Below are 54,833 nucleotides of genomic sequence, written 5' to 3' on the forward strand. Positions count from 1 at the left end.
ATTTCTTTTTTTTTTTCTTTTTTTTCTCTCCCATCACCTTGGATTTCACACCAGCCCTTTCATAAATTAAATGTGTCATGTCAGTTTATATTTATATTAATTTTGGCTCTCATTATTTTATTGTTATTTGTTTTGTTTTTAATGCTTTTTCAAGTTGATTTTTTTTTCAATTTCATTCCTCAACATTTAATTTTTGTATCAAATTTGGTCTTTATATTTTTTATTGCTATTATTATTTTTAATGATTTTCTTGATTTTTTTTTTATTTTATCCCTCAACATTTTATTTCATTTAAGATTTTATCCAATTTGATCCTCATTCTTTTGATTGCTGTTTTTTTTTTTTTTATCCTTTTCTTGATTGATTTTATTTTTTAATTTAGTCCCCTACATTTTTTTTTTATATATAGTTTTCATACCATATTATATCCTTGAACTTCAATTTCTTGTAATTTTAACCCGAATCAGCTCTAACCCTTGATATTTCTTCAATTAAAGTTCTGATTTTATTTTAAGTTCAATTAAGTCTTTAAACTTATTAATTCTTCAATTATTGACCAATTGACTCTCAAATTTAATAATTCCATCCTCAAACTTCAAATTTTGTGTTGTCTTAACCCCATTCTCAAATATATTTTTATCCATTTATTATTTATTAAAAAATTGGGTTATGACATAGTAAAATGACTACATTGTCCTTAAAAGAAAAAAAAATCAAAATTGAAGTTCGTGGACTTTTTTTGTATTTTCATCATGGCTTTTTAATTATAATCAATTTGAATACGGGACACTTCAGTCTTTTAACTAATATAAATATAATTAAAAAATACAAGTGGTTGGCGCATGTAGTGAGTTGGAGCCGCCCATGCTCTTTGGACGACATGTGTTACATCTTCTTACAGTTAGACACCACCTTCCATGATGGCATTGGAAACACCGTGTCGTCCTCTTCCTGGTGGTCAGGTACATGTGCACGGCGGAGCAACAATTGTCTCCAGTAGATTTCTTTTTTTTTCCTCTCTCATCACCTTGGATTTCACACCAACCATTTCAGAAATTAAATGTGTCCTATCAATTTATATTTGTATTAATTTTGGTCATCATTATTTTATTGTTATTTGTTTAGTTTTTAATGCCTTTTCAAGTTGATTTTTTTTTCAATTTCATTTCTCAACATTTAATTTTTGTATAAAATTTGGTTCTTATATTTTTATTGCTATTATTTTTTTTAATTATTTTCTTGATTTTTTTATTTTATCCCTCAATATTTTATTTCATTTAAGATTTTATTCAATTTGATTCTCATTCTTTTGATTGTTGTTTTTTTGTATCCTTTTCTTGATTGATTTTATTTTTCAATTTAGTCCCCTATTGTTATTTTTTTTATTTAGGTTTCATACCATATTTTATCCTTAATATTTTGAGTGTTATTTATTTTGTGGTTTTAATTTTGAATGATTAGAAATTTTGCTTCATGATTTTTTTGTGTTTGCCTTCTATGGGGTAATCCCTATCATATGACTTGGGTAATAAATTTTAAAAATTAGCTTGATTTAACTTCAGTTGTTTTAAGTCCTTTTTTAAATTATTTTTTTCCTTTCAATTTTATCATTTGACATTAGGTTATTGAGCCTTGAACTCTGTGATTTTTTACACTTTTCTTCTTATGAGATTATCTCAATCTCTTACACCAAGTCACAAGTCAGTTAAGTTAAGTTAGGTTGACTCGAGTTCTTTTTTAAATTGATTTTTTACTTTCATCATTTAGTTTGTTTGAGAGTTAACCTCCATTGTTTTATTCAATTTCTTTGTGTGAGGTTATCTTAGTTTTATAACTGAGCTGCAAATTTGATGTGCTGACACGAGTCAAATTTTTTTATCATTTTTTAAAATTGATTTTTTTTTAGTTCATCCTTCAATGTTTGCTATACTAGTAATTAAGCTTCATATTTATTTCATTTTTCTTTTTATGAAGTTATCTTCTTCTCATTTAATTTTTGTTTTATTATTAAATAAGATTGTTGAGATATTTTAAGAATATTTAGAGGTTATATTTTTATAATACTGACAAGTGTTCATAGTTTTCAATTAATCATTGCACTTTTTTGTTTTATTGTCATTATTTTTTAAATTATATTATTAAATTAACCAGGATTTTTGAACTCATTCAAGTCAATGACTAGAATTATAGATTTTTCGTGCTTTTAAAATGATATCATTGCCCAAACATCTTTTTACATTAAAATTTTTTTTGAACCGATTCATGGTGTAGCGTAAGACTATAGATTTAATGGGCTACATGTATATATAAAAAAATATGAACTTCTCAAATTATAAAATATATTTAGAAATAAAATTTACATATCCAAAGCAAAATGAACATCCCCGGTTCTTCTTTTTTTCTTTTAGGAAAAAAAAAAAGCATAATAAGAGTCCAATAAAATTACATGAATTAGTAATAAACTTATACGTGACCTACCTGATGAGTGGAATCGAAAACTATATCAAAATTATTTATATAGTTGAATGATAGTGTTTTCAAAGTTTATCCACATAAAAATAATGAAAAGAAAGAAAGAAAAAGTTAGTGCGAGATAAGCTGCTAAACCCACAACGGCGCATTATAGTGGATTGGGACATCAGTGAAATCCTAGGTTGGGCCAGGTAGTGGTAAGGGGAACCTAGAGAGCTAGGGTTCTAATATTGGATTGGACCATGTAGCCGGCAACCATGTTCTTAATACCTTCTTGTTGTTGTTGAACTATGGTTGAAAATGATAGAACAGAAGCAGGGGAGAGAATCGCTTGCTTATATTATTAATAGAAGACATATATATATATATATATATATATATATATATATATATATATATATATATATATATATATATATATATATATACAGAAGCTAACTGATTTCTCTACTTTGCAGGAAGACTAATTCTTTAAGATTACAAACTGTTGCAGCAAGTGAGTCCTAATGAATAACAACCTCTCACAGCTATACATTGGATTATTATTAGTTAACAAATGGATTATTATCAGTTAACATGCCCCCTCAAGATAGGCCATGATCTGAGAGGCCAATCTTGTCAAGAAACAATTGAAATGTAGAGGTTGACAATGGCTTGGTCAGAAAGTCTGCAAGTTGATCAGCAGAGGAGACATGAGCTACACGAAGCTGACCAGTTTGAATGCGATCACGAATGAAATGATAATCCACGGCAACATGTTTCATGCGAGAATGAAAAATGGGATTGGAACTTAATTGAGTTGCTCCAATGTTGTCGCAGTATATCACAGGGGAAGATGAAAGAGTAACACCAAGTTCAAGAAGCAGGGATTGTATCCAACATAGTTCAGTAGCAGTGGCAGCAACGGAGCGTTACTCAGCCTCTGTTGAAGACCTGGCAATGGTCTTTTGTTTCTTTGAACTCCATGAAATTAAATTACTGCCAAGATAAACTAGATAAGCCCCGGTGGATGAATAGTCATCTTTATTGCCAGCCCAATCAGCATCCAAAAATGCATGAAGCTGATCAGTAAAGGCATGAAGACGTGGTGATGAGTCACAATGTAACAGAAGGCCCTTGTTCAGCGTCCCAACAAGATATCGCAGAATTCGCTTAACAAGACACCAGTGCTCATCAGTTGGACTGTGCATGAATTGAGACAATTTGTTCACAGCAAATGATACATCTTGCCTGGTTAAGGAAAGGTACTGAAGACTCCCCAGAACTTCACGATATTTAGTCGGGTTCTGCAGAGGCGAGCTAGACAGTAATGAAATTGCAGAGGCAGAACTTGGAATATGAGTGAGCACTGGTTTGGCATCCAACATGTTGAGACGAGTTAGCAGGTCTGTAATATACCTGTGTTGAGATAGTAAAAGACCATGTTTGTGGGAAAGAACTTCAACTCCCAAGAAGTAGGATAGATTGCCAAGATCCTTAAAAGAAAACTGTTTAGCAAGGCTGGAGACAAATTCTGATAGAGTGTTATCACTGCTGCCTGTGACAATTATGTCATCCACGTAAACTAGTAAAAACATAACATGCTGAGGACTGTTAAACATGAACAAGGAGGGATCAGAGTGAGAATTACAGAAACCAGAATCCAATAAAAATGAACGCAATTCATGATACCAAGCCCGGGGTGCCTGTTTAAGTCCATAAATGGCTTTTCAGAGTTTGCAGACAAAAGACGGATTGTCACGATCAACAAATCCAAGAGGTTGAACCATGTAAACGGTTTTAGAGAGATGACCTTGAAGGAAAACATTGTTGATGTCCAGCTGTTGAAGAGACCATTTGTGGCTGACGGCTAGGCTAAACACTAAGCGAACAGTTGTTGGCTTTACAACAGGGCTAAAGGTCTCATGATAGTCGATCCGGGACACTGGTGGAACCCTTTTGCAACAAGCCATGCTTTAAATTTATGAATGGAGCCATCAGAATTTCTTTTAATACGGTAAACCCACCTGCAACCAACAATGTTAGTGATACCATCAGGAGGAACAAGTTCCCACGTGCCATTGCAAACTAGAGCATCATATTCCTCAGACATAGCAGCACACCAGTTTGGATCTTTAAGTGCTTGAGATGGAGTGGAAGGTTCTGTTGGAGAGGTTACTGGTTTAATAGTGTGAAGACTGAGTTTCTGGATTGGTTTTCGAATATTATTTCTGGACCTAGTAAGCATGGGGTGCTGGGAATGTTGGGATTGTGTTTGAGGAGGTAGAGGTAGAGCTAGAAGTGGAGGATTAAGTGGAGAGATGGAAGTAGATACCTGAGATGTGGAAATGATGGAAGGAAGTTCTCTGACAGTGTCGGAAGGACATGATGAAGAGACCATAAGGGGTACAACGTCTGCATGGCGTTGTGAAGATGGAGCAGAATGAGCCCGTTGCTGTGAAGGTTGAGGTGAGACAGGAATGAGGGAAGGCACCCAATCGGACACGGGTGAAGAAATATTGGAAGGCACAAGAGAACAGGAGTCATAAGGAAAAACGGATTCAACAAATTGTACATGCCGTGAGACATGCATTTTGTTGGTGGACTTGTTAAAGCATAGATATACATTTTGAGAAAGAGAGTAACCAATAAAAACGCAAGGTTGAGAATTTAAATCTAGTTTATGAGATGCATATGGACCTAACTAAGGATAACATAAACATCCAAACACTTTAAGTTTAGAAAAATTAGGACTCTTGCGAAAGATTGACTCATACGGAGAGGACATGTTCAATGTCGAAGTAGGCATTCTATTGATTAGGTAAACAGCGGTGGTGAAGGCATAAGTCTAGATGGTAGTGGGGATGGAGGCTTGAGAAAGAAGCGTAAGACCGGTTTCGACAATGTAACGATGTCGCCGTTTAGAATAACCATTCTTATTGCACCAAGTAAGGCTATATTATATCCTTAGCCAAATTCTTTCAAACTGAAGGGAAGGACGACTTCTTTTTGGCGCCTGCACTGAATAAAAGTATCCCATTATTGTAAAAGAGCTTTATCTTACTGAATCAGAAAGAAAGAACGATAGTTTACTTATTTAAGTATAAGTAAGGGAAGGATGTGGATTTGTAGAAAGTGTAGGAAAACTAACTTATGTTCCTTTGATATTATTCATCTTTAAATAGAGATTACAGAAGCATGAGTAACGATTACATAGCTAATATCATGGCTGTCTATTGTGCTATACATGGAATATTATGGCTGTCTATTGTGCTATACATGGAAACGTAATCACTGCTTATTATGCTGTGCATGGAAGGAAATCACGTATGCTAAACAGAGTAAGAAATAAATTAGAGACAGTCATGGGAATAGAATAATGAATGACAGACTGTATCTCTTCATCCCCCCTCAAGCTCAAGGCGGTATTGGACCGATGAAGAGCTTGGTTCGATTGGGTAGAAATTTGGCAGCACATAATGGTTTTGTAAAGATGTCAGCAACCTGAGCGGGACCAGGGATATGTTGCAGAGAAAGACTACCACGAGCAACTTGTTCCCGAACAAAATGCACATCAATCTCAATATGTTTCGTGCGATGATGGAAGACAGGATTCTTAGCCATGTGGATAGCACTGATGTTGTCACAATATAATGTGGGAGCAGGAAGTAAATAGCCGATGCTTTTTAGAAGATGTATAAACCACATAAGTTCAGCAGTGGTGGATGCTAAAGCACGATACTCAGCCTCGGCTGTGGAACGAGACACTGTAGCTTGCTTTTTAGCTCCCCAAGACAACAGGTTATCGCCCATATAGATAGCAAAGCCAGTCGTAGAACGACGATCATCCCTGGAGCCGGCCCAATCCGCATCACAAAAACCACGAAGTGCAATGTGAGGAGTTTTGACAAAGTGAAGACCAATATTAAGAGTACCTTTGAGATACCGAAATACACGCTTAACAGCAATGAGATGAAGGTCACGAGGATGATGCATGAATTGGCAGACGGTATGGACTGCATAGGAGATATCGGGGCGTGTCAATGTGAGATATTGAAGTGATCCAACAAGGCGACGATAATAAGTTGCATCAGATAGGAGAGTGCCCTCATCAGCAGTCAACGATGTACCCGAAGCCATAAGGGTGGAGACTGGTTTTGCACCATCCAGGCCAAACTTCTGAAGCAGAGAAAGAAGATAGCGAGTCTGAGTGACTGTGATGGTGGACTCTTCGCGTATGATTTGGAGTCCTAAAAAGAAATGAGCATCACCAACATCCTTCATGTGAAAGGCAGCAGATAGATGAGAAATAAACCGCCGAATGTTGGAAGGGGAGTTCCCAGTTATAAGAATATCATCAACATAAATTAAAAGCATAATGATATCTGAACCTTGACGAAGAGTGAACAATGATTGATCATAAGGACACCGATGAAAACCCATTTGCTGAATATAAGAACTAAACTTCATGTACCATGCTCTTGGAGCCTGTTTTAAGCCGTAAAGGGCTTTATGCAAGTGACAAACATGATGCGGGTGAGACGAGTCTTCAAAGCCAGGTGGTTGAGATAAATATACCCGCTCTTGTAGATCACCATGGAGGAAAGCATTACTGACATCAAGTTGTTTAATGGACCAGCCGTGAGACAAACCAAGGGTGAGAATTAATCTAATGGTACCATGCTTAACCACTGGACTAAAGGTTTCATCATAATCCAAGCCAGGGAGTTGTGTGAAGCCACGAGCAACCAGTCGGGCTTTATAGCGTTCAATTGAGCCATCAGATCGTGTTTTAATTTTAAACACCCATTTGCTGCTGACTAGGTTTATGTCTGAACGGTGAGGCACCAAAGTCCATGTGTTGTTGCTGGCAAGGGCAGTAATTTCAGCTTGCATTGCTTGCTGCCACTTTGGATCAGTGAGAGCTTGCTTATACGTTTGAGGCTCTCGTGGGTGAGTTGCAAAATCAGCTAGAAAGCATGCAGGTATTGGATGTCTGGAAGAAAAGAAAGTCTTAGGCTTTAATGAACCTATTTGGGCTCGTGTGACCATAGAATGATGGCGACGGGGAGCAGAATGTGAGCTGATCTCAGTTGGCAGGGAAGATAATGCTGGTGCATCCTGAATGACAGTGTCAGGAGGAGGCTCCTGGCATGGAGTAGATTGAGGTATTAATGCAGAATCTTGAGCAGCAGGAGATGGAGATGGCTCACAGTCACTAGGATTGACAACTGTAGGTAAAGAATCTGTGGGTATAGATTGCACAGCAGCAATTTGAAGAGTCCTTGGAAGAGCACGAACTTTGAACGCATGAAAGTCAGATTTGGTGCATCTTTGTGTAGACCTGAAGGGAAAGGATAATTCATCAAACTTGACATGCCGAGAAATATATATGCGACCTGTTTGCATATTTAAACATTGATATCCTTTGTGATGTGGAGAATAGCCCAAGAACACGCAGCGGACAGATTTGTAGTCCAATTTTGATCGCCCAAAAGGGGTAAGTAATGGATAACATGCACACCCGAAAACTCGTAGAAGAGTATAAGATGGTGGTGATCCAAAAATAAGCTCACAAGGTGACTTATTTCCAAGAATAGAAGTTGGAAGCCGGTTGATAAGGAATACTGCAGTTGTGAATGCAGCTGTCCAGAATCGTGGTGGGATGGATGCATGAGCCATTAATGTTAAACCAGTGTCCACAATATGCCGATGTCGACGTTCGGCCAATCCATTTTGCTCTGGTGTGCCAGGACATGATAATCTGTGAATAATACCATTGGATACAAAATAATTGTGTAAACTTTGGTTTACAAATTCTCCTCCACCATCACTTTGAATTATTTTTACGGTAGTATTGAACTGGTTAGCCATTTGCTGCAGAAATGCTGGAAATATAGTAATAACATCAGGCTTACGAGCCATAGGAAAGTGCCATATGTATCGAGAATATTCATCGACGATGACTAAATAAAATCGAAATCCATCATAGGATGGGATTGAGGCAGGTCCCCACACATCGGTATGAAGAGTGTGTAAGAAAGTAGTAGCATATGTCTTTCAAGAGCAAAATGGTAACTTTGTTGATTTACCCAGAACACAACTTTCACAAAAATCAACAGTGTTATTCAAAGACGATAAACATAAAAGTTGAAGAATTCGAGATTGAGGATGTCCCAGCCGAGCATGCCACAAGCTGCTAGATACTTTTGTGGATAACAGGCTAACCGGAGATTTTGTATGTTGTCGTACCTTGATTGGATACAAGCCATCAACCATGTAGCCCTTAAGGAGCACCTGCTTCGTCCTCATGTCCTTAAGAAGAAAACCCCAAGAATAAAATATGAAATAACAGTTATGCTCCTTTGTAAGTTGAGAGACAGATAGCAATTTCTTTTTAATGTCAGGGACAACAAGGACATTATTGAGTTTAATATCAGTATCGGGTAAAGAGACTTGTCCAATACCAGATATTTGTAATCCATTTCCATTTCCCACCATATCAGAATCAGTACCAGGATAAGAATGAATACCTTGCACCTCACTTGTATCAGCTGTCATATGGTTATTTGCTCCTGTGTCGGGGTACCAAGTTTCTTCTGTGGGTTCTGTAACCTGAAGTGCAGCGAAAGCTTTGAATTGTTCTGCTTCTTCATCAGGTGCAAAGCATCCATCAGCTTTATGATTTGGACCTCCACATCTGAAGCAGGTGATGCCTCCACGTCCACGACCAGTGCTGCGTCCACCACGATTTGTAAATGTTTGAGTACGAGTTCCAGGATTACCTTTAGTGAAGCGTGAGAAGTGAGCATCTCTCTGGTGAGATTGAGAAGTAGTCTGGCTGTGTGAAATATTACGACCACGAGAACCATTATTTCCACGAAACTTTGTATTGGTTCTGCCACGGTTTGTGAAAAATGCAACATTTGGAGAAGTCACCCGTGTTGCTTGAAGACGTATTTCAAAGTCACGAAGTTTACCGATGACTCCTTCAAGAGGCGGAAAAACATCTCTAGCATTTAAGGCTGCCACTATAGGATCAAATTCAGATCCTAAGCCCCGAAGAATACATATGATGAACTCATCGTCATCCATTGGCTTGCCTGCACCTCGCAGGGACAAGGCTAGAGATTTGGCCTTATGTAGATAATCTTCTAAAGAAGAAGATCCTTTGTTGAGTGACTGCAACTCACCCTTCATTTGTTGAAGACGATCCCGAGTATGACTACCATAAAGAGTCTGCAAAACATGCCAAGCATCATGAGAGGTTTCACTACTGATGACTTGAGACAGAGGACCATCGGACAAGGAGCTATTGATCCACCCAAGGATCAATTGATCAGTGCGCAGCCACATAGCTGCTGCTGGATTGATTCGAGACACACCATCTTCATCAGTGATGGTTTGTGATGGGCAGGAAATCTGATTTTGCACATAACTGAGAAGACCATTGCCACGCAGAATGGGAATGACTTGTGCTTTCCACAAAAGATAATTAGTAGAAGCTAGCTTAATGGAAATGTCAGGCAGGTGAGGAACAACAGATGAGAATTCAGAAGAATGAGAATTTGACACAGGTTGGATCAAAGAGGTAGAAGACTCCATTATTGGTAATACCTCTGGAAGCTCTGATACCATGTAGGAAAACTAACTTATGTTCCTTTGATATTATTCATCTTTAAATAGAGATTACAGAAGTATGAGTAACGATTACATAACTAATATCATGGCTGTCTATTGTGCTATACATGGAATATTATGGCTGTCTATTGTGCTATACATGGAAACGTAATCACTGCTTATTATGCTGTGCATGGAAGGAAATCACGTATGCTAAACAGAGTAAGAAATAAATTAGAGACAGTCATGGGAATAGAATAATGAATGACAGACTGTATCTCTTCAGAAAGGAGTCCATGAAAAGGAAGGGGGGAGCACCCAATTAGAGGTTTAGAGACAGAAAGGAGCGGTTCAAGCGTATGTGGTAGAGATGTGAGATGACTAATCCCATGTTCTGACAGAAACGGTTTGAGAGCAATATATTCACCACCATTATCAGAATAGAGAGAGACAATGGTTTGTTGAAAATATTTTTCAACAATTGCTTTGTAGTGTCGAAACACTATTTGGACGTCAGACTTTCATTTTAAGGGGTAGATACAAATGTATTTCGTAAAATGATCAACAAAGATAACATAATATTTATAACATCTTGTGAAATAATAAAAGAAGTCCAAACATCAGAAAATACAACTTGGAGAGGACGAGTCGTGTGTAAAGTAGACACAGAAAATGGTAGTTTATGACTTTTATTACTTAAGCAAGCATTGCAGCAGAAATTCATTTGAGATGAAAAATTTAAATGATGGACAAACATAATATTTTTAAGAATGGGAGAGGCTAGATGACCAAGACGTTGGTGCCAGATGGACATTGTCGTTTTGACAGCAGAGAAAGCTAAAATTGGAGGAATAGAAGAGGTGGCAACTGGCCACTCATAAACACCATCTTTAGTGCCGCCCTGCAGAAGAATGTCCCCTGTTTGTAGGTCCTTCACATGAAAACAATGAGGAAAAAGTTCAATTGACACATTATTGGTGACACATAATAATGCAATGAATATTAAATTTTTTTGCATTTTAGGAACACAAAGAACATCCTTCAAATGGAAGGAAGAGGTAGATGTAGGAAGAGATACTGAACCAGTGTGACTTATGGGAAGATTGGTACCATCACCGAGCATAACATCATCTTGGCCATTATATGTTGTATGAAGAGAAAGATTGTTGAGGTCTGCAGTTACATGATGGAAAGCGCCACTATCCAGTAACCATGATGTTGTAGAGGAAGGGGATAGAGAAGAAAAATTTACCTGAGGATTCCAAGAGGATGGCATGCCAGTAGAGGAATTGGTAGTAGTAGGACCATTAATAGGAACTAAATGAAAGGAGGGACAACGTTTAGCAGTGTGTCCTTGAGTGCCACATATTTGGCAATGTCCCAAATAAGGATGGTTAGGCAGACGATTTCTGACCTGGTTAGGAAACATGGTTGGTCGAAAGTTGGCAACCGAGGGGGAACGAGAATTGTTTCCAGCAGAAAAAGAGGATGAGCGCTAGTTGGTTCTTGAGGGTCACTAATTATTGTTGTGTGGGTGTTTAGTAAAAGAATTAGTAGTAACAGGACCAAGCTGGGAGGAGTGTGATCGTGTTTGAAGGGATGCTTCAAACAAGAGAAGCTTCTCATGAAGTTCATCAAAGGAGATAACAGCTTCACGTGTTTGGACAGCCCGAACAATTTTTGTGTAATCTTCATCTAAGCCATCGAGAATGTGTTCAGTGAGATCATCAGCATCCAAGGGAGCACCAAGAACAACAAGTTCGTCAGATCTTGCTTTGATGAAGTAGACAAAATCGGTGATACTCATAGAGCCTTTTGTGAGATTTTTTTAACTGGTTTTTCACTTGGCGTATACGTCCACGGGATGGTTTGGCATATGTTGCGGCAAGAACATGTCATGCATCATGTGAAGAAGTGGTACGTGCTACAAAGGAGATAAGTGGAGGGGAAAGACTGCCAACAATGGCATTCAAAAGTAGTTGATCTTGCCTCACCCAGAGGCTATATGCAGGATTGGGAACAATAATAATATCATCTGTAATGAGAGTTGGTGAAGGACACGGTTTTGAACCATTTATGTAGCCAAAGAGATCGTATCCAATAAAGAGTGTTTCAAACTGAATTTTCCAGGAAGCATAGTTGGAAGATGTAAGTTTGAGAGGAGCTTGAGCAGCTATGTTGATAATGATGAGGTGGTTTTCTGTGTTTGATGGTATGGAATTTGACATGGTGATTGAGAAGAGTAAGAGGAGAACCGAAGTAAATGAGGCAGAGAAAGAAAAAAATTGAATAAAAGGATCAGAGACTCTCTGATACCATGATAGAACAGAAGCAGGGGAGAGAATTGCTTGCTTATATTATTAATAGAAGACATATATATATAAACATACAAAAGCTAACTGATTTCTCTACTTTGCAGGAAGACTAATTCTTTAAGATTACAAACTGTTGCAGTAAGTGATTCCTAATGAATAACAACCTCTCACAGCTATACATTGGATTATTATTAGTTAACAAATGGATTATTATCAGTTAACAGAAAATGTAAGATGTCCATCTTTAAGACTTGAATTTTGTTTTTGCCTTTTCCCAATTTCAAATTTGCTTGCCTAAGACGCGTCCTCTTCCATTTTCAGGTTACTATGGATTGAAGGAAGAGTACTGATAATGATGAAGCAAGTGCTTTAATGTATTTTGTTCCTTGAGAGTGTAGGCCTGGTGTTTCTTCCTCATTGGTGTTTGTCTTAGTGCTCTTTCACTATTGTGAAGTTCGAGGTAAATCTTTGTCTGCTAGCTAGTACTGGGGTTTTTAGACAAGAACCAGCTGTCTGGATAGCAGATAGTGTATATCTCAACTGAGTTTTCTTTTCTTCTTCTTCGAGAGAAAAATGTTGGAAGGGAAAGCACGTATAGAGGACACAGACATGCCTATGAAGATGCAAATCCAAGCCATGGCTTCTGCTTCTCAGGCTCTGGATTTCTATGATGTCCTAGACTGCAAATCCATTGCTGCCCGCATAAAAAGGTACCATCCCTCTCCCTCTCCATCACATACATACTCACACATGGAAAAAGTAGTTCCTTTTATTATTATTATTAATAGATCTTTCATGAGCAAATTGTATCATGGTTTGTATGCCTCTTGAAAAAGAGATGCATAATATTTTTTTCTTCCTTTCTGAATATGGGAAATTAATATCCCCTCAATGGCTTAATCTATTCGATTGTGTGTTGGAAAATGCTCTTTCAGCTAATTCTTTTGTGGTGTGATTAGCAGGAGTTTGACCTGAGGTATGGGAGGGGATGGCCATGTGTGGCGGGTTCAAATTTTACTTTTTTTTCACTCATTCTAAAGGGACTTTTATCTACTTAACATTGGAGACCCTCAATTTCCTAATCTTCAAAGGAGCTTCTTCTCTCTGATTGATTAAGTCTCTGCATTTGATTGCCAAGAAAGTTCCATGGAGGCAAGTGGAAGGGAGGAAAATAGGTACTTCAGAATGGTAGAAGCGAGAAAGAACAAAAAAGAGGTCACATGGCAGTTGCACTGATCTTTTCATGTAAATATGACAGCTAGTTATCATGATGTTCACCATTATCATTGCGCTTTCACATTTTTCCCTGTCTTTTATGGTTTCCCCCCATGACTTTGGTGAGCTAGTTCTAGTTAGCAAATAACCAATGGTTGCGACTTACCAATCTCCTTGGAGGTACTGGGTGATTCCTGGAGACTGCCAATTGGGCTACTAACTTCATTAAATTTCGTAGCTAACAACCAATATGAGCTCAAATGGACTTTTCAATATGCTAGAAAATCATGGACAGAGCTTCTAGCAATGTAGACATGACAAAAATCTGAAGAATCGAAGGAAATCTACATGAGCACCTGACTCAAGCCTTGTCTTTGGCATAACCATCATATAACTGGAGTCAACAGGGACTTTTTGCTAAAGTGTGCCTTCAAGTTTGCAATGACAAGGTCTGCCATTGCGTCGCTGGTTTCTACAGTGTCAGATCCCACATGAGGCTGGAGGACAACATTGCCAAGACCGAGCAATTCTTCAGGTACCTCAGGCTCATTTTCATACACATCAAGCCCTGCGCCACCTAGCCGACCTTCAAGCAATGCAGACACAAGCTCAGTTTCATCCACGTGAGCACCTCGTCCAATGTTTATTAGAATGCCCTTTGGACCCAATGCATCAATGACTTCGCGATTGATAATATGGCGGGTTTCCTCTGTCAAAGCACATGCCACGATGAGGATTTGGCAACTGGTGGCCAAGTCAATAATGTTCGAGTAGAATTTGTAGTTTGCAAATGGTTTTTGTGACCTGGAGAAGTAACTTATGGAGCAACCAAAAGCTTCAGCTCTCTTTGCAATAGCTGAACCAATCCTGCCCAACCCAACAATGCCAACTGATTTACCACTAAACTGAAAGGGAAAAGGAAATATATCAACGAACAAAATTCAAACTCCATAAAAAACTACAAGGGGGGAACAGTCAATTCAGCTTTCCATTTGTACACTCAAGCATTTTGAATTTCTGCAGTGTTCATGGCATGGAGTTTGTCCAACTCCTTCCATAATGTCAGCTCTCTACTAGCAGGGCACAAAGGGTTCGTAATGTATATAGTTTCTCCCAGTCAATTGTAACCAAAAAATGATTCTCGTAACGAATCGTGGTCCTTTCTGGACATAACCTCCTAGTTATCATTCTATACCAGGATTCAAATCAAGAGAGACAGCAAGTGACTTCAAACAACACATGAGATCTGTAATGCTAGACGTACAAACATAAAGGAAGCTAATCTTGTAAGTTACGAATGATACAATCTACAGAATTCCTCAAGTATATACGACGTTTTCATATCTAACAAGCCTGCACCTTCCATTCACCAATTATCAATCCAAGAATCCAAAGACAGCAATCCACATCACACAAAATCAATATTAAAATGCTGATAAATAACAAAAAAAAAAAAAAAACAAGAAGAAGAGTGAGAGAAGAGAGAGCTTAATAGACCTTTGTTGCCAATCCAAAATCAGCATCCTTCCACTTGCCAATCCTGACGTAAGCATCAGAAGCACAAATCCCCCTCAAAACCCCCAATATCAACCCAATTGCTAAGTCAGCAACATCATCAGTCAAAACATCAGGGGTATTAGCAACTCTAATCCCTTTCTCTTCACACTTTCTCAAATCAATTTTATCCAATCCTACACTGTAACTGGCAACAATTTCCAGACTTGGCAATGACGCAATTAGTTCCGCATCTGCACCAATCTCAGTGTTACCCACTACTGCTCTGATTGTGTTTCCTTGATGGGTTTTCAAGAATTCAGTTATTGAGGAGTTGCAGTGCCATAGTTTGAAGAGATTGAAGTGGTTTTCTAGCTGTTGTTCTAGGTATTTGTGCATCGGACAAGTCATTAGGACTCCAATGGACTTCATTTTTATTGCCCGAGATTTTTTCAAGGTTAGGGTTCTTCTCCTTTTCTTTTCTTTATTTTATTAACGTGGCATTAGGACTCCGATGGATTTCATTTTTATGCCTGAGATTTTATGAAGGTTAGGTTTCCTTTTTTTTTTTTTTTATTTATAATGTGGATGTTCATGCCAGTTTGAACATATCTTAACTAATCTCACATGCTTTAAATTTAACGATCATGTAAGCCTCTAGTGGCCATTATATTAAGAACTATATGAATCGAACCTGAGACTAGGGGTGAGCAAAAACACCGAAAAATCGATTAAACCAAGAAAATCAGAAAAAAATAACTGAAAAAACTGAATCATGAGAAAAAAACTGATTAAAATTTTGAAAAAACCAATAGATTCAGTTTTATAAGCCTGAAACCGAAAAAACCAAACCGAGTTTAAACCGAAAAAAACCGAGTCAAACAGGAAAAAAATGAGTCAAAACTGAGCCAAACCAGTTTGAACTGGTTTTTATTCTAAAACACTGAACCGAGCCGAAACTGGTTGGTTTGAATCGGTTTTAATTTTTTTTTAAAAAAAATTGATTTGGTTATTTTTTTTAATAAAAATTAAACCAAATTAAAAATGATCATTCTTATAGAAGAGTATAAGAAAAATAAATTTTTAAATTTTAAATTTTTATTACTGAGATAATTATATTTGTTGGATAACGTGGTGGTTCGTTTCAATTTTGAAAGTCAGCTAACATGGCTGGGGACCTCCTAAAACGACATGTCAAAACTGTGCAAAACCAGAACGATAAGTTAACACTGTATGCTACGTTTTGGAGAGACTAGGGCAATAGAGAAATACTTTAGTTTTTCAATCACAATATCATGTTCTTTTGTTCTCGTATTTCTATAATCCATGAATTTGGTTCCAAATTCATAATTTCAAAATTACATTTCTTTGCTCAGAATCAATTTTCTAAATAATTCTTTATTCTAGTAAAAATAATATTTTTTTAAAATTTGTTTTTCTTTAACATCATAAATATGTATAAAAAAAAGTTAATTTTGTAGCTAGAAATTATTCTATCTTGACTTATTCAATAAATAGAAAGCTTTAAGGACCATAGAGAGAGGTTGTTGATATTCATTAAGTGATTTTAAGGAAAAAAGAAAAAGAAAAAGAGTAAGATACATGATTTAGAGATTAAATAATAGTTTACTTTACATTTTATTTTTGCAGTCAAAAGATAATATCTTAATGGCATGAGCTTGAAACTTCTATTTAGAAAATCCTGAAATTTGACAATTACAAGAAATAATAATATGTATTGTTATGTTACTTTTTATTATACCGTGGATGGTGACCCATTAGCATTGTGGGTTCTCGCCTATTATATTCCTTTTTTTTTTCTTTTCCCTATTCTTTTATGCGTAGACGATGTGGCTCAATGGCTACCACACTATTTCTCCTTCTTCTCCTTTCTTTCCCAATAATAATAATAATAATAATAATAAAGCAATATTATCTTCTTTCTCTTCCCTCTCTCCATTCCACGAGTCACATTAATATTTATAATATTTTTTATTTTAATGATAACAATTAAATATAGAGTGGATTAATAATATACTTGAATAAAATTAAATTTAAACTTGTTTTATATGAAGATTACATTAACAAGCATATGAAATTGAATGAAAAAAAATTCATCAACAAATTTAAGATGTAAAGCAAGTGAAGACTTTGCTATTAAAGATTTTTTTAGCTTATTATTAAATCTTTAAATCTTATTCAATAGCAAACTAAAATGAACTCATACACTTCACATTGCATGTATAAATATTATTAATATACATTTAATCAATTTAAGTTTCACCGGGTTTGAAACTCAAAAACTAGTTTTTAAGTTTTTAAATTGAACCGGGACTTACATCCATACCTAACATCCCTAAGCGTGGCAGAATGTCAGGCCTAGATGACATGGATCTAGCTTGCTTTCAGGCCTAACATTCTTGGGTTTAGTTACATGCTGGACCAAGTATACATGCTCGACATCCTTATGTTCAGCTATACGCTAGGCTCAAATAGATATGGGTTTAACGAGCTGCTAATCCTAATATTTTTGGGTTTAACTACATGCCATACCTAAGTACATATGAGTTTGGTGAGCTATCAAATCTAACATTTTTGAGTTCAACTATGTATTGAGCCTAAATAAATGTGTGTCTGGGAAGCGATTAGACTCCGCATCATTAGATCTAGCTACATGTCAAGCCCAAGTACACACGTGTCTGGCGAGCTTCTAGACCCAAAGTTCTTGGGTTCAGCTATGCGCCGAGCCCAAACAGATATAGGTTTGACAAACTACCAAACCCAACATCATTGAGTTCAACCATACGCTGAGCACAAACAAACATAGGTTTGACAAGTTGTCAAACCCACCATCCATGAGCTTGGCATCATGTCAAGCCTAATTGGGCATGGGCCAGACAATCATTATAAGCCTCATGTTGGGCCACAAGGCTTCGTTTGTTTATTCTTATGACTTTTAACATAAAATATTAATGTCAAAGATATCTATATCCCTACACCTCTAGGTATATAAAAGTCTTCGAAGGGCTTACCATATTTTCATTATAATTAATATTGTATAAGAGATATTTATCTTTCATTTAATGTTATATAAGATATACTTATCTTACATTAATACTATCATGATGAATAACTCTTTAACCCTTTCATTTCAGCAACATGACAAGGTTAAGGAACTATAAATACCATTTAAATCAACTAGATAAATTGTTTACAATTTATATTTTAAAGTGTTCATATTTTAATTCTCATAACATTTATCGTACAAGAACAAGAACAAAAACTCTTGTTCTTGGAATCTCTCATTTATTGCAATTTTTTATTAAAATGTACTAACATAATCATTTAATCTAAAACCCATAAAAAAATTGTTTAGCAGGTTTTGAACTTTTTACTACCAATAAGATCATATATTATCCACTATCCAATATAAAAAATACTCAGTCCGGATATTAATTTTTAGAACATCATCAATTAAATGGCAATACATGATTTGCCAAGAAAATCAGGAAGGCACCAACATTAAAGAAGAAGAAGATGAAAGGAGGGAAAATGAGGGAAATAATAAAGACATAGCAATAAACGAGGACACAATGAAGAGAATCCGAGGCAGTGCGATAAGAATAGAGGAGCATGGAAACAACAACGCTAAGAATGTCATTACATCTTAGGATTTTTGCAGTGTCTCCACAGTAAATCCATGTGAGGAGCTACAAATGGGACAGCAGTGAATGTCCGAGCTGTTTTTGTTTTCTTTATAATATATTTATAATTAACTATAAATATAATTAAGCTTCCTAAAATGTGAATTTGATTATTAAAAAGTGGATACGCGAGAAGGGAGAGGGAAATTAAGTTGATTGAGAGTATATATGTGCCTGTTTTCCCCGGATTCTTTGCAATATTCGACCTTCCATAATCAATAGACAACCATTCAATTTGTGTATCCCTAAACAAACTCAATCTTTAGATCCAAAAAAATCATCACTTTATTTTAGTTTATTCCTCTTATTACACCTCATTCATCCAAACATGCACCCCACGATCCACCAACACATGCTACATGGCGCAAGACGGAAACTAGATGCTAAAAGAAAAAACAATACCATCTCCTCCACAATTTTATCAAGAGATAGTAAATTCTGAAAGAACACCAATCTGTTGAATCATTTGGTTGTTGGGCTTCTCTCCCTTTTTATCTCCATCCTTGTCTCTTACCAAGGACGACAAGGTGTAAGCACCTCCTAACCCTTTACGTTTTGTTTTGGTCACGAGTAAATTTCTTGTTCATTGCATAGAACCTTTTCTTTTCTTGATTTTTGTTTTATTTTGAACATTAAAGATGGTTCGTGCTCTCCAAGAAGAACAAGAAGAAGACTATAGGTCTAGGTTGTATCGTTTCAAAGGGATGAATGAGAACGCCGGGGGTCAGCATGTTAAGAGCTTGAGCGCGGATGGTAGTTCTGGTTTTGAAGAATACTCTTCAATGGATGACAGAATGACATGCAGAAACCGTCAGGCTCCAAGACGCTTAAATGACCAAGCATCAGATCATAAACAGAAAGCGGGGACTTCACCTTATAGGAATGATAAGGGCCCTAGATCAAGGATAGGAAGGGATGAAGCCGGGACTGCTCCTTCAGGAAAAGATAATCAAAATCTAGGCAAGTCTGATTTTTTAAGTTCGTGTACAAATATTTTATTTCATCGATCAATAATGTATCATCACATTCAATGTATTATCTTTTCTTGTTTAGTGAAAGGAAAATCATTAAAAGGTATAAGTTATTGCTTACATTTATTTGATTTTGGAAATTAATAGGATTAATTTTTGTTTTCTCCTGGGGTTTGATTCAGAAATGGAACAGATGAAGGAAAGGTTTGCTAAACTGCTTCTTGGGGAGGATATGTCTGGCGGAGGAAAGGGCGTCTCCTCAGCTTTGGCATTGTCAAATGCAATTACAAATCTTGCTGGTAGGTTGACTTTTTCCCTTCTCTGCAATTTTCTAATCATTCATGATCTCCAACATCAACTGGAAAACAACACCATCGAATTTTCTAATGCATGTGTTGATCCCTCGTTTTATTCTCTCCTATATGCAGCTTCTGTGTTTGGCGAACAACGGCGTCTAGAGCCTATGTCGCCAGAAAGAAAAGCAAGGTGGATAAGAGAAATTGACTGGCTCTTATCTGTAACCGATCACATTGTTGAACTTGTTCCTTCCCAACAAAAATCCAAGGATGGATCAAATATGGAGGTAACAGCAGTGTCTCTCTAATGCATTCCTTGAATTGAATGTCTTCCTCCATTGAATCATCATGCAAGCTAAGAATTTTGTGCTTGTTGATTGAATAGATAATGGTGACGAGACAGCGAAATGATATTCATATGAACATCCCAGCCTTACGCAAGCTTGATGCAATGCTTCTTGTAAGAAAATAAGATCTCTTTGTAGTTTCGCTTAGTTAATTTGAGCTTTAGATATGAACGTTGTTAAATGTGGATTGCAGCAGATTTAGTGTATCCCTCGATAATGGTTTTGCAATATTAATTCAGGACTCCCTAGATAACTTCAAAGACCAAAATGAGTTTTATTATGTTTCAAGAGACTCCCCCGAGTCAGAAAAAGGAGGCACCAAGAGAACAGATGATAAATGGTGGCTACCTACTGTCAAAGTTCCTCCAGATGGTTTATCGGAAAGGGCAACAAAATTTATTCAATACCAAAAAGACAGTGTGAACCAAGTTCTCAAAGCAGCCATGGCGATAAATGCTCAAATACTTTCAGAAATGGAGATCCCTGAAAACTACATTGAATCCCTTCCCAAAGTAAGAAGAAATGCAACAGTTCCTATTAAAACATTGCATATAACAGAATCTTTAAGTGCCTTGCTAACTCTCTGATCGCATTTCTTTTTGGTTCTTTGGCAGAACGGGAGGGCAAGCCTTGGAGACTTGGCGTACAGGAGCATTACTCTTGAGTACTTTGATCCTGATCAATTTCTGAGCACCATGGACATATCATCAGAACACAAAATACTAGACCTCAAGAACAGAATAGAGGCTTCAATAGTGATTTGGAAAAGGAAGATGAATCAGAAAGATGGTAAATCCGCATGGGGATCTGCTGTCAGTTTGGAGAAGAGAGAACTCTTTGAAGAGAGGGCAGAAACTATCCTCCTCCTTCTCAAACAGCGCTTCCCCGGAATTCCTCAATCTTCACTAGATGTCAGCAAAATTCAATACAACAAGGTAAGAATATATACTTGTTTTGCCATTCTAGTCGTTTTTGTCAAACCAGGGGGCTAACGATATATATTCCTGTCCTGACAGGATGTGGGGCACGCCATCTTGGAAAGCTATTCGAGAATTCTAGAAACCTTGGCCTCGACAGTCTTGTCTCGAATCGAAGATGTACTCGATGCTGATGATGTTACTCGAAATCCATCACACGCAGGACATAAGAGGAACTCGTTAAAAGAGGCACCACAAGTACCGGCATCGCCTAGAGAAGGGATGGAGAAGAACTCCGAAGATACAAATGCTTCGATGACTCTGTCTGATTTTATGGGTTGGGGTTCAGAACAAAATGAGAGCGCGGCAAAGAAGGATCCATTTGGATCAGATGAACTACTGAAAGATGATGACAGATATAAACAGAAACTCACCAACATATCAACCAACAGGAAACCTTCCTATCTTGATAATTTAGGAGCTTTACGAAGCCCAACAGCTCGCCATTGATAGCATTGTAGGGGGAGAAAGATGAACACGTACAGAAAAGAGAGAGTGAGGAAGCCCAACACTGAATGTGTATTTTCAGACCCTTGACTAAGAGGGTCTCTTTGGTTTGTGTTTTTCGACTTGCTTTCATTACATTCCTTCCTTTTGTAATTAGGAAGAGTGAGCATGAGAGCAAAACTATGTGATTTGAAACATTTTGTACAAGAAATGGATTCGTAGTTCCTTAGCATCTTGGCCATTTGATTTCACTTTTATTCCTTTTCTTCCAAGACATTTTCCAATATGCTCTAAACTGTTCTCTCCAGTAATTTATCTGTGTTTGAGAATCAATAAGCTTGGTTTTATACCAAACAACAACATAATTAGGCCGAAGCCTAGGCCCAAAGGGATTGCTAGCACTCAAAACAATGTTTACGTGTGCATGGTATTTTCTGTGAGCACACCTAATTGCTTGATTTAGAAGTCATTAGAGCTTATAAAAGTTTCACATGTCATATCATTTTATTAGATTATTTTTTAGGTTGAAAATAAGGGCTTAAAGCCAGGAAAAAAAAAACTATATTAAACGAGGAAAATTAGATCTAATAAAATCATAGTATAAGATCAAATTAAAACAACCTGATGATGGATCCTAAATAATCCAATTATCTCTATTAATTGGGTTTCCTAGTAAGACCATAATTTGCTAACTAGTTTGCTTTTGTGTTAGCCTCTCTGAATACATGTATAATTTACATCTACCTTGACAGTTAGCCTTGTAATTAGCTGAACCATCAATAAAAAATCCGATTCCAAAATGACCCGTCATATTCTAAGAGACCAGACTAGAGACAACTTAGGTACATGGTGTAAGGGTTTCAAACCAGTGATAACAGCCCACAATTCATTCTACCTTAACTGATAAACAAATACCTATATTAATAGCAAAACCCTTACACCATGTACCCAAGTTGTCTCTTAGGATCCCTCCTGCTCTAGTGGTTCTTAGGTTGCCATTGATATAGCCATCAACATTTAATTTTATCCATGTCCATAGGAGGATACTGTCACCCTACATACTGCACTCGTTGCTTGTTGCTACCTTGATCCGTATGAGCAAACTTCACATGCTTAATATATGTTAGCATCCCTTTAATAGTTGTAACTATATTGCTTGTGGGTTGTCTTTGATGCCTGAAAATCGAATTATTTCGCTCTTTCCAAATGATCCACACTGCTACCCGAAAGATTACGGACCATTTCCATCCATTCGTAGTGATAAGTTTACTAGATAAGTTGTTGAGAAGCCACGATTTCAAGCTTGCACTAAAAAAATCATCCACGCCGTGTTGTTGGAGTAACTGTCTCTATATGTTGATAACTGTTGGACAATCTTGAAGGATATGAGTGGTATCCTCTACTTTTGACTGGCACAAATGACAGTAGGGGTTGTCAGACCAATTTCTTACAACCTTTCGTTCATTTGTCAATAATGAATTATGAGCCATTAGACATAGAAAACTTTTAATCCTTTCAGGTCCTTCACATTTCCATACCATCCTCCAGGTTGGATCCCCTAATGTACCATGGAGCTCGTTGGTAGCTTGGTGCTTATAAGCTATTTTAATTGTGAATTGGCCTCTAGAAGATGCTTTCCAATACATATTGCTCATCCCCATCATATTACTTGGCATGGGATGACTAGCAATAACCATTAGAACTGATCTTATGGGGAGAAGATCACTACTAAAAAATTTAGTAATTAGTAATGGACTACTCCATTGTAAATAATACTAAAATCCGTTGCTAAAACAATTTAGCAACGGAATCAGCAACGGCAAATATCAGATGCAGATTTGTCGTTGCTGATTTCGCAGCAACAAAAATTCCGTTGCTTACAATTAGCAACGGATAATTCGATGCTAACAACCAGCAACGGATTTTCCGTTGCATATATTAGCAACGGATTTTCTGTAAATTAGCAATGGAAAATCCATTGCTCATTTTGTGAATCAGCAACGGATTGTCCATTGCTGATTGATGAATTATTTACAACTTAGCAACGGAGAATCCGTTGCTGAGTATATTATTTTTATTAAATTAATTTTTATTTATTTATTAAAATGACTTTTAATTTGTTTAATTCATTATTTATGGATATTTTAAAAGTTGTAGAATATATATAACCAACATAAATTAATATTAAAAAATAATTGTATCACTAATAAAAAATGAAATAAAAATAATATTCATATTATAAAAATTTAGTCAAACTTGCATTAATACAATTAAGTCGAAATACAATTAAAAAAAAAAACAACAACAGCTACAATCACGGTGCTGGTTGCGAAGACGAACCATGATATTGTGGATCGACACAAGATTGATCAGGATATAGTGGTTGAGGTGTAGGTCGATAAATTGGTTGAGATGTGGGACCCATAGGTGTCATTATCTAGGGAGCCATAGGTGGTGGCATACCTTGGCCAATATTTGATGTCCCACCATGATATCCAAGATTGTTCATAAGATATTCTTGCATGGAATCCATCTGCCGTTTCATTTCAAGAATAAAATCATCTTTTTTCTTTATCTCCTCCTCTTTATTTTTTATCTTCTTTTGCAATGCTCGATACGATAAACTGGGATATGATGACTCCACCGAGAAGGAATGTGATGAAGAGCTTGTACTAACTATAGATTTTGGCATACGAGGTGCACCATATACCCTACCCTTTGTAACTCCTCCTAAAGCCACACAACAAGCTGCTCCATCAAATGAATGATGATTTTCCCGATTAGTTCCATACTTTGAAATCATCTCCATTTTATAATTCCCCTACAAATAAAATACATGCAACAATAAATTCATTTGAATGTTAAATAATACTTAAGTTATATTAGGAAATAATCAAATAAAAATACATACAATCACTTTTTTAGACTTGTTGTCGACGAAGCTACCAGACTACTTAGTACTCTGATGCAAAGCTGAAAAGACATCATCCCATGGAGGTTCTTTTCCACCAGCTTCCTCTTGCTTTCAAGATTAATAAATATTATAAAAGATAAATATATAAATTTTAATTCATTATCTTAAGCATAAAAAAAAAAAAATCATTGCCATGTTAGCTCGGTATGATGCAAATGACACTGTTCCTCCAGAATGAGTGCTTATTTTACTATCTGTTTTGGTTAATCGATTCCTCCTAGCAGATTCAGACCTTCTTTGAAATTCAGGGGTGGGACCAAACATCTTTGATCATTTGATTCCAGTCATCATTGTTTATCCAAGCAGGACCTTTATCAAGGCAATCTATAATATTTGTAGTGTTTTCTTTTGACATGGCTTTCTTGCGAGCTCATGTCAATTGTTGATTCAAAGCTATTCTAGCCTTATCTTCCTAAATATAAATGAACAATCGAGTCATCTTCCTCAGGAAAGGACTATTTTTTCTACCAAATAATATATATATCAAGTAAAAAGAGTGCACAAAAATTCAAATTATATAAATAATTAATCATATTGTGTTATCTTGTTCAGAATTTGCAAGATGATGTAATAACTAAAGAAATTAAATTATATTAAAGAGTAAACAAGAAAAAAGAACAAATTATAACACAAATCAGTCCCTGCTATTCAGTTAATAATTTATGGTTACAAATAACAAGACAATTACTAGCACACTTCTATAGCTATTCAGTTCATAATTTTCATAATGCTACATTAAAGTGATCAAAATTGAAAACAATATGGCAATTAGTGTTGGTTCTTACCTTAAACTCTTTAAAGAGTTCATCCCTGCACATTGAATCTACTCTTTCCCAAGAGTGCCATGCTCCTTTAAAATTGGACCTCAAAATATCTCCGATTGCACGTCCACACGATGCATTATTGAACCTAAAAATATATAATAACAAATTTATAGTGAACAAATAATTACACAATAATAAGTAATTTTTTTGATACTTGAAAATATAACCTTAATAAGTTAGTTTTTAAAAGTTTGAACTTACTCTGTTGTTCCATACAAACAAAGCTCTTTTTTTCTTGTAATTAGATCTATTGTGTGTCAAAACCCTTCTTTTTAACACTTTGATCATAATTGTATGGAGAAGATGTTGAACCGTGGTTTGATGGTACACCATCTTGATCCTCATAACATACACCTCTCTCATTACTACCGTCTCCCTCATCTTCATCTCTAATGTTCACATCATCATCATCACCGTCATCACCGTCAACTCTCCCATAACTCCTATATGAATTATGTCCTCCATAAACAAGTTGGTTATCTCGAGAGAAAACTCCTTGAGTTTGAAGCAAATCTTGGAAGCAAAAGCCCTCACAATATTGATATGCTTCAACCCTCCCATAATCATATTGAGGAGGATGTGTACTCCCCAAAGTAGGTATATAATACTCATTGACGTTCTGATACATAGGTTGATGAAATGTAGATCCTTTGTTATTATGCCTTGATGTAGTTTGAAATGATTTGGATGAAGTGGACCTGTCACTCCTTGAATCTAATATGGATTCTCGTCGAGGCATGCTAAAAACCAGAAAAAACATGTACATTATCATACAACATAACAATAAATTAGCTCATAGTTAAACTATCAAGCACAAAAAATTCACAGATATTTTCCCAAAACTGCCATAACTAGAATGAAAACAAACTGTTAAATCTCATTTGTTTTCCAATTTATTACAAAAAATATTCAGTTTATGATGTTCAAAATCAGTATGGATTGTCCACTTAATAGCCATCACTTCGAAAAATATTATACTTCAAATAAAATAATTACTATAACAAAAACCAATATATAAATAACATCAAAAACCATTTCATTAAGCATTCCATGCAATAATAAAAATCAGCCATGAAGTTTAAATTGTCAAAAGCCAATTAACACAAATAATAATAATAATAAAAATAAAAATCTAAATAATTAATTAAGCAAAAATCAAAATTATGAGTATGCTTACCTTAATGTTTGTTCCTATAAATCAAAACATTGAGTAGGAAGAACCCTTTCATTCATGCTTCAGCATCCATCAACAAGAAGACAAATCACAAAATAAACTATAACATCAGAATCACAATTTAAAGATTGATACTTGAAAGGTTAGAAATGGTTTCAAAGGTCAATGAAAATGATATATGTAATGTCATCCATAACACACACTTTAATAAAATAATAAAAAAAAAACATTGAAAGCCTAAACATTGTCAAATAATATGAAATCATCCATACATATAATAAAGATAATTCATTACATATACTACGAAATATAATTAACTTGTGCTACCCATTATTATCATCACTCCTATCCATGTCATCATCATCACACAAAACAATGTTTTCATTGTCGTCACCACCACCACCACCATATCAATCATCCTCTTCATCATCACCATCAGCATCATCATCATCGTCATCGTCATCGTCATCGTCATCATCATCATCATCTTCTTCTTCTTCTTCATCACCATCATTGTTTCCCCAATTTATGTCAAGTTGAAGCAATTCATGTTGACTGATTTCTTCATAATAAGATGATTCAAAAAGTATATTTTGATAATCAAGTGTTCAGGTAGGAAGGACATGACATGGTTGAGAAATCTCATCTAATTGATCAACATCAAATGATCTCACATTGTTGGCATCTTCAATAAATTCACCCATGTCAACATTATAACTACTTCTAGCAGTTGTCTTAATAATCGTCCACCATTCTAATGATCTATTACAAGATGGATATGTATAGTAGACTTGTTGATATTATTGTGCTAACATAAAATCTTCATTTCCGTGTAGTCGAGATGTATGCTTGGTTTCAACCAAACTATTTGAACGATGCACTTTAATCCCTCATTTTATATCATATCAATTACATTTAAACATAAATAACTTGCACTTACTCCCCAAGTATTTGAGTCGAACAACTTCTTTAAGCATTCCATAATAATCACGTTTATTATTATCATAGCAACTTCCTTTCACACAAACTCCACTATTCATTATCTTTTTAAAACACCCATAACTTTGAGTATGAAATTTAAAACCATTCACATAATACTCATTATAACATTTCACTGAAGTTGAAGGGCCCATGGCAAGTCCAAAGAGTTGATTTTCAATTCCGTTACATTGGTATTCCACCTAGCATAATAGCTAAGTTCATAAGAAATAGTGATTTAAAAGAGATTAGTAATATTTTTAAAGTAACTAATTGACATAAAATATAAATTAATTTTATTAAAATACTTACATTATTTTTTAACTAATTTGGAAAGATCTCTTCGCATAATTTTTCAATTTCAACATCACTCGCATGTGGTTGTTATGACTTTAGCTCTTCATGACATTGCCTAAAATTTTCAAATGTTAAAGTTAATAATAAATTATTATAAATTAAGTACAAAATAATATTTCATACTTACTCTAAATAAGGCTTTAAGTTCTTGACAATTGAATATCACATAGTTATGTGCAACTTTCATTTCAACATGTAACAACTGTCTTCTATAAAATCTTTTGGATAATTTTTTCCCTAAATAGAAAAAAATAGAGAGACTTCCATCTACACTTTTAAGGCCACCATAATCATTCCGTGGAACTCGATTCCAAATTGTTTGCACGTCATCACCAAAATAATGAGATGCAAAATTGGTGATTTCATCAATCAAGTATGCTTCACATATGGAACCCTCAACTTTAGCTTTATTGGTCACTTTCTTCTTCAAATAAAACATATACATATATCATTGTTGTTAATTAGTTTTTTTTTTTAAAATAAAAAAGGAATAAAATTAACATAATATGAAAACATACCATTCAAATGGATACATCCATCGATATTGAACTGGTCCACCAACTTTTACCTCGTAAGGTAGATGTATCGTCAAGTGTTCCATGGAGTCAAAGAAGGATGGAGAAAAAATCCTTTCAAGTTTGCAAATTATTTCAACTATATTCATCTGCATTAACTCCATGTGCTGGGCATTTAAATTTGTTGTACAAATATCTCAAAAAAAAAATACAAACAGTTCAGTTAATGCCTCCCACAGTGGCCTAGGTAAATAAGGTCGGAAAGCGGTTGAAAGAAGTCTTTGAATGAAAACATGACAATCATGACTCTTCATCCTCGAAACCTTACATTATGCCTCTTTTACACATCGTGAAATGCTTAAAGCATAACCATCAGGAAATGATAATTCCTTCATCCATGACAAAACTTCTTGTTGTTGTTTCTTGTGTAGACAATAAGTGCCTTCAGGTTTGTAAACTCGACCACTCATATCTTGTTGCAAATGTAAATTTGGCTTCCTACAATACAATTAAATATCCAACCTAGCCTTTAAATTGTCCTTCCTTCTATTAAGACAATCCATTACTGTATAAAAAAATATTGTCAAAGACATTTTTCTCAATATGCATGACATCAAGATTATGACGAATCAAATTTGTATGCCAATATGGAAGCTCCTAGAAAATGCTCTTCTTCACCCAATTGTGTTTAACACCGAAGCCAGGAATTTTATCATTATATGATGAACTTCCATTATGTCCCTCAATATACTTGGACACTTCGTTTAACATTTCCAAACCAAATGGATGAGGTAAAGGAGGGAGCCTTTTAATTACTCATTTCAAAAACTTATCAGATTGACATCTATATGGGTGGTTCATGGGTAGGAATCGTCAATAACAAAAAAAAAATGTAGTTTTCCCTCCATTTTTTAATCTAAAAGCCTTGCTATGCTCCATACAATAAGGACAAGACATATTTCCATGAGTACTCCACCATGATAACATGTCATATGCTGGAAAGTCACTAATGGTCCACATTAAAGTTGCCCTTAATTGAAAATTTTCCTTTCTGTATACATCATATGTTTCAACACCAACAGACCACAAATTCTTTAACTCGTCAATCAAAGTTCTTAGGAAAACATCAAGCTTTTTTCTAGGATTCTTTGGCCCATGAATCATCATTGTCAAAAACATGAATGGTCTAGTCATGCACTTCCATGGAGGCAAATTATAAACAGTCACAATTACTGGCCAACAAGAGTATGTATTTGAAGACATGTCAAATGGACAAAACCCATCAATGCATGACCCTAATCGAACATTTCTCGGATTTGATGCAAAGCTTAAGTGGATACGATTAAACTCCTTCCATGCCTCCTCATCAGATTGGTGCACCATAACCCCATTATCTGACGTATGAAAATGATGCCATGTCATATCTTTGGCATGATATGGAGACATGAACAGTATCTGAAGCCTTGGTGTCAAGGGAAAGTATTAGAGTTGCTTCTCTGCCTTATTGGAACCTTTATTAGTTGGATTTTTAGGTTGTATCGTGAACTTCCACAAAAATCACAATTTATTTTCATTGCATCTACCCTATAGTATAACATGCAGTTATTAGGACACACATCATATTTCTCATAACCAAGTCCAAGTGGCCGCATAAATTTCTTAGCATCATAAAAATTGGATACCAAATTTTCATCATTAGGCATGCAATTTTTTGTAAAATCAATAAAATTGTTGAAGGCAGTCTGAGTCAAATTTAAAGTTGACTTCATATTAAGCAATTGTACACAAGCAGATAATTAGGATTGCTTGGTACACCTATCCCACAAAGGCTTCACCGCAACTTTCAAAAGCTTAAAAAAATTAGTTGCCTCCGGATTTGGAATTCCTCTGCGACCATAGGACTAGACACATTATCATTAGAGTATGCATCACCAACCCCCATTGCATCCATAACCAAATTCCTATATGGATTTTTTAGACAAACATCATTCACAACATGACTAATTCCACCCGATGAAGGTCCAACCAATATTGGTTCTGCGACATAAGGCTCTCCATGTACAATCCAATTTTCATAAAAAGGTAAAAAACCTTTTGATTTTTGCACCTCACACAAGAACATCTAATTTTCCCCCATATATATTTTTATCAATTGAAAAGGCAAAATGGATAAATCTTCTAACACCTGTAATGTATTCAGGACGAAGGCGACCATCCATAAGACGACGATACATCCACGATCAATCATCCATGTTAATCTAATTAACATGATAACACCAATAAGCATTTTATAAATAAGCATACTTCTTTAACTACTGGTACTTAAACAATCATTTAAAATAAAATATGTACCACATAAACAAACTTTAATTATTTGAACAGCTCACACATATATATAGCCAAGAAATTAGTACTTTTAGAGTTCATGGGTCATGTTCTTAAGATTTATTGGGCTACTATTTAAGATCACTGCTGTTTCAGTTGGCAAATTTATTTAATAACCTTAAAACTCTATAACAATTCTAACATAAGACAGTAGTTATTGACAGATGTTGTTGGCAGTCTACTGAAACAGTGGAGTTATGCTTAATGTAAGAGGGAAACTTTTTGTGCTATATGTAATTGGTATTTTATAAACATTTTCTTTTAGGGTAAGCTAGAAGATAGACAAGAAATTGCTATGAAAAGGTTGTCAAGGAGTTCTAGACAATGATTAAATGAGTTCAAAAATTTATTTAAAAATATAAGAATTCTAATAGTTTATTAATTGAATCCAAATTTAAACAATATTGTTATTTATCCATTTCATTTTTAATTATTGGAGTAAACTATTAATTTAATTTCAAAAAATTTTAATATATAAACACTATAATATTATATTTTAATTAGAGAATTATGCTTTTAACATGGTGATTTTACTTAATGGCTTGTTTTGCTGCTAAAGAAATGCAGTATTTATTTGAAATATTTTAAGCATTAAAATTGAATTCAATTACATGATTTAATAATTTATTTGACATATAAGAATTTTAATAGGTTATTAATTGAATCCAAATTTAAACAATATTGTTATTTATCCATTTCCTTTTTAATTATTAGAGTAAACTATTTATTTAATTTAATTTAATTTAATTTCATATTTTTTTAATATATAAACACTATAATATTATAGTTTAATTAGAGAATTATGATTTTAACATGGTGATTTTACTTAATGGCTTGTTTTGCTGCTAAAAAAATGCAGTATTTATTTGAAATATTTTAAGCATTAAAATTGAATTGAATTACATGATTTAATAATTTATTTGACATATAAGAATTTTAATAGGGTATTAATTGAATCCAAATTTAAACAATATTGTTATTTATCCATTTCCTTTTTAATTATTAGAGTAAACTATTTATTTAATTTAATTTAATTTAATTTCATATGTTTTTAATATATAAACACTATAATATTATAGTTTAATTAGAGAATTATGATTTTAACATGGTGATTTTACTTAATGGCTTGTTTTGCTGCTAAAAAAATGCAGTATTTATTTGAAATATTTTAAGCATTAAAATTGAATTCAATTACATGATTTAATAATTTATTTGAAATATAAGAATTCTAATAGGTTATTAATTAAGTCCAAATTTAAACAATATTGTTATTTATCCATTTTCTTTTTAATTATTGAAGTAAACTATTAATTTAATTTAATTTCAAATTTTTTCATATATAAACACTATAATATTATATTTTAATTAGAGAATTATGATTTTAACATGGTGATTTTACTTAATGGCTTGTTTTGCTGCTAAAAAAATGCAGTATTTATTTGAAATATTTTAAGCATTAAAATTGAATTCAATTACATGATTTTTACTTAAGGGTTTTTTTTTGAACTACCCATCCAAAGTACTAAACTGCATTGTCATTGATTTATATTGTCTAACCAAATAATCAAAATGGGATTTGGGCCTCTAAATGCCTTCATGGTTTTGAAAATTAAATAAAAAAAGATTGAGGCTTATTCTTATTCTTCTTAAGAGGAAAAATACCAAAAACATGAACTTAGAAAGCAATATGTAAAAATAGAAAGAAAAAAGACAGTACTATGCCCAGAAAAGTTAATTGAATATAATCCCAGCATCATGTTCACATAAACTTCCAAAACTAGGATCTACAAGGAAAATAAATTTAAATATACATAATCTTATCCTAATGAAAAGCAGAGTTCCAATTAATTGAAAAGATTACAATAGGCATGCCCAGCAGACAAATTAAGCATAATCTAATTAAGCAACCATCTAAAAATGAAGCAAAATAGACTTACCTAAGCCCTAATAATCAATGGCCCAAGGTGGAGATTTCCTTATTGCAACCCAATCAGACTTAGCCAACTCTATTGATTTATATTTTGATCCAATAAGCCATTCATATTGCTGGAAAAATAAAAAAACATAAATAGCATGTTAAACCCATCCAGCTATATCAATTGCTAGTCTTTAAAATAAATCTAAGTTAAACTATGAAAAATAGAAAGAATATCTAAGTTAAACTGTTAATTTTTTATATTTTCATGGCATTTGTCTACTCATAACAATTTTTTTTCTTCTAAGATCTAACCTGAAATTTTCAATCTTGAACAAGATTATGAATGCATTTTGAAATTTCAAAATAACTAACATTTAATTTATTACAAGGAACTATCTTATGGTTTTCAAAAATATAATGACTAACTTATAAAATCATAAAAAATACATAGACTAAATTATAATTTACTCTAATTATTATATGTTAAAACCTATAACTTAATAGGAATCTATATGGTTAGGACATAATTTTTCTACAAAATCGAGCCTTTGCATAAAAGAAAATTCCAATGAGATGCTTTTAGTTCAAAGAGCAGAACAACAAGGTACAAAAAGCATAACAGAAATAACTTAGTTGTACATAAACCTAACTAACCAAAAGTCAGATCAATAGAAAAGCAGTATAGGACCAAGAATTCACAGCAAGGAACTACTGACTTCCTAACAACAATCAAAATAAATTTGTAGTTAATTGATATATTATTTAGTCATCGCCAGGTTTTATTTTGGTCTCATAATTTTCATCCAAAAAGAAACTTAATATCAGATTTAATGAAAGAAAATCATTCAATTAATTTTTTTATATACAAACTGGCATTGAATAAGGAAAGAAAAAAACAATCCTATACCCTGAAAAGTTAATTGAATATAACCAACATCATGTTCACATGAACATCCAAAACTAGGATTTACAAGGAAAATAAATTTAAACATGCATATTTAAATTTGGATACAAGAGAATTAATACACACCACTTAATCTCGTTTTTGGTAACTATTACAATATCTAAATTTTGTTTGCTGAAAACAGGAACTCCATCAACCCTCCTACTCCCATAGCTATGTGGAATAGTCTTGAGAAATTGGTGTGCTGCCTTGACCTGTGGGAGCATAAATCAAATAAACAGAATTATGAATCTATCACAATAAATACAACTTTGTGAATACCATGTGGTCTGAACAAATGGTACCTGCTTTTAATTTGGAACAACCTGAAATAGTTGAGGTTTCTCCTGCATAACACAAAGCAAAATAAAAGGTGGATTATTTCAAAAAATGATATGATATTAGAAATATGAATAGGATCGCAAAATTTGAATTTTTTCAAGGAAAATAAGTGCGTATAAGTTTTGCAACTAAAACTAATAATTGCATATTTTGAAAAAATAACTACACGAATCAGCAACCACCACATCCTCGTAAGTTGGATTAGTTGGGACTAAAAGGCAGCACTAAAACTCTGCAAGCATGCTCAATCAAATCACAGCAAGAAAAAAAGAAACACTTGGACTGCTACAGAAGAAGAAAATTCATCACAGGTTAACCAGTTGCTAGACTCTTTAGATTTGAACAACATCCATATGCTGCTGTAACACTTAAAAATTATAGAAGTAGAGCATTACAAGTTAAAAAGTTGAAGCAAAAGGATAGCAAGTTATAACATCATGAAACACCTCAGTGAAAGTGAAGAAATTGAACTGATGCATAATTTCCATCGATCACTCTCTTCCACACACATGAATTACCAGCATTGGTCCAATAGACTAAAGTCATTCAATTTATGAACCATAACCCTAAAAATTAAATTGGAGGTTTTGATAAATTTTCAATTAAACATGCATAATTAGGTTATAGATCATGGTAAAAACATTTCATAAACCCTCATATTGTCGAATTAATAGCCTAAAACCATTATTCAAAGTATTGAGAGAAAAAAATTGTTACCTGTGTTCTTGAGTTACAGGTGACCAAGATGGATCCACACGACAGAATAACACCTGAGATTGGGAAAGTTAGGTGAAAACTTTTTAGTGTAAGTTAAATTGCAACAAAGAAAAACAAAAACCCTAAATTAATTACCTGGACTATTGAAGAAAAGCGTGCAAAACCCAACCCGTTTACAAGGAGAAGAGGTAAATTAGGAGGTTCGATGGTGATAATGATGGGTCTAGTTCGATGTTGCCATGTGTCTGTGTTTTTGGTGGTTTACAGAGAAAGATTGAAACTGTTAAGATGAGGAGAAGAAGATGAAGAAAAAAAATTAGGGATGCTGAAGACGAATGCGAAGAAGATGAAAAGTTTGGGATAAAGGAAAATCAAATCGATGAAGAGAGGGTGATTTTTCTACAGTTATGGATCAATGTTATTAGGGATGAAGGAGACTAGAAGAGTGGAAGTTAATTAATTTTCAGCTATTGGTTTTGTTAATTGGTCTCTATTTATATTTCGGTGTGGGGGGAGAGTACTGGTGTACATTTACCAAAGCCAGCAAAATTAAACGGTTGAGATTTTATCATAATAAGTGTAATCAACGATCTACGTAATTTTGGTTTTATATTAAGATTTAAATAATTATTTTTTCAATTAGCAACGGAAAATCCGTTGCTAAATTCAACGTAAAGTTTGCAACAGATTATTCGTTTCTAAAGTCCGTTGCTAATATTAAAAAAATAATATATGTGTAATTCGTTGCAAATCTGTTGTTGAATTTAGCAACGGAATTATCCGTTGCTAAATTCAGATTCTAATAGCCTCTTTTTTTAGTAGTGGATGGGCAAAGTCTTCCCATTTCCATGTGTTATTTCTCCCCACCATATCTGCCACGTGAGGGGAGTATCATTTTATTAGTTAGCATCTCAGATAGAAGAATATTTGTTTGGTTACCTTTTATTACATGTTGGATAAATTATACAGTTAAATGTTCTTTCAATGGCAATGAAAAAGATCTTCAACAACAACATAACTTCTTGTCATGATCTCTCCTAGAGAAATCAAAGCCCAATAGCCTACTCTTTGTCACTCCTCATCAAGTAAGCTAGGAGATTTGGGTGATAAGGGCTTATAGATATCTAGGACCACCAACATCTGAAAGATAAATACTTATACAACTATTTCTTTAAATTTATTCTCCTACTTTTATTTTTATTTTTTAATATACCCCTTTCTCACTCTTATCTTTATTTTATTAACTTAAATATTAGAAGATACCATAAAAAAAAATTATTTTATAAAAAAATATAGAACAATTAAGACTAGACACCTTGGCCCAAAAACTAAGCCTAAACACCTAAGCCCATAAGTAGTTATGGCAAGCCCAAATTAAATTTAAAGATTTCTTTTACTGTCATTAATTTATAGAAAAAAAATAATAAAAAACTAATTTATTCTTATATCACAAATTACTAAAAGTTATTTTCATGATTAATTATGTACAAACAGCTCCCCAAATTTCTAACAAATTTCCTGTTAAATTAAAGTGGTAATTAAAGTTGTTCTAACTATACAAAAATAAATTTAAAAATTTTCACCATTTCAATAAGTTACACAACAATTAGATTTATTGCATGCATACATTGAGTGTGTATGTAGACTATTCTAGTTTCATAAAATAATAAAGTTGAATGATGTGCAAGAAAATAGATAAGAGAATAGTTATACTTTAGCTCTTTGAAAAATGTTTAAGCATCAATGAAGAATAAATATATAAAAACTCGTAATTACATTATTTCTCATCAAATGAATTAGGTTTACTATAATAAGTATTTATTACAGTGAGTTTGCTACCAATCAAATATAATTTTCTTGCTTTACCAATATTAAAATCTTATTTTCTTTGCTTTTCTTTTTCTTTTTCTTTTTCTTTTTTCACGAAAATTGATGAAGAATACCGTTTTACCCCGCAACCTCACGCTCCCACACAAACACTCCATCCACAAGGATAAAAGAAACCCCCAAGTTCCACTCCTCTTCTTATCCCCAAAAACTCCAGGAAACAGCACGATGCTGCTAACAATGTCCCTCACATCCTCACTCAACTCCCTTACTCTCTCCACTCCATTCCTCCATGGAACAACCCAACTTTCTCACTTGTCAAAACCCACTTCTTCTCTCTCTCTCCGACCCATGAAGCCCTTCACTTTCCTCCCTCCAATCAGGGCCATGAAGTCAATGCAAGGCAAAGTTGTTTGTGCAACAAGTGACAAAACTGTGGCTGTTGAGGTTACAAGGTTGGCCCCACATCCTAAGTACAAGAGACGGGTGAGGAAGAAGAAGAAGTACCAGGCTCATGACCCTGAGAATCAGTTCAAAGTTGGAGACTTGGTCCAGCTTGAAAAGAGCAGACCCATTAGCAAGACTAAAAGTTTTCTTGCTGTGCCTGTACCAGCTAGGAAGAAGAAGGAGAAGAAAGAGGGTGAGGAGGGAGGAGTGGGGTCTCAAGAGCTTGGAATTCCATTGGAGTCTCAACAGGAACTGCAGGCTTAATGTGTGAGTTTTCTGTTGTTTGTAATAATTTTGCTTCGTTTTGTGAACTTTTGGGATGTAATTTGGTGTTTAGTACTGTGATGATGTTTTGATTTTTGTGTAATTTAATGGCTGTGAAATTGATATGATTTTTTCAATTTCATCATCGATTGAATTGGCCATGACTTCTTGACTCTCTTCCCCCACCCCAAAAAAAAAAAAAATTGTACATTTCATCTGTCGGGAATTCGTGATTGGTATTTCAGTGAAAGAGAAGTTGCTTAAAGGAGCTCTGGGTTCCTTTCTTCGGTTGATACTATATTGTTCTGCTGTTCATTAGCGATTTTCGAATGCATATTGGTGCCTTGGTTTTGCGGTGATATTTGAATTTAGGTGTTTGATTGTTAGGAAGTGAGCGAACTGCGCTTTCACGAACCGAGCTTTTCCGAGTCGACATTTTCGCCATTTTATGTAGTTAACTTGTATTCTTAGAGTAGTTTTTTGGTGGGTTTTGGTGATTCTTGTAGACATGATTGGAATCTTTTAGTTTTGATTTGTCCAGATTTTTGGAATTAGCAGATGGTTAATTGCTGAGAGATTCAAAGCAGTGATGTTTATAGTCAAGAAGAGCAAGGAAAGGTAGAAGGAAAAGGAAATGTTGAAGTGAGGTTGTAAAGGGGTGCCCAAAGAGCTTAAGATTTCTGTTGGAGTTTCAGCAGGAGCAATTTCATAGAGTGAAATGCTCTTGCTTGTTTGTGATTTTGAGAACTATATTTGGTATCTGATTTTTTAGTGCTGTATAACATGTACAATATGGACAGGCTTTGTGTTTCTGCAGTGAAATAAATGCAAGTTGCTAATATTTCAATGAATTGGTGGTGCATTTTGAGTGGGGTTGATATCATGGCTTTGACAGATATTGGTGATTGGTATGAAGTGAACTTACCTTTGTGTTTGGCATTGCTATTATGTTGATGGGATTGCTGATGAGTAAGTAATGGAGAACTGAACTTAGTTGTAGATTCTATGGAATGTGTTAAAGTGGTGCCATTTCTTTGGTGATGTGTTTGGCTTTGACCGATATTTTTCCATCTCCTTTGAATCCGAGTTCGTGTTAAGCCAAGATTTTCATGTCTCTGCTAATTCCTTTTGGCCCAAGAAACAGCAGATTTTGCGGGAGATCTATATGATATGCTGCAGAGTTTCCATTGATAAGTTAAAAAGAGTTGTTTGAATGTTACTTGCTGGTATGAGTGTTTTATGTTAGATATGCTTGAAATCTAGGGCTTCTTGTGATTCTCTTACAGATTTTGTTGATTTGTTATTCCTTGTGTTAATAGTTATGGTTGCTTTACTGGCTTTGGCGATAAAGTGTGAATGTAGTTAATGGGTTTAAAATATGCGGAGGTTTTATTGATGAGAGTGGCCATTTTAAAAAAAACTGCAAGCTACGTTAGCAAGTGTTAAATCTATTCATGAAGATGCTTACACTATATATATATATATATATATATATATGAATCACATGCCCTTCTCATTCTACGGAATGCCAATAAAAGATTTATCCAAACTTCAAGCCCTTAACTTAAAAGTTCTAACCACAAACAAATAAAATACAAACTCACATAAAGATATCCCTCAATTTAAGATATAAAATATGGAGGGGCTGGGAAAAAACTAGAAACCTATATGAGCTTTACAGTTAATTTGTGTCTATCTAACTAACAAGCTACTGTAATCAACTATCTTCACATTGCAAGCTTGTCTTGATATTTTTCAATGTGCATGATATAAGTGTGTTAATAGAATCCACAGATTCCATGGTTGGTTTGGCTGTGGGAGAGGTATTCGTTAGGATTTGGAATGCTATTGTTAGTAAGCATCCCCCTTCTGTGCTCCTCTCCTCTTGCCTAGAAGTGATCACTAATGGTCTTGATTCGTGTCCATCTGGAAGAATTGAGAATCCTGATGGTAATATTGCTAGGTTACTTGAATCACATCCAGTAATCACAGATTGCATTCCATTAGTGTCCACTGGAGCATACACTACCATGGATTCATAAGCATTTGTGCAGCTATCTTGGAGTACCCACATGTTCTCTTTCGATTTCATCTTCTGCAATTGAAAACAGCTAGTTAGAACCATGAATGGAGAAATACACATTAGATTAGTGGCATGGTCTCCTCTTATCTGAGATGTAGATAACTTACTAGGATAGCTGCTGCATTGCCTCTATCTTGCCCTTTGATCAAGTTTGCAATGGTTTGCACAGGTCCTCCATTTGACATGATATCCCACTACATTTTATGCAAGAAATATTATCAGACAGGTTATCTGACAAAACTTGTACTCTTTAAGTTGCGCAACTCAAAGCAGCAATATCCTATTTTGATAGGATTTAACTGAGTAATGGCATTCTTTTGCTGTACCTCATTTCTACGAGCTTCGTCTCTTAAGAAATCAAACAGAATATGAGGAACGACAGGCAACCATACAGAAGAAACTGCACACAAAATCACTCCAACAGGTTCACCAGGTTCATTTAAGTTTTTCCTAGAGGAAACCCTTATGTCTTCTCCTGTTTTGCTTGAGACCTTGTTCCATGTGTGATAGCTTGATGCGCAGATCGCTCGACAAAAGCTCCATGTCATTCTTTGTGCCAGTTTCAGAATGCTTTTCCTTCCGGCTAGAGTAGCAACACCTAGATATTTTTTAAAAAAAAAATCATAAACAATGTTATTTATATAGATAGCAGACAATCCACTGGAAAATATGGCAACATAGTGTGGCTTACCAGTTGAATCCTTGGTGGGAACATTGGTTGCCATGAAGAAAACAAGCCGCTCACATTGGAGTTGCAGTGTTGCCATCCAATGCCTAGCTCCAAAGGTTAGACCGCTATGAACTACTGTCCGGTACATCGTATGAACTGTGCTTTTCTGGCATTGCAAGTGTTCTACCCAGATCACCTGAAAATATGGTTATAAACTTGTCTATGTTAAACTGTTAAAAAGAAAGAAGATGATATAGCATTATAGCATCGTTGTCTATGCTTGTCTCTATAAATATGAATTCTTGCCTCTCTTCTTCTTTCTTTCTTCTTCAGTTTCTCCAGTTTCCTTTTTTTTTATATAAAAAAAAAAATGAGGATAAATCATGTTCAAAACCCAAAGCACATGTACCTTACAATGGCCGTTTGATTTATCCTCAATGATGCAACCAGAGGGGCGTTTTCTGCATTTGACGAGTGAAGCATCAATATTGTTTTCAACATTGTCAATAGAAACATCAACAATGGCCCATTGTTCTGCATTAAGTTGCTTGCAATATCTCACAAAATAAACTTCTCTGGTGGGCACCATGGGTGTAAGCATCTGGACCTCAGCAAACATCTGCAAATAAAAAAAAACAAGAACAAATAATTGGTAAGAGCAGACAGGCTAAGCTAAGAAATGAATGCTTACAAGCACACAGTTCAAAAAAGCAACAAAGTCAAGAAATTGATGTTTTAACAAACCTGAGCAGGAGTTTTTTACCCATTAATTAATTTTTTTTCATTCATCAAAACAGATAAGGTGGCGTTTTAGGCATTTAATCTTTTGATTCCTAATTAGTCACCCTTTACCGTAAGTAAGAGGGTAGTCAAACTGTCCAAGGGTTGGACCTTCAGCTGAACCAGCTGAGGAAAAGTAGATCTCCATTAAACACAAGGTCCCACACAAATAAATAAGAAAAAACTCATTTTCTATGACAGCTGGGTGCTATTAATATACAACGTAAGGACAGTTCCACAGGAGCCCCCCTCTCTGAAGAAAGCAGATTGAAGGAAAGGGGCTCCCTACCTTCTTCAAAATATTAATTTCGTGGACATTGCATTTAATACCTCTTTCAGAATATTAATTTCGGGGACATTGCATTTAATGTTAAAAAGGAAAAGGAAAAATATTCCCACTCTTTTTTCTTTTCTTTTATTTTTGTAGTTAATTGTTATTTGAGGTTGAAAGCCCTTTTTGAGATAGGGGAGAACACAGTCATAGTTCATCGACAAAAAGCTGCTGCCTTTTTCTTCTCCTTCAAGTATGTACTATGGCTTTCGTCTTCACTGGAATGGATGCTGATTTCCCATGCAGAGATCTCTCTACCTTCGTTCAAGCTAGTGCTAGTGCTAGTTTAATATGAGATGCATGTTGCTAATTAGAGCTGTGACTCACCAATTGCACTGCACCATCTCTACTTGCTCCTTCACCATTGCAGATAACATCAACAGTGGCTGCCTTTGAAATTAAACATGGAAACATTTCCTTCCACTGATCCTGTTCAAAGGGAAAAAAAGATTATTGGTAATACATAATTAGTTAAAGGGAACTAATCTATAACTAATAATTATATGTGGTATATTGCTGATAATTATAATATCTCACCACATCCATAAAACTTTGAACTAGCCTGGGGACATCAATGAACACGACCCCGGTCTCCCTTGAAGCCTCAATGGATCTCTTTGGCCTTCCATTACTGCTTGAATCTTCAGAACCAAACACTTTTGTGTACTCGTCGTAATTGAGAATTTCACGACCTGTCTCAACACTTCGAATCCAAAGTGGTTCGCCTGCCGTAGCCATTTTCTTGAGCTCTTCCATTGCTTGATTAGCAGTCTCCATGATTCTAGACTTGTCAAGTCCGAAAATCCCAGTGTAAAAATCGAGTGAACTTCTGTTCTCTTGCTCGTTCCCAGCTGAGCATGATGCTGCTGCCCCTGGACTACATTTTCCCACGACCGCTCGAAGTTTTTCTACCTACATATCATGACAATCAAACTTATGCTAAGCATGTGATTTGATTAATGTACTACAGAAAAAAAAATGTTTGATTTTCTGTAGTAATTAATGTTAATTAACTAATTAGGACCACATTATTATAATCTTAATCTCTAACCTCGGCTTTGAGCTTTGCATTTTCGATGCGTAACTGTTGTTCCTCAGTGCTTGTCAAGGCAGCGTCTCTACTAGTGGTAGCGGTGCCGCAATTTGGGCAGCAAGCTTTGTTGATTGTCTCCCTCATGCTCTTGTTGTCTTCCCGGAGTTTATCCATTTCAGATTTCAATAGAGAGTTTTCATGGCGCTCTTGTATAGCCTGCAATACAAATTAGCAACCGCCATGGTCATTAAACCAGCAAGATAACCAACTGTATTAATGAGGGAATTATTTAATTTGATCTATCCTACATATAGCACCAACGTACGTGCCTTGATTTGAGTACGGCGATTTTGGAACCAAAACTTGACTTGTCTAGGAGCAAGGCCAAGTTGCTTGCTTAACTGCTGCCTTTGCTTCTCATCTGGATGAGGAGACTCTTTAAATAGCCTGAGCATTAATCATTAATCCACATGAGTCATTAAGTTGAACGTTCATGGATGATCAAGAACACAATCCTGGTCTTAGATACATAGCATAAACACATTTGTTAATTAACAAGTTAAAATTAGGAATCCTTTTAGTCTGTGTGTTGAGCACTGGAACAAGGAAAATAAACTTTTTTGAGTCTTCTTTTTAGCCTTACAATCCTTACCGTACGTACAAAATAAAGGACAACAGCAAGAGAAAGAAGGGGATAAGAATACATACGCTTCCATTTCTCTGATTTGTTCAGCGGTATGTCTGTGGTATCTCTTTCTTTTTTTCTTCTTGTTTTTGTCATCACCATCATCATCATCCTCATGATCATGCTCTCCTTCACCTTCAAAATCATCATCTGATTTTGATCTCATAGGCCCTGAGTTCTCGCTGCTAATTTCCACTGTTTCTTCTCTTCTTCCTCCTCCACTTCCTTCCTCCCCCTCCTCCACCTCCATGCTTGCCGCTGCTTCCCCATTGCCCACATTTGCTCCCCGGAATATTCCAGCCTTCAACAATAAATAAAACCACAAAGATGTTTAGGGAGATAGAGTAAGTGTGTCACAAGGGTACTTAAACTTCGATGCACGGCATCCATGCATATATGTATATATAATTATGCATGAGGGATTTTATTTATGAAATCAATATTACACACATCGATCAACCAAATAAAAGATTTTCCTTCTCATATTTATATATATATATATGCACAACAACTGGATAGGTAAGAATATTGGTAGGATTCGAAGATGGTGGCCGGAAAAGCTCAAAAAGAAAAGAAAAACCAGTAAGTTAGGCAAGAAAAGATGTGTTTGTATGTAATACGAGAAAAACTAAATATCGAAAAAGAAGAGTAGTGGTTAAAGGGGAATTACAAGACTAAGAGAAAGAGCAGGAGAGGCAAAGAAGTCCTTGATATGAGAATTGGGTGGATTAGACATGTCGACGCCCATGGCCAGACCGGAAGAGGTTGTTCTTCATTTGACGATGAAATGGTAGTTTCAAGGAGCTAGCTAGCCAAGGCAACAAAATACTATTGCTGGCTAGATAGATAGAGAGAGAGGGAAGGAGGGAGAGGGATAGAGAGAGAGAGAGAGAGAGAGAGAGAGAGAGAGAGAGAGGTGGGGCTTGCTGATTTAAGGATATAAAAACAAAACGAAGTCCTGAAGAGGTGATTTTGTAGAGAGAGTAAAGGCTGGTAGGAGTTGACTGTTAGATATTGCATTGAGTGGAATATGTGGACGTCCAACTAACTTTAAGCAGTTGAATCTACGCTTTCCAACGGTATTTTCAGTTTCCAATTACCAGGTGGCTTTCAGCTCAGCTGTGGCTTAATTAGACCTAAGCTACCAAATTAATCTCCCCTCCTTCCTTTACTTTTTATCGATGATGTTTACCGTTTCGAGCAAGAACTTTAGGTATCCATCCTGCCATTAATCATTTTGTACCCTAGCCAAGCCTAGCCTAGCCTAGCCAGCCCAGGTTTTTTCTATTTCAATTCCCACTTTTAGAACATCATTCACATTGTCTTAATCTGGAGTAAATGAGATTTTTCCTGTTTTAATTTTATCTCATTAAATCTCAATACTTAGAATTTTTTCAAATTAAATTATTTTAGTGTTTTTAAATCATTTTAATATGTTGGTGTTAAAAATAAATTTTTAAAAATAAAAAAATATTATTTTAATGTATTTCAATACAAAAAATATTTTGAAAAGTAATCGCAATTAAACTCCTAAATAGTCTATCCAGATCCAGCCATTTTTATTTAAAAAAGAAGATATTTTTATTATGCATCAAGTTTATGTGAGAGTGTTTCCAAGAATATCATTGATGAAAAGACTTTATTCTAGTTAGGATCATATAAATTAATTTGAGAATACTCTTGCTATCGAATCAAAGGAAATTTGTATGACAATGAAGAATAATGCTTTTCAATTATTTGAAAAAAGGAATAATGGCTAGCTTTGTCCTATATTGCAACTTAATTATTACACTTGTTAGAATTAATTTTCAATAATTTGAAATTACTTAACTATATACGTACAGAATTTGAAGTTGTAGTTCTCTTAGATTTCTTGATTGGCAACTACTGAAAATGTGTCTAGCATACAAGAACATTTGCTAAATAGTATTTAACTAGCTAAATGATATACCACAAGCAAGGTTCCAAGTTAATTTTTAATGTATAAAAAAATATACGAACAATTTTTTGTGCATCATGAAAAAATTCAATTGAAAAGTTGTTGTGTGCTTTTAATAAATCATAAAAAAAAATGTTAATACAAATTAGAAACCAAATTGAGATATTACAAGATAGATGTATACCAAATTGATCATCTTTGTTAAAAAATTATTAATGTATATATTATTCTTGAACTTTTTGAACCATGTATCAATAATAGACTTCTATTCTGGATTTTTGAAACCTAATTCTATTAAAACAAAGGCTATTACATCGATGATTTCATTGTTGAAATTGTCATACAAGCAAACTCCACATTATTAGTACCCAACTAATTAATTATCATTGGTTTAACTTAAAACTTATTCAATATCCTTAAATCATTATTAATTTTTTATAAAAAATCAAATTCCTCCAAAAATACATAAATTTTCAACTTAACAATAAAATTAACAAAATATGAAATGTACTCATTAAATAAGACATTATTTACTTTATTATATAAATCCTAAATTACAAAATCAAACTCAATTTCATCAAATGACAAACAGATAAAAAAATCTCAAACAAATTCTAACATGTACAAATTATACATTCACACAACAAATTTCTATAGAAAAAAGCTATAAACAAGTAACCACACAAACAAACTATATATATTACATCAAAATTTCAAAAAAATAACATTTTAAAAATGAATTAAAATAAAATAAAAATGAATAGTTTTGCTTACTTGATTTGGTGAATCTTTAAGAAAAATTGAACCAGAATAAGGATATTGGTAGACTGAGTGTTAGGATGACAAGATTTATGATGATTGGAGCTTGATTTGTAACAAAATAAAAGCATGTTCCCTTAATATTTCTGTCTAAAATATTGACACGTTATTTTTTTTATTCTTTTATTTTCTACTATAATAGCAAGGTAATACTTTGTTAGTAAATGTTACTATAATTTATCGATAGTACTATTATTTTATTATTTTTATTTGTATTTGATAATTTTTTGATAGTTCATTTCTAATAATTGAAAAGTTATCATTAGAGATAAAAATCTAAATTTCCACTATTTTTACTTAAAAGAAATCACCTCCTAAAGAGTGTTTTGCATTGAACTTTATAGAAGAGAAAAACAGACCGTGCTGTTATAAAAAAAAAAATACAAATTTGTATTTCTATATATATTTTGTAGTCAACATAAGCTTACCACTAAATTATAATTATAATTATATAATTATATATATATATATATATAATTGTTTTAAAATGATTAAAATTAATGTATAAATCATAACATTTCAACAACAATAAATTATAGTTTAGTGGCATTGCTTATCCTTGAATTACTGTGGCACATTGAAGTATGTGCTATTAATGTGATAAATATTGTTCTTCAATTATCATATGTTTAGGTGAACATGGTTCCTCTATTTGATTGAACTGCTATAATTGATTAAAAAGAATTGTTAAAATTTAATTTTTTGTATTTTGAAATGAGAATTTTCAAATACACCAATAAAAATTAAATCTACATAAAGATTAAATCTCAAAAGAATATTAAGGTAAAGAAGCATTTTCTTTTTATTTTTCTCAGACATTAAATATTAACAAGATTGAAAAAAAATAGAAAATAATTTGAAATAATAGCCCTACAAAACATATAAATTTATCAGCTTAATCCAACTTAAAAGGGTTAATTTCAAGAATTAAATATGTAAAAATCTTGAGAACCGTAGTAAAATGATCTATGTAATTAAACTTATGTGATTTCCTAAGTACTTAAAAAAAAATTGATATAATTCCAGCTTATTTTTTATTTTTTATAATTTATTGAATTTAATTATAATACTAAAAAAAAACATTAAATTGTCGGTGCTCCCTCCTCTTATCTGTCTACCAAATAAATAAATAAATAAATAAATCTTTTCTCTTGTAATTTATTCCGTACAGGAAGGGGGCAAACACAAAACAAAACACAGGCAGCACTAGACAACTAGAAGACAGAAACAAGGTTGAACCAGGCAAGCCGAGCGGAGCCGTATTTGAAGGAGCAGTTTAGCTGTATCGCTGTGTATACATACATGCATGTGTCGTCGGTGTCTTCACATCATTTATATGCTGGATTTAGACAATAAATGAATTTGTCTCCAAGCTTTAAAAAATATCTTGCTGACATGGATAACTCTTCATCCTATGGTTCAAGACACATATATAAAACAAATCCTCCTCTCCTCAAACAAATATAATTTTTATTTGTTTTTAAATTAGAATAACATCAGTTTTTCATTTTCAAATAGGTCTTGGATTTTATTTTTAAAAATATATATATATATAAAAATCACTAATTACTCTTGAAACACCGTGATTTTTTCATATGTTAATATACTTCTTGTAAAATAAATCTTTATGTCAATTTTTTTTATTAATGTTGGTGTCTGAATCAGTTTACGCGTATCTCAACTAATCTCACGAGTTCTGAATTTAACAACCATATAAGCTTTTAATGACCCTAAGGTTTATGAGACTCGAACTAGTGATATACAGAGAATAAATATAAAACTTGACCAATTAAATTATACTTTTTAAATTTTTTATATAATTTTTGTTACAGTGACCATTCTATATATATATATATATATATATATATATAATATATATATATATATATAGAGAACAAGTCCCTGTTAGCTTTTACCTTGCCAGGAAAAAGAAAAGGAGGGGACTTTTTACCTAGGGAAAAACCTCTTTAGCAATTTCCGCAATGAAATGAAGAGCTTGAAGATTTCCAATTAAGAATGTGGGTCCTGAGAAAGCTGATTGGCCGGAAGGATGACCTGAAGTCTTCTTACCATGATGGTTGTTTGGTCGTCCAATATTGGATATTTTTTTAAAGTATTTTTAATTTAAAAATATATTAAAATAATACTCTTTTAATTTTTAAAAATTATAAATTACTTTTAAACAAAAAAAAACTTAAAAATTTTACCCGATTTTCGTTTAGAACGCAACACCGAGCAGAGCAGGAGGCAAACCTTTCAGTTGTGGGGAGGGGAAGCATGTCGTCTAAAGCCGAAAGTAGCAGCTACTACTTTGGAGAATCACATTGATTACTTACCACTCACTCTTTTTACCATTTTCAATTTCACTACAGCATCAGCAGTGAATATAAATAATTCTGGTGTTTGACCAACAGATATCATTGTTCGTTGTTGTTGTTGTGTCTTCTTTCTATTTTGTTCTTAAGAGTGGTGTAGGAAAATGGGTGGCAAGCACAGTGGCGATGATGGACTCCCCATGCCTTCACATAACCCTCCCCCTATAAAGGAGATTCCTTTTACCACGTCTTGTAATTTCTTCCATAGACTAATCTTTGACCTCTGTATTTCCTGATGTGCACAGTTCTTGAAGAAGAACCTTGACTGCAGCTGGTGCACAGGATCGTGAGGGTATTCCTTGGAGCCATTATTAGCCATCATCTTCTATAATTAAAGTTTTGGTGTCTTATATGTTATGATTGAGAGCTCATCCACCGTTCCTCAAGCCATCTGTGAATAATTCCAAGTGCTGAGTTCTCTGCTTCTCCATTTACGATCTCGTTGTTTGCTGTTAGTTGGGAATGGTAGATAATATAAAGCAATCACATGATGTGGAACGAACCCAATAAAAAAAAATTTAATTGAGTTGCGGTTCCTTTTGGATTTCTCTCACTACTTTATCCTCTTCTTTTCCTTTTTCCCTCGCATTCCATCAAGGAGAAAAGCAGAGAGAGAGAGAACTCTCACAAGCAAGCGTCTCAAACCGCTTGCTTTTCGAGGTTTCTTATGAATCAAGGCTGAGGCGCCCCAAAAACCAGAGGGAAAAAAAATGGAAAGGATTTCGAGAGTCTTGGGAGAAAAGTTGGGGAAAGGGTGGAGGTGTTGATGCTTTAATTCAGGTGGGAAAGATGGAATTGGAATGATGAAGCGACCATAAAAGCTACAAAAAGAAAGGTTTAAAAAGCTTTAAAACAAAGACAGGAACAGCAAAGACAATATCAGTGCATCAGCTACTTTCGCAAAGAAAAAAAGGGATAGATCCTTGTATAAAGTTGACAAAATTGAAGAGATGAGAGCAGTTCATACCAGCTTGCTGTAAAATTGAACATTAATCCAAAATTTATATAGAAATATTGCAGACAGAGCGATGACAGTTGCAGCAGAGGAAATGCTCCAAAATTTGAGCCTTGCCTTCAGTACTGCCCTTAACTATGATGGTAACATATCTAAGATTAAGGATTACTGCTTCCTGTTTTTCTCATTCAGATTATAGATTTGTTCTAGTTTCCTTTGCTCGCTCTTCATAGATCAAAGTATATTTATGTTATTACATAAAACACTAAAAGGTGTAGTTTTTTTATTGTAAAAATATCGTTCACTCCCTCGTATCTCGTATTTTACGGTGAACAATTCAAAAATCTATTTATTTTTTTAAATTATTGATCCGATATTGCATCTTTTTATGGCAACGGTAAAGGAAAATCAAATTAAATTTATTGACTAAGAAAAAAATTAAAAGACAAGGATCAAAGAAGAAAAAGCAATATATATAGATGAAGGTCTCAAAGCTCTCATAAGAAGTACATTTTAGTCCTTAAACTTCATATATTATACCTATTTGGTCACTCGATATTTTTTCAATTCAAATTTAATATAAAAATTTATTTTTGTTATTTTTTTAGCCTCTGGTTTGAGAGAAATATAAAAATTGTTAGATTATAATAGTAAAGAGAAAAAAACATTATTGACACCGATTCCGGCATCAAAACCGATCGATCTTTATGTCAAATGATTTCATTTGATGAAAGGATTCAACTATGTGTTTTTTTTTACCCTGAAAGTGCTTAAAAAATAGATATGAGCTCAGGAATATTTTTTTTGTTTTGGGTTGATTTTGAGCTGAGATTTTATTTTAATTTTTAATTTTGGTTTTTTTAGACCAATGATGGATTCATTAAGGTGTCTAAAATGTTTTCTAGGTATTTGTGTCAAAAATAGGTTTTCAATTAAAAAATGCTTCAGCTCTGATTTTTCACTCACCATGATAGCTTGAATATGAAAAAAATAAGATGACGCATTGTTTGATTTTGTTTTCAAAAAAAATATAAGAACCTAAGCATGAGGGCTCTTACTAAATAGGCTAGGCTTGTCAGACCCAATAACTCATGCCTCTTTTTTCTTCTTTTTTTTCCTTTTCTTTTATTTATGCCTTTTTTATATATGTATTTTTTCATTTTTTAATTTAGATTTAAATTAATATCCCTTTTCTCTTTATTTTGTTTATTTTAGCCCTTTTTAAATAGTAGTTGTTTTTTAGTTATTTTATAAACATTTTTTTTGAAGAGATTATTTTAATTCATTTATGTTTTTTTTCTTTTTATGTTTTGCATAAATAGAAAATATTTATTTTTGGATAATATTTATAATATATATATAACCTTACATAATATATTTTTTTCCTTTTATATTTTTTTCAATCAATTTCATGTGTGTCTATTTCCATTTCGTTTGCTTAAATAAACATTTAATTTTGATAAACAAAGTTATTAAACACAACCGAGTCAAAGGCCTATGTTACGAAGTCAAATATCTTGAACTATATATATATTAATTTTTTTATTTTTATCTTTATTTATTGTTAATGATTTTTTTTTATTCATTAACACACATGGTTCTCAATTTAGTTGATTAGATGTATGCATAAAGTTTTTTATTTATATTTACTATTTTTTATGTATAAAAACACGTAGAAAAAATTTGTATATATAAATTTTTTTATATAAAAAAAAAAAAAAACATTTAGCCCATGTTGAAGTGCAAGTGAAACATAGTTCCAACTCTTTCTCATGTTCAATACTCTGTATGAATGGCAGGTACTAAGTTTGTATTAGCTAGATATTTGTAAACCTCAAGTCTCTACTTTAACACATACAAACTGCATATGATAATTGTCAAAAAACCAATTTAACTTATAAATTTAAGTTATTAGGTGAGGTTTTAAGATATGATGCATATTATTTTCTAACATATGCCTTCAAGTAAAAGCGTTTTAGACTTGAAACTTGTATAGACTTATACTAATTTGTATTTAATTTTTATCAAATAAATAGGGATAGTGAGATTCAAACTCATGACCACTTGGTCATCAAGACTCTGATACCATGTCACTTGACGGGGTATGTTAAAGAATAACATAAATCATATATTAAAACCCCACCTTTAACAAGTTAGTTATTCTTTAACATACCCCGTCAAGTGACATGGTATCAGAGTCTTGATGACCAAGTGGTCACAAGTTCAAATCTCAACACCCTCATTTATTTGATAAAAATTAAATACAAGGTAATATGAGTATGTATAAGTTTCAAGCTCGAAAGGGCTTTCATTTAAGAAGGTGTGTTATAAAATAATATAAATTATTTTTTGAGACTCCACTTAACAGCTTAAGTTATTGGATTGAATTAGTTCTTTAATAGAGTCTTAATAACTAAATGGTCACGAGTTTGAATTCTATTATTTATATTTATTTAATAAAAATTAAATACAAATTAATATATCCTTATATAAATTTTAAGATTTGAAGATATGATTAAGCTTTATATTTCGACTGGCTGCAGATTCCTATAATTATGCAGGCAAGAATACACTCTTACAATTACAAACAACAGTACATGCATGCAACACAACACAAGTCTGCATTAGAATAAATCTTGATTCAAGAATTCCCGTTTACTCTGCACAAAATCTGCTAGAAGTCATGCCAAGAAATGGATTATGTTCCGGCAAGATTCTTCGTGGCCATCACCATCTCATAAACATAGTTGCCTCTTTCTCTACTCATTTTGTTTTTTCGAAGCAATCGTACATCTCACAACATTTAAGATATCTAGACACAGCACAAATTAGCACCTTCCAATAAAGTAAATTGCAGCTGCTAAGACTAATAAAATGGCATTTAATTAGAAATTTCCAATCTCTGAATCAAGTTAGAAATCCTAACACAACACTCAACCCGCAAGGAACTGCACTGACGCAGCCATTGGGACCAGGAAATCCTCAAAGGGATGTTTTTGTATTGAGAATCGAGTCAAATAAGGATGCCATGACAGCCTGGTTCAGCTCAACGAACATTGATCTCCATTATAAGAGGGCATGGCTGCTAGCTGCTAGTTTCTATCTATCTTTTGGAGACAGTTAGATGTTGAAGAGTAGATGAAATATTAGGAATTACTGGTGGTCACAGCAACAGCACCATACAGTGGCAGGCGAGGTTGCGTAGAAAATGAAAATGAATAAATATGCTAACAAAACTTTAATGGAGTAGGGTTGTCAGAGCTAGTCTTGATTTATGCTTGCACACTTCCATGCCAATCATTAATCATGAATGCCCATTTCTTTACATGGAGGTCAAGTGAGTCTCCGGCAGAGAGTGATTAGATTCTCCACCTGATCTACTTGTCTCTTCTTCGTTATTGAACTAGTAATTGCTCCAATTAGGGAATTTAGCATCTCTTTCATCTTCCCTATCCCTCTCCCTCTCTCTCCCATGGTTCGTTGGAAGAAAAATGTGACAGTTTACCAGTACCAAACAAAGAGCAGTTAAATGAACAATGAGGTAACTCACAGGTCATTGTCACCAAAGCCCATCCTATCGTCAATCAAAATGAAGAACTCGTCAACTACCAGTCTACAACTAATTAAGTCAAGTATGCATCAATGCATGTCACTTCTTGTAGCAGTGGTGGAAGTAAAGCCAGTTGGATTCTTACAAGAATAGTGTTTGTAACATCATGAAACACACATTTGAAGCTACGTACTGTGACCAATCGCCCTATGAATCTCGTCCACACAGAGGCATGAACCACCGAACACTTGTATGAGAAGTTAATTCAGTGTGCGGCACAGACACAAGAAGAAACATTGCTGGAGAAATGATGGATAAAAAAAACAAAAAACAAAATGCAATCATCGGAACCGCCCATGCTTGGATTGAGCAACAAGTATGGATATTCTACCTGTATAGTTTTGGACCGACAACAGAGCTGATAAATAAAAGCAACTGGGACATGATAATGTGTTTAAACTGGCAAGTCTCCAGGAAAGCATCCTTTGGTTCGTTTCACATACAGCTATATCGTATAGTATGATGCGAAGTATAGAATTTAAGTTGCAATCAATCATGTATGTAATATATTTTCCTGGCACGTCTCCAGGAAAATATCAAAGGAAGCGACGGGCACAAATTATGCAGAAGTACTAGCTTAAATGAATTCAGATGGAGCTTATACAATGTTGTTGGTGGGATAAACCACTGGTGATAACTTTAGAATACTCAAAGAGGATAAAACACACGGTTTTATTTCAAAACAACAAGCTTACAAAATACAAATAAGAACACACCCTCTCTTTCTTTCTAGTGTTTCTCTCTTGTCTTTCCCACACTTAATAGCATAAACTTAGCTGCCTATTTATACACAAATTGAAAGTAAGAAAATTCAAACTTCAAGTGATGGTTGGGTGGTTGATAGTTGGTGGCTGCAGGTGGTTGATTGAGTTTACCATAATAAATTCCCCCTTTAAACTCAATCGAGGGATGTCATGCGAAGCATGAACTTCAATCTAATAAATATTTCTCCCTTTAATGGCTTTGCAAAGATATCTGCAACTCGATCATTTGTTTTGCAGGATTTCAGTTCAACTTCTTTGTTCTTCACATGCTCTCAAATAAAATGATGATGTGTATCGATGTATTTACTTCTTTCATGATACATTGGATTCTTGGCTAATGCAATCACTGATCGATTATCAATATAAATCTTTGTAGGACTTTCTTGAGGAAATCCTAAAAACTTCAGCATATTCCTTAACCATATTAAATGGAATACAACTAAGTTGGCAGCAACATACTCAGCTTCACAGCTTGATAACGTTACTATCGATTGCTTCTTGGATGACCATGTGAAAGATGTATCCCCATGAAATCCAGTTGTGATTTTCCTTTCATCCAGATCTCTACCCCAATCACTATCCGAGTAGCTAACAAAATTGAAGTTTTTACTTGAGGTATAAAACATACCTTCATTTATTGTTCCTTTGATGTAACAAAGAATTCTCTTAGCTGCATTCAAGTGAGACTGGTCTGATGTCTCTATATATCTGCTGATAAGTCCAACTCCGTAGAGTATATCCGATCTAGTACATGTCAAGTACCTTAAGCTTCTTATTAAGCTTTTGAAGTAAGTTGGATCAACATTTCCAACTTTACTCTTCCTCAATTCTACTCTATTCTCAACTAAAGTTGATACCAAATTGCAGCTTTCTATCTTGAACCTTTCAAGAATATCTTTGGCGTAACTGCTTTGGGATACAAAAATCCCTTCTTCTTTCTATGTTACTTCTAAGCCAAGAAAATATACCATTAGACCAATGTCTGTCATCTCAAACTCCTGTATCATGCTTTTCTTGAAGTCTTCAAACATGATAGGATTGTTATCAGTGAATATCAAATCATTAATATATAGGTACATAAATAATATGTTGCCATCTGCTTCTTTCTTCACATATATTGCGTGTTCATATGCAAATTTTTCAAATCCATTGTCTTGAAAATACCTGTCAATTCTAGTATTCCAAGCACGCAAGGGTTGCTTCAAACTGTAAAGGGTTTTCTTCAACTTGTATACTTTGCCTTCATTTTCAGCTTCAATATATCCAAGTGGTTGTTCAGCATAGATC

General features: G+C 34.1%; 4 protein-coding genes and 1 pseudogene across 6 annotated transcripts; 2 read left to right on the top strand and 3 right to left on the bottom strand.

Annotated features, from left to right (window-relative positions):
* Positions 1-13,840: 13,840 nt before the first annotated feature.
* LOC118046214 (glyoxylate/hydroxypyruvate/pyruvate reductase 2KGR) lies at positions 13,841-15,650 on the bottom strand. Its single transcript, XM_035055024.2, has 2 exons — positions 15,099-15,650; positions 13,841-14,506 (listed from the first exon to the last, which is right to left on the bottom strand). Exons 1-2 carry the CDS (start codon positions 15,525-15,527, stop codon positions 13,988-13,990), a joined length of 948 nt encoding a protein of 315 aa, XP_034910915.1. The 5' UTR covers positions 15,528-15,650; the 3' UTR covers positions 13,841-13,987.
* Positions 15,651-19,954: 4,304 nt separating this feature from the next.
* LOC118046213 (rop guanine nucleotide exchange factor 12) lies at positions 19,955-22,068 on the top strand. Its single transcript, XM_035055022.2, has 6 exons — positions 19,955-20,069; positions 20,199-20,353; positions 20,452-20,526; positions 20,653-20,925; positions 21,028-21,348; positions 21,430-22,068. The coding sequence occupies exons 1-6, from the start codon at positions 19,955-19,957 to the stop codon at positions 21,838-21,840; spliced, it is 1,350 nt and encodes a 449-aa protein (XP_034910913.1). The 3' UTR covers positions 21,841-22,068.
* Positions 22,069-29,532: 7,464 nt separating this feature from the next.
* On the bottom strand, positions 29,533-30,362 carry LOC140954467 (uncharacterized; annotated as a pseudogene).
* Positions 30,363-36,958: 6,596 nt separating this feature from the next.
* Positions 36,959-38,353, top strand: LOC118046211 (small ribosomal subunit protein uS17c). 3 transcript variants are annotated; one of them, XM_035055021.2, is made up of 2 exons: positions 36,959-37,505; positions 38,029-38,353. In XM_035055021.2, exon 1 carries the CDS (start codon positions 37,020-37,022, stop codon positions 37,500-37,502), a length of 483 nt encoding a protein of 160 aa, XP_034910912.1. In that variant the 5' UTR covers positions 36,959-37,019; the 3' UTR covers positions 37,503-37,505; positions 38,029-38,353. The 3 variants fall into 3 exon arrangements, with proteins under 3 accessions (XP_034910912.1, XP_034910910.1, XP_034910911.1); XM_035055019.2 differs by having other exon boundaries at positions 36,960-37,505; positions 38,044-38,353; XM_035055020.2 differs by having other exon boundaries at positions 36,960-37,505; positions 38,061-38,353.
* Positions 38,354-39,018: 665 nt separating this feature from the next.
* On the bottom strand, positions 39,019-44,007 carry LOC118046210 (homeobox-leucine zipper protein GLABRA 2). The gene is made up of 11 exons (XM_073403612.1): positions 43,755-44,007; positions 43,108-43,385; positions 42,729-42,846; positions 42,418-42,615; positions 41,904-42,278; positions 41,694-41,795; positions 40,665-40,874; positions 40,277-40,451; positions 39,912-40,183; positions 39,693-39,779; positions 39,019-39,597 (listed from the first exon to the last, which is right to left on the bottom strand). Exons 1-11 carry the CDS (start codon positions 43,830-43,832, stop codon positions 39,220-39,222), a joined length of 2,271 nt encoding a protein of 756 aa, XP_073259713.1. The 5' UTR covers positions 43,833-44,007; the 3' UTR covers positions 39,019-39,219.
* Between the last annotated feature and the right edge of the window lie 10,826 nt (positions 44,008-54,833).

The sequence above is a fragment of the Populus alba genome, chromosome 1 (assembly GCF_005239225.2).
Source record: "Populus alba chromosome 1, ASM523922v2, whole genome shotgun sequence".
NCBI lineage: Eukaryota > Viridiplantae > Streptophyta > Magnoliopsida > Malpighiales > Salicaceae > Populus > Populus alba.

Coding starts and splice junctions, on each gene's coding strand:
- LOC118046214 (XM_035055024.2), bottom strand. CDS start 15,527: ATGAAGTCCATTGGAGTCCTAATGACTTGTCCGATGCACAAATACCTA. Junction 14,507..15,098: donor ATTTTGGATTGGCAACAAAG/GTCTATTAAGCT, acceptor TTTCCCTTTCAG/TTTAGTGGTAAATCAGTTGG.
- LOC118046211 (XM_035055021.2), top strand. CDS start 37,020: ATGCTGCTAACAATGTCCCTCACATCCTCACTCAACTCCCTTACTCTC.
- LOC118046210 (XM_073403612.1), bottom strand. CDS start 43,832: ATGGGCGTCGACATGTCTAATCCACCCAATTCTCATATCAAGGACTTC. Junction 42,847..43,107: donor CAAATCAGAGAAATGGAAGC/GTATGTATTCTT, acceptor ATTAATGCTCAG/GCTATTTAAAGAGTCTCCTC. Junction 39,598..39,692: donor GCAATGCAGCAGCTATCCTA/GTAAGTTATCTA, acceptor TTTCAATTGCAG/AAGATGAAATCGAAAGAGAA.
- LOC118046213 (XM_035055022.2), top strand. CDS start 19,955: ATGGAACAGATGAAGGAAAGGTTTGCTAAACTGCTTCTTGGGGAGGAT. Junction 20,070..20,198: donor TGCAATTACAAATCTTGCTG/GTAGGTTGACTT, acceptor TCCTATATGCAG/CTTCTGTGTTTGGCGAACAA. Junction 20,354..20,451: donor AGGATGGATCAAATATGGAG/GTAACAGCAGTG, acceptor TTGATTGAATAG/ATAATGGTGACGAGACAGCG.